The 71,681-nt window shown below is 45.0% G+C and overlaps 2 protein-coding genes across 2 annotated transcripts; one reads left to right on the top strand and one right to left on the bottom strand.

The window, feature by feature from the left end:
- Positions 1–34,702: 34,702 nt before the first annotated feature.
- On the bottom strand, positions 34,703–39,978 carry ZIC1 (Zic family member 1). The gene is made up of 4 exons (XM_079156410.1): positions 39,912–39,978; positions 38,222–39,533; positions 36,618–36,781; positions 34,703–35,946 (listed from the first exon to the last, which is right to left on the bottom strand). The coding sequence occupies exons 2-4, from the start codon at positions 39,201–39,203 to the stop codon at positions 35,749–35,751; spliced, it is 1,344 nt and encodes a 447-aa protein (XP_079012536.1). The 5' UTR covers positions 39,204–39,533; positions 39,912–39,978; the 3' UTR covers positions 34,703–35,748.
- A 3,071-nt stretch (positions 39,979–43,049) lies between these two features.
- ZIC4 (Zic family member 4) lies at positions 43,050–63,520 on the top strand. The gene is given in 7 exon segments (XM_079156411.1): positions 43,050–43,810; positions 44,945–45,375; positions 45,377–45,397; positions 46,604–46,688; positions 52,912–53,529; positions 58,144–58,459; positions 60,692–63,520. Coding segments are annotated over 6 exon segments (1,155 nt in total). The 5' UTR covers positions 43,050–43,810; positions 44,945–45,261; the 3' UTR covers positions 60,693–63,520.
- The last annotated feature ends 8,161 nt before the right edge of the window (positions 63,521–71,681 follow it).

The following is a 71,681-nucleotide window of genomic DNA, read 5'->3' as shown; positions in this document are numbered from 1 at the left end:
GCTGGGTGAGGTTTCCCCACAAGGACGGTAAAACCAGAGACTCAGGCCCAAACAGGCCTTGCCTCAGCCCGCAGCCTAGGTCCCCTTTGGATGACCATTGGTCAACAAGTGGAGGCACCTCTGCCCACTAGCAGGGATTATACCCCTCCTGAAGGCCACCACTCCTAGAGAGGCAGCTTCCTTGTGGAGCTCCGCATTATCAACTTCCTCCAAGACTTCAGCCTACTGAAGGCTAAGGGGGGATATATATAGAAATCTTCAGGGACATTGTAAGTCAATAGAGGAAATCTGCAATATCTCAGCGGTCAACTGATACCTGAACAATATGAGAAAACAAGGAAAGAAAATGCTGCAAACAAATCTAGATGTTACATCAATAAAACCCAATGACAGCATGGCAGAAGAAATGACAGAAAAGGAGTTCAGAATGTACATAATTAAAATGATCAGAGAAGCAAACGATGAGATGAAAGAGCAAATGCAAGCATTGAATGATCGCACCAATCGACAGTTAAAAGAGCAAATACAGGAAGCAAAAGATCATTTCAATAAAGAGTTAGAGATATTGAAAAAAAACCAAACAGAAATCCTTGACATGAAAGAAACAATAAACCAAATTAAGAACTCCATAGAAAGCATATCCAATAGGATAGAACACCTGGAAGACAGAACCTCAGACATTGAAGACAAAATATTTAACCTTGAAAACAAAGTTGAACAAACAGAGAAGATGGTAAGAAATCATGAACAGAATCTACAAGAACTATGGGATATCATGAAAAGGCCAAATTTAAGAATTATTGGGATTGAGGAAGGCCTAGAGAAACAAGCCAAAGGAATGAACAATTTATTCAATGAAATAATATCAGAAAATTTCCCAAATCTGAAGAATGAAATGGAAAATCAAGTTCAAGAGGCTTATAGGACTCCAAATACACAAAATTACAACAGACCCACACCAAGGCACATTATAATGAAAATACCTAACATACAAAATAAAGACAGAATTTTAAAAGCTGTGAGAGAAAAGAACCAAATTACATTCAGGGGAAAACCAATACGGATATCAGCAGACTTTTCAATCCAGACCCTAAAAGCTAGAAGGGCCTGGAACAACATTTTTCAAGCCCTGAAAGAAAATGGATGCCAACCAAGAATCTTATACCCAGCAAAACTTACCTTCAAATTTGACGATGAAATAAAATCCTTCCATGATAAACAAAAGCTAAAAGAATTTACAAAAAGAAAGCCAGCATTACAAAACATTCTCAGCAAAATATTCCATGAGGAAGAGATGAAAAACAAAGCAGCAATCAGCAAAGGGAGGAATTATCCTAAAGGAATTGTCAAATAAAGGAGGAAACAAGTTGTGTCAAAGAAATAAATAAATAGAATTTAAAAAATGAACCAAATGACCGGGAAACCAAATCATATCTCTATAATAACCCTGAATGTTAATGGCCTGAATTCATCAATCAAAAGACATAGACTGGCAGATTGGATTAAAAAGAAAGATCCAACAATATGTTGCCTGCAAGAGACTCACCTCATAGAAAAAGATACCCATAGACTAAAGGTGAAAGGATGGGGAAAAACATACCATGCGCATGGACTCAGCAAAAAAGCTGGAGTATCCATCCTCATTTCCGATAGTGTGGACTTCAAGCCAAAGTTAGTCAGAAGGGATAAAGAAGGTCATTTCATACTGCTTAAGGGAAGCATAAATCAGCAAGATATAACAATCATAAACATCTATGCCCCAAACAGTGGCTCATCCATGTATGTCAAACAAATCCTTCTCAATTTCAGAAACCAAATAGACCATAACACAATAATACTAGGTGATTTTAACACGCCTCTCTCACCACTGGACAGATCTTCCAGACAAAAATTGAACAAAGAAACCATAGATCTCAATAACACAATCAATAATTTAGACTTAACGGACATTTATAGAATATACCATCCAACCAAGAGCGAATACACTTTCTTCTCAGCAGCACATGGATCCTTCTCTAAAATAGACCATATATTATGCCACAAAGCTAATGTTAGCAAATACAAGAAGATAGAGACACTAGCATGTATTCTATCAGATCATAATGGATTGAAGTTAGAAATAAATGAAAGAGTAAAACACAGAAACTATTCCAACATCTGGAGATTAAACAATATGCTATTATATGATGAATGGATAACAGAAGATATTAGGAAGGAAATTAAAAAATTCTTAGAGGTAAATGAGAACAAAGAACATCATATCAAAATCTCTGGGACACTATGAAAGCAGTACTTAGAGGGAAATTTATTTCATGGAGCGCATTTAATAAAAGAAGTAAAACTCAACAAATAAACGACCTAACACTACAGCTCAAAGCCCTAGAAAAAGAAGAACAGACCAACACCAAAAGTAGTAGAAGACAGGAAATAGTTAAACTCAGAGCCGAAATCAATGAAATTGAAACAAAAGAAACAATACAAAAAATTGACAAAATAAATAGTTGGTTCTTCGAAAAAATAAACAAAATTGATAAACCTTTAGCCACACTAACAAAGAGAAGACGAGAGAAAACCCAAATCACTAAAATTCGGAATGAACAAGGAAATATCACAACAGACAGGATTGAAATACAAAACATAATTAGAAGCTATTTTGAAAATCTATACTCCAACAAAATAGAAAATTTCGAAGACATCAACAGGTTTCTAGAGACATATGAATTGCCTAAACTGAACGAGGAGGACATAAACAATTTAAATAGACCAATTTCAAGTACTGAAATAGAAGAAGTCATCAAAAGCCTTCCAACAAAGAAAAGTCCGGGACCAGATGGGTTCTCAGCCGAGTTCTACAAAACCTTTAAAGAAGAGCTCATTCCAATACTTCTCAAAGTATTCCATAAAATAGAAGAGGAGGGAACCCTCCCAAACTCATTCTATGAAGCCAATATCACACTGATACCTAAACCAGACAGAGACTCATCAAGGAAAGAAAATTTCAGACCAATATCCTTAATGAACATCGACGCAAAAATTCTCAACAAAATTTTAGCAAATTGCATACAAAAACATATTAAAAAGATAGTGCACCATGATCAAGTGGGCTTCATCCCAGGTATGCAAGGTTGGTTCAACATCAGGAAATCAATAAACGTAATTCACCATATTAATAGACTTAAAGTCAAGAATCACATGATTATTTCAATAGATGCAGAAAAAGCATTTGATAAAATACAGCACCCCTTCATGCTCAAAACACTAGAAAAAATAGGGATAGTGGGAACATTCCTTAACATTGTAAAGGCCATCTATGCTAAGCCCATGGCTAATATCATTCTAAATGGTGAAAAACTGAAAGCATTCCCCCTAAAAACTGGAACAAGGCAGGGATGCCCTCTTTCACCACTTCTATTCAACATCGTTCTTGAGACTCTGGCCAGAGCAATTAGACAAACCAAAGAAATTAAAGGGATACGAATTGGGAAAGAAGAACTCAAACTATCCCTGTTCGCTGATGACATGATTATATATTTAGAGGAACCTGGAAATTCCACCAGAAAACTCTTAGAACTCATAAGTGAATTCAGTAAAGTAGCAGGTTACAAGATCAATGCCCATAAATCCAACGCATTTTTATACATAAGTGATGAATCTTCGGAAAGAGAAATTAGGAAAACTACCCCATTCACTATAGCCTCGAAAAAAATAAAATACTTGGGAATCAATCTCACAAAAGAGGTGAAAGACCTCTACAATGAGAACTATACAACACTAAAGAAAGAAATTAAAGAACACCTTAGAAGATGGAAAGATCTTCCATGTTCTTGGATAGGAAGAATTAATATTGTCAAAATGGCCATACTACCTAAAGTGCTATACAAATTCAATGCAATTCCAATTAAAATCCCAATGACGTACCTTACAGAAATAGAGCAAGCAATCATGAAATTCATCTGGAAGAATAAGAAACCCAGAATAGCTAAAGCAATCCTTAGCAGGAAGAGTGAAACAGGGGGTATTGCAATTCCAGATCTTCAACTCTACTACAAAGCAATAGTAACAAAAACGGCATGGTATTGGTACCAAAATAGAAAGGTAGATCAATGGTACAGAATAGAGGACATGGACACAAACCCAAATAAATACAATTTTCTCATACTAGACAAAGGTGCCAAAAATATGCAATGGAGAAAAGATAGCCTCTTCAACAAATGGTGCTGGGAGAATTGGAAATCCATATGCAACAGAATGAAACTAAACCCATATCTCTCACCATGCACGAAACTAAACTCAAAATGGATTAAGGACCTCGGAATCAGACCAGAGACCCTGCATCTTATAGAAGAAAAAGTAGGTCCAAATCTTCACCTTGTTGGTCTAGGATCAGACTTCCTTAACAGGACTCCCATAGCACAAGAAATAAAAGCTAGAATCAACCACTGGGATAGATTCAAACTAAAAAGCTTTCTCTCAGCAAAGGAAACTATCAGCAATGCGAAGAAAGAGCCTACAGAGTGGGAGAATATCTTTGCCAATCATACTTCAGATAGAGCGCTAATCTCCAGAATCTATAAAGAACTCAAAAAACTCTACACGAAGAATACAAATAACCCAATCAACAAATGGGCTAAGGAAATGAATAGACACTTCACAGAAGAAGATCTACAGGCAATCAACAAACATATGGAAAAATGTTCAACATCTCTAGTAATAAGAGAAATGCAAATCAAAACTACCCTAAGATTCCATCTCACCCCAATTAGAATGGCGATTATCAAGAATACAAGCAACAACAGGTGTTGGCGAGGATGTGGGGAGAAAGGTACACTCTTACATTGCTGGTGGGGCTGCAAATTAGTGCAGCCACTCTGGAAAGCAGTGTGGAGATTCCTTAGAAAACTCGGAATGGACCCTCCATTTGCCCCAGCTATCCCACTCCTTGGCCTATACCCAAAGGACTTAAAATCAGCATACTACAGAGATACAGCCACATCAATGTTCATAGCTGCTCAATTCACAATAGCCAGACTGTGGAACCAACCTAGATGCCCTTCAATTGATGAGTGGATAAAGAAACTGTGGTATATATATACAATGGAATATTACTCAGCCATAAAGAATGATAAAATTATGGCATTTGCAGGCAAATGGATGAAATTGGAGAATATCATGCTAAGTGAGATAAGCCAATCTCAAAAAGCCAAGGGACGAATGATATCGCTAATAAGTGGAGGATGACACATAATGGGGGGGAGGGAAGGGTTAGTGTTAGGGTTAGAGTTAGGGTCAGGGAGGGGGGCAAGTATGGAGGAAGGAAGGACTGTATAGAGGGTAAAGAGGGGTGGGAGGGGTGGGGGGAAGGGAAAAAATAACAGAATGAATCAAACAACATTACTCTATGTAAATTTATGATTACACAAATGGTATGCCTTTGTGCCATGTACAAACAGAGAAACAACATGTATCCCATTTGTTTACAATAAAAAAATAAATAAAAAAAAAAATACTTGTCTTTTAGAGTCTCCAAATGAAATAATTTTGATAGTGTTCTGTTTTTGCTAGAATGGGACACAGATTTGTCTGAAAGGAAGCCTCAACTATTATGAAGAAACTTACCCTGAATGATGGGGAGAATTTAGTACAGATATAAATATGAAGTAAAGAGTAGGGAATCATTTTGCTCTCATCTTTATTTCAGATTAATAAAAGTTGTATCTAAATTTTCTGTAGTATCTTTTCTAAAAACTCATTAACATTTATCTTCACACTTAGTCCTTATAAGGAAGATGGGCAGATACCACAATTCCTTTTTTTTTAGATTTTTAAAAATTTATTTAAAAAAAATTTTACAGACAGCATATTGATTCATAAAAAAAAAAAAAAAAAACAAACACACAGGAAATTCTGCCATTGCAATAACATGGATGAACCTAGAAAATACTATATTCCATGAAATAAGCCAGAGAGAGGAAAAGGCACCATAGAATATCATTCTGCGCACAATCTAAAAAGTTGACCTCATACAGAAAAGTGTAGAATGGTTATTAGTAAAGCCAAAGGAGAGGGGGCAGAGATGGGAAATGGGAGCTAATGGTCAACAGGTACAAATTTCTTTAGACAGGAGGAATAGGGCTGGGAATGTAGCTCAGGAGGCAGGAGGCCCTGGGTTCAATCCCTAGCACCAAAAGAAAAAAAAAAAGAGAGAGAGAGAAATAAGTTCTGTTGTCTGTTGCATAACACATTGACTATATAAGAATGTATCATGTACTTCAAAATAGCTAAAGGAGAGGATTCTAAATGTTTTTCACATTACATTTGTGATCATTAGCCTCATCCAATCACTCGGCAAGGTATACAGTATCAGAACATCACATTGCACTCCACGAATATATATAATTATTAAAAATAAAACTTGAGAAAGCAAACATGAGGAACCAATTGTTTGTGGTATCAAATTATATGCGCCTATATTACAGAATGTGCATTCCTAGATAGCAATCCAAAAATTAATGTGTAGATTAATTTTAAAAAATCCAAAAGTATATACCAAAAGTATTTCAAGGCTTCAATAAATTTATCAAGCTCAGTGGTCATGTGCTCTCTATGACATTTGCAACTTAAAACAGTTTTTCAAAGGACCAGAAAGCGTGCAGTCCACCAGAAATGACACAGTAACAACAGACCACAGAGATCGTCACACAATTGGAATCTAGAAGGAATCTTTCAAATTCACAACATGGTGATGACGTAAATTTACAAAAATCATTCGAATCAGGATGTGAAAAGATGAATGCAGCTGATGGACCAGAAAAAGTAAAGGTCAAGATTGCTTTTGTCCTACTTACATACAAATACCTGATTTCCCCTGAACAACAAATATTTAATGGATTCCAAGAAGTTCTCAAGCAATGCTAAAGTAGTGCCAGTACAATAGCAGTCAGGAAGAAGCCTCATGGCAGACAAAGGGAAAGAAAAGACAAATAGCAGAGGAAGTATTGGGGGGAAATAAGGACTCTTTGAAACAAAATGGGTTAGACTGTAAATGTTTAGCAGTAAACTAGAGCTTAGCTAATATTGATACAAAGGACATAAGAAATTATGGATGAAACTGTCTTGAATCTGGGATCTTTCTCAAAATAACACAAGAACAGGGAGCAGGTAAAGGTATGCAGGAAAAGTCAGTGGCACCACCCAGCATGGCACATGCCGGTAATCAGAGCAACTCAGGAGGCTGAAGCTGGAGGATCACAAGTTCAAGGCCAGTCTGGGCAGCTTGGTGAGACACTGTCTCAAAACACAAAAAGAGCTATGGATGTAGCTCTGTGATAGAGTGCTTGGCTAGCATGTGCAAGGCCCTCTGTTCAATATCCAGTACCAGTACAGATGGAAAGGAAGGAAGGAAGGAAGGAAGGAAGGAAGGAAGGAAGGAAGGAAGGAAGGAAGGAAGGGAGGGAGGGAGGGAGGGAGGGAGGGAGGGAGGGAGGGAGGGAGGGAGGGAGGGAGGGAGGGAGGGAGGGAGGGAAGAAAGCTAGAAAGACAGAAATTTTAAAAAAAAGAAAGGAAAGAAAAAAGTGATCATTAGTTGATAATTGTTGAAACTCAGTGAGTTCCATGAGGGTTTATTATACTGTTTGCCCAGATTTTTTATAATGTATTGTAAAAGTTCCATCATAACTTTAAAGAAATGATTTGAAAAGTAAAAAATGAAAGAAGCAGACAAAAGGGTTGTTTAAGGTGTCCATAAAACTTTGTGTCCAAACTGAGCCATGTGGGCATTAGCAGGGGCAGTACTGATGGTCATGACTCCTGCTGGCCTAGCCAGGGATGCCCGTGGCAGTCCAGGATACACTCTCGCTTTCCTTGCAAGCACCAGTTTTCAAACATCAGGTTAACTTGATTTAAGATTTGTTGCAAAACAGGAAATGGAGAGAACAACTTGTAATTGAGATCATTAGCAACCAGTTGTTTTTAAGTCTCTGTGAAGAACCAGGCCCAAATCATTGCCATTACCACTTCTGGAGCCAAGGTCTCAAACTGCTAGCCAGGGTTGGATCCGGCCAGCAGATGTGTGTTTTGGCTTGCAATATTTTGAGCTACAGAAGATTTATTTTTTTAAAACTTTGAGTCAGTTGACATTGCCAAGCTGAGAGATAAGTTAAAATCCAGATTTCTAGCTTCTCTTGGAACACTGGATTAGGTACCACTAAGTGAATATTCTCACATGGTAGCAGTTGACTTGAACAGAGCATCCTCTCTACCATGCACTCCACACTGCAATTCCCAATGCCCGGCTGCTTTGCTTGTTTCCTTCTTTGGTCCTACAGACATCTGAGTTTTCAACTTTCCTTCTAGATCAATCTCTCAGTATTGAAACATTGAAAGTGAGATTGGATGCAAAGTCAGCATTTGGAAGCACTTGGAAATACAAATCCTTAAAGCCTAGAAAATTAATCCAGAAATTTCTGAAGATCTGTAAGGAATATAGCATGACTACTCTTTAAGAGGACCAACAGAAAAAGCTAATTCTATTCAGAAAATTCCTCTTCAATTCTTCTATGTTGGGGTCTTTTCATAATTTCCAAGGTAAAGTCACCTGAACTTAATTATGTAAGTGAGGCTCCCAGAAATTCTCCGACTAAAAAAGAACAATAGCTAATCTACAGCTCATTGGCAAAGTGCATAGTTAGAGGCCTCAGCCCCATGAGTGCTGCCCACTCCGCTTCTATCAATAAGCCCAGAACATCAATGGGTGTGCAATTGTTAGCACATCTCCATTAATTACAAGCCTCATAAGCAGCTGTTCAAAGTGGGAGGTTAGAGAGAGACAGCTCCTTTCTTCGAAAGAGAAAGTTTGGAAATAAAAGAGGTTTCCTGCTAAAAAGCATTCAAAAATAGGGTGAGTTGTTTGGAGAGAAGAGAGAAGAGCTTCAGAGGGCAAGGATGCTCATCCTGGACATTGGTACTCAAACAACTACAGCAGCAACAAATACCTTTATGCTCTTACACAAAGGAAATAAGAGGTACTGGTGGTTTCATAATAGTGACTTGTATTTTTTGAAAAAAAAAAATTATATTTCTGACAAAAGTATCTGTAACCCTAACTGGTACCTTTGCAAGTGTTTTGTTTATCTGCTTAGTGTAAGTCCTGACTCAAGGAAGAAAAGACTCAGAGAGAACACTTTGGGAAGCTTCATTTTCTATTGGTTTCCATGATGAAATTCCCACTGAAGCCAGGATCATACCCATATTTATCCCCAGATGGTCACTCCTCCTACTCCTCCATCTCTGGATTGATATTGAATCTTACATTTTACCTGTATTAGTGTTTTAAGTCAGGAAGGACTGAAATTCTTGGTACTACCTATAGAAGGGTTAAGATAACTATTTAGACAACCACCTTAAACATTGTGTAATCATTCATGTCATGGGAAATTTTGCAATGATTAAAAGGGGAAAAAAGTTTGAAATAATGCAATTATTAAGAGAATCAAGCAAGAGCTATAAGGAACTGTGTGATTCTCAGAACACACTGCCGAGTGATGGAGTTGAACAATGTGTTACTGTTTTTCTCATCCTATATACTCACGGTCTCTGAATCCTCCCTTCCCAATGATTCCTTCAAACCCCTCCAAAGAGGTCTTCTCTCCACCATCCCATCTCCTTCACTGTTCATGTTAGGTCACTAGTAACCTCCATGATACTGTGTTTAGCTAATGTTTAGCTTTCTGTCTCTTCTGGTTCTGGTGTGGCCTACCATCCATATTTACCACAGCTGACTGCTCCCTCCATCTGAAACAATGTCCTCAGTAGGCTTCCTGGATGCACCTTCTTCTGGATCTGCCCCCTTTCCATTTACCATTTATCTGTCTTCTTTGCTAGTTCTTCCACATCTTTATGTCCTCTGAATGTTGGAGTGCCCAGGACTTATGCCTTTGATGTCTCTCTCTATATATATTTTGGTGGTTTCATTCAGCATTAAGGCTTCAAATATTATCACTATGCTGATGACTCAAAAATTCAACTGTCTGTTCAAACACTCCACACAAATATATTCAGTCATATCTAACATAACATTCTCAAAATTGAGTTCCTGTTTCACCTCCCCAGCACACACATGCACACACACACACACACCAAAAAAAAAAAAAAAAAAAAAAAAAAAAAATCACAATCTTCTATATCTTGTGGTTATGCTTTAGACGTGATGTGTCACCCAAAAGTTCATGTGTGAGATGAGACAAGAAAGTTTAGAGGTGAATGACTGGGTTTGGGGAGTCTTAACCTAATCAGTGCATTAATCTGCCAATTCAGATTAATTAACTGGGTGGTCTCTGTAGGCAGGTAAGGTGTCACTAGAGGAGGTGGGTCTCTGTGGGCATGCCTTTGGGGCTTATATTTTGTCTTGTCAAGCACAGTATTTTCTTTCTCTGCTTCTGGTGGCAATGTTCTGAACTGCTTTCTTCCACCACACTCTTCCACCATGATATTCTGTTACACCTTGAACCCAGAGAAAGAAAAGTCAGCTGCCCATGGACTGAAACCTCAGAAACTGATTTCCAAATAATTTTTTCTTCCTCTAAAATGGTTCTTGTCAGGTCTTTTGATCCCAACAGCAAAAAAGCTGACTTAGACACTTGGTTAATGAAAACTCCATTCTTCCAGTTATTTGAGGTCAAAAACTTGTCAAACTTGACTTCTCCCTGGGTGCTGTGGCTCATGCCTATCATCTGGGCTACCAAGGAGACTGAGAGAAAAGGATTACGAGTTCAAGGTCAACCTGGGCCATTTAACAGACTCTGTCTTGAGATTAAAAATTAAAAAGAAGGGTTGCACCAATTTACAGTCCAACCAGCAATGTGTGAGTGTACCTTTTCCCCCACATCCTTGACAACATTCATTCTTACTCGTATTCTTGATGATTGTCATCCTGACTGGATTGAGAAGAAATCTCAGTATAGTTTTAATTTGCATTTCTCAAGCAAATGGATGAACCTGGAGACTACCTACCCTGCTAAGTGAAATAAGCCAATCCCCAAACACCAAAGGTCAAATGTTTTTGCTGACATGTGGAAGCCAGCCCACAATAAGTGGGAAAAGAGGAAGAATAGATATTCAGTAGAGTAGACAAAGGGGAATGAAGAGAAGGGAGGAGTATAGGAAAAGGAAAGAGTGGAAAGAATCTGAACTATTCCTATGTACTTATATGAATACAACATAGTGAATCCCACCATCAAGTACATCCATGACAATAGAGTCCTAACTAGAATAAGATATATTCCATTGAAATCATGAAATTATTAGGAGAAATAAGCTAGCATTTAAAGTATATCAAAATGAATTCATGGATAGAATTGAAGAATATCATGCTAAGTAAAATAAGCTAAGCCCAAAAAACCAAAGGTTGAATGTTTTCCCTGATAAGTGGATGATGATACATAATGGGGGTGAGGGTGGGGTGAGAGAAGAATGGAGGAACTTTAGATTATGTAGAGGGAAATGAGAGGGAGGAGGGGGCGGGGGTATGAAAGATGCTAGAATGAGACAGACATCGTTACCCTATGTACATGTATGATCACAGGAATGGTATGAATCTGCATCATGCACAACCATAGCAATGAAAAATTGTACCTCTTTTGTGTACAACAAATCAAAATGCAGTCTGTAAAAATAAAAAAAAAACAAATGAATAAAAAATAAAGATATATAGATAAATGCAGAGATGTTTACACGCAGAAGACATGTTTGGGTAACCGTAAGATGGTGGCTGGCATTGAGCCAAGAGGTGGCGCACAGTTAGTGTTAACATGGTGTGTTCTACTTTTGCCTGATTAGTTAATGTCTCCTTTGTGCTAGTGGTCAACAGATATTCCTCATTCTTTCTTGATTGGTACCGAGGGGCGTGCTTCAATTGTGCTAATCCTAAGCTGATTGGCTGCCTTAGGTATATAAGACACGCACCTATAGGAAGCACAGACGGATAAGCAACGGTTAAGCAGCACCTCTGAATGATGGCAGAACGCAGATTGCAGATTGCAGAACGGAGAAGTAAAGCCACACCTCTAGATAGCAAAGTGAAGGACGCAGGATGCAGGATGCACCTTTAAGAAGAAGCAGCAGAACTAAGAAGATATAGATCTCTGAAAGTGTAGCCTCTCTGATAAGCAAAGTCTCTCTCCTCTCAAAGTCTCTTTCTCTCTTATGCAAAGCCTCTCTCTCTCTCCTCTCAAAGCCTCTCTTCCTCTATAAGCTAGGGAACAAACAAGCAAGAAAGCAGCCCACTAAAGAGAAAGATAGTAGAAGTAGTTTGTTTCCAGTCCACCTCCGATAAATACCTGCGCAATTGTTGCTGCAGGCGGTAACAATATCCACATGACTGTTGCTGCGGGCGGCAACATTTACAGATATAAAGAATTGTCTGATAGAATTCTTGAAGAATTTAGTTTATGACTCTCTTATTGCAATTTGATGAAATATTTGTTCTCAATATTTCATTGCTATGGTATTGAAAACATTTAGTTTGTTGTTTGTTGCACTGTTATTAAAAGGTGCCTATAGACTCCATTTCTTCCATATTAAAGGATGGATTCAGGTGGGTGTATCCACAGGACACCTATTTTATTTTTAAATGTACACTGAACATCACTGTAAATGGATTGAAGAGGGATCAAAGAGGAACCAGTGGAATGTAGGGTGGGGAGTGGGGAAGAGGGATGGGAGGAGTGCTGGGGTCTAAATTGGAAAGGGTTGTGTTCCATGCTTTTGTGAAAATGTCAGGGTATATCCTGGTATTGTATATAACTAAAGAGAATAAATAAAAGAGGGAAAAAATTTTAAAGGAAAAAAAAATGAATTCCACTGTATAACTAAAAAGAACCCACAATTTTTTTTTCTTAAATTAAAGAAATACCATCATGCTGGGAATGTAAAATGATACAAGTTTCCAGAAATGATAAGGAAATATTCTTTGACCAGAAAACAGGTTAAAAAGAGCTGTAAGGTAGCTCAGTGATAGAGCAGTTGCCTAGTATGTGTAAGGTCCAGAGTTCAATCCCCAACACTTCAAAATCAGCAAAATAAAATTTGCCTTCTCTTCCTTCCACATCTCAAATCCCGTCCTTAAGCAATACCTGTTGGCTGTGCCTTCAGAATCAATTCAGAATCTCAAATACCCGCCATATTTTCCACTACTTTTTGTCCAAATCACTGATCTCCTGCCTGGGTCATTGCTTAACCTCAGCCTGCCATCAATCCCCTTCAGTTTCAGCCACAGAGATCCAGTGACAAGCCAGATAAAGTTAATTTACTGAAAACCCTGCGATGTCTTCCACCGGAATGAAGAAAATCCAGGGTCTTACGCTGACGAACAGACACCTAAACTATCAGTTGTCCCACCCTCTCCCCCAGCTTCCCACTAACCCTGATCCCTCAGTCAGCCTTGTTTGTCCCCCACCACCCCCGGCTCATTCTGCCTCCGATGCACAGGGCTCCTCCTGATGCTGTTCCCTCTGCTCTATGATGTGCCGTCTCTAGATGACCTCTCTTAAGCCTTGGCCACCTTCACCATGACTGTCCTTTGACCACCCTCTGTATTTCTTATTTACCTTCACATTTCATTTTTCTGCCTACAACCTGTGGTTTTTCACCAGTTCCATATAACATACCAATTTAGTTAGTTTTATGTCTGTCCCCCCTAGAAAGTAAACTCCCTGAAGGCAAGGACTTCTGCTCATTTTGTTCAATTTTGAATCATGTGTGCATAGAATTGACATTTGTTAGATGGAGAAATGAATTTATATACATTTTCTGTGGAATGTGTGCATCTATGCCTGTATCTCCAAATCAAGTTTAGCCTTAGAGAAAAGAGCAAGCAGGAAAAGTGTTAAGGGGTCATTACTGGCAGTAGATGAAGGAGGCCATTGAAATGATTTTTTATCTTTCTAAGTTTTTAAATGTGATATAGCCATCGATATTTCATATAATGCGGGAGTAATTATTTGGTGATGATAATACATCACGTGTGTATACTAATGACCAGGACCTATACCTAAGCTGTGTTGGGAAAATCAGATTATCTCTCACAGGAACTGGATTTAGAACTGCATCACTGAGAAACTAAATCAGTGAGGACTGGAAACTACAGTCCACATGAAATTTGAGTCTAATTCCAAACTACATACAAAGCAAACTTATGGACAGATGAGATGAAGCAGTCAAAAATAAGAAGAAAAGCTTCTGTGAAAGGAAAAACAGGACTGGATGGAGCAAATGTTCACAGAGAGAAATATATGTGGCCTCCTACTTGGTAATGGTACTTCTAAGTCCCATTCACTCTGTTTCCTGATCATATTCTTTCCTTTCAATAAACACCCTTGAACTTGGACTACTTTAAACAGTCCTTGTAATATTTGAATCATGTGTGAAATACTTTATATTTTTCCTATAGCATAAACTAAGGCAACCCTCCAATATTTAAAAGTAAATTTTCAAAGTACCAGAAAATATACTCTGTGCTGACCCAAGCTTTTAATAGAAAGGCAAGAGAAGGTTAAGATAATGGTGCATCCTTGCCCTTAAAAGATGGAGCAAATCCATCCTAATTTGCATACTATCATTTAATTTTAAGGTTCATTGCTATTAAAACCAGTCTTTTTTCAGCAAAAGCTCCTTAATTCTACATACATTCCCATCAACTAAAATAGCTATTTTCAGCCTTAATATACCAAACCTTTGGTGAGGAGAATCACATGTAATTTGCTACCAATAATGAAGTACTTAAATTTATTTTTGCTTCCCCTTTTTTATAAATTCAAACAGCTACAGCTCTATGCCTTCTTAGATGCACTCATGAGATGAAGAAAAAGTAGAAGAGTTACACGTAGCTCCATAGAGTCACACGTCACACTTAGTGTGGTTTATTATGTCCCAGCGCACAATCTGGATAATTCGAAGGAAGTGGGTCACCCCAGAGTTAGCCTTCTATTGTCACCTTGTGATTACACAGAGCATTTATTCAAAAGGGCATCCCCTGACCCCTCAAGCTCAAGTAACCAACCCAAGAATGTCTATCATGTTGTTCCATCTCACTTAGAATTAATTCACTTATTATTATCCAATATTCGATCCTTCCTTCCTCCCTCCTTCCTTTCCTCCTCCTCTCCTTCCCTCCCTCCTTCCTTCCTCACCTGACTGTAAGTTCTATGAGACCTGGAACCTAAAATGTCTGTTGTTGGCATCACCATTTCCCTGACATCTTAGAATGTACTACACCTGGCACAGAACTTACTCTCAGCAAATAATTTTGTTTCAAAGGGGAAAATGAATGATTTAGTTACATGTCAAGTTAGTTCTCACACCAGGACCTTATACCTCTTTTTCCTGCGTCCCCTGCTCCTCATTCTTCTCATGACTTGATCCTTCACGTCACTTAGCTCTCAGCTCAATTGTCATTTTCTCAGAAAGGCTGCCACTGATTCCATTACCTCTCCTCCCCAGAGACCCTCTCTGTCACACTGCCTTGTTTTAATTTAGACACAGAACTGAGGCTAATCTGAAGTAACCCTCCCTGTGTATCCCTCCCTTGTCACGCACCCACCCCCACTAGAACTGAGGGACTTTTGAACTAGGATCTACAGAACCTAGAAGATGTGCTGGCACATATAAGGCATTAATAAATGTTTAAGACATATCACCCACTGACTAGAAGACACAGAGAAAACCCACACAGATTTATCTGATCCTTGACAAGGGCATCAAAGAAATGCATTGCTTAAAAGACAACTTTTTAAACAAATAGTGCTAGAAAAACTGGATAACCTTAGGTAGAACAATGAAGCTAGATCCATATCTCTCACCCTGCACAAAAGTCAACCCAAAACAGATCAAAGACTCAGGAACCATACCAGAAACTTTAGAGTTACTAGAAGAAAACAGAGGCAACACTCCAACATATAGGTACAGGCAACAGCTTCCTCAATAGGACTTCTAAATTTTGGTAGACAGTACCAAGAATTAATAAATGGGATGGCAGCAAAGTAGAAACGCTTCTGCACAATTAAGAACATGAATACAGAACCTGTAGACTGGGAGAAAATCTTTTACATGTAGTCTTCTGACAGAGGATAAATATTCATAATATATAAAGAACTCAAAAAAAAAAACTTACCACAAAAAAGCCCTAAATAATCCAATCAATAAATGAGCAAATGAACCAAACAGACATTGCTCAAAGAAGAAAATACAAATGGGATATGAAAAAATGAAAGTTCAACATCTTTAGCAATCAGAGAAATGCAAATCTACAAGGAGATTCATCTCACTCCAGTCAGAATCCAGTAATCATCAAGAATACAAATAACAAAAATATTGTTGAGGATGCAGAGGAGAAAGGAATACTTATACATTGTTGGTGGGACTGTAAATTATTACAATCAGTATAGAGATCAGTATGGAGTTTCCTTTAAGGGCTAGGAATGGAGGAGCCACCATATGACCCAGCTATACCACTCCACAGTATTTATCCTAAAAAATTAACATCAGCATACCATAGCAACACAAGCACAGCCACACTTATAGAAGTGCAAATCATAGTAGCCAAATTACAGAACCAGTATAGGTGCCCATCAACAGGTGCATAGACGGCTGGGGATGCAACTCAGTGGTAGAGTGCTCACCTAGCACACACAAGGCCATGAGCTCAATCCCCAGGACCACAACAAAGAGTAAAAATCAACAACAACAAAAATATGAATGGATAAAGAAAATGTGGCATATACACACAATGGAGTTTTATTCAGCCATTAAGAAGAGGAAAACTTTGTCATATTCAGGAAGATGTATGCAGCCGGAAATCATGTCAATCAAAATAAGCCAGACTCAAAAAGCAAGGGTTCTGTGTTTTTTCTTCTAAGGGAAAACAGGGTCTCATGACAGCAGAAGGAAGACCAGTAGCATAGAGGAAGGGGACCAGAGGGAGGGAAGAGGGAAGGGCAAGTGCAATTGCTTGGGAAAGTAATTCATCGAAGTTCACCATGTGCCCATACAAATATGCCACAGTGGTCCCCATGCTTGTGCATAATTATGTTGCACCACTAAAATGTTTTAAATTTCCTAAAACAGTGAAAGAAAAGTTGAAATGTTCAATTTCCAAGTATAAACGCAAGTGTGGTGTCATTTTTCTTCAGTACTGAAATACCATCAACTCAACTGCTATGTGTGCAAGTAGACAACACCCAATGTATAGCAAGTGTTGGTCAAATTGTATTTCTAGATATATTAACAATTCTCTCTGTGTGCAATTGTCTTATAATCAATTACTAGTTCAATATTAAGGCCCTTCACTTTTTTAGTTTCTAAGAGAAAATCTTTGTATCTTTGCTCAGGCAGGTTGGAAAATTAAATAGCAATGGAGAATTTGCTATAACTGAACTTTATCTATTCAGACTTAACAAATGTCTTCCACTATCCAATGTGTTTACAGATGCTAACATTTACATATGCATAATTTTGAAGAAAAAAATTTCAATCCAAATCAGTTCCTGACATACAAATATCCCCACACAGAATTAAGTCACACTTATCAAAGTCTCAGATCTAAAAGGGAAAAAAATCCTTCACTGAGACATATAATTATGATTACCACCACCAAAATCACTAGTTGTTGTGTTGGTCTACATCAAACTGACTGAAACTGTCAAATATGGAATCGTTCACCCCTAATATCCTCCGTGTAACTATCTCTGACCTTTTGTGGACACCTTTTGAAAATCTTTTCCAAATAATTCCATTCAATCAACCACTCCATCAGTAAGTCCACAGGTATTTATGCAATGTCTATTATGTAGCAAGGATGAATGGGACACTTGAAATAAATAAGTGAACAAAACAGACAAGTCCTCACTCTCATGGAACTTACAATCTAGTTGTATCACATTTATGTTAAGGATAGGCAAATAGATGGTAAATAGGAGATATTTGATAGAGATTAATACATAGAATCATAGACACATCAACAGATACAATGGATAAGGTATGAATATGTAGTAGCTCTAAATCTCCCTGGTCACTCAGAATTATATAAGTCGGTTGCATATGTGGGATATGAATCAGGTAAGTTACTTTACAATTGTTTTCCTGTAACATCACGTGTTCATGTTAGCCTCATTATGGGCTTCCCTTAGGCAGAAAATATGTTCTTCATTTTCTTTGTACTACATTCAGGGGGCAAGTTGTACAGTGCCCCCAAATAGACTAAGAGTTCATTAACTGACTGTTTGTTAAATAATACATTGCATTTATAAGGTGCTTTTTAACTTTTAAAAGGCCCTTCTCTGTACATTATCATTATTAATATCATGTACATGTACCTATTCTAATGCTAGATCAAGAAGACTGTAGGTTGCAATAGGAGGATGGTAGTAACACAGGTAGTGTGTTTGAGATAACCAGATTTGTTTGCTAAAAACTGGTCCAGTGTGTTTTGCTTGTTTGGTTGTTGTTGCTATTGCTTTCTGAACTTTAACAATTCCAGGTTCAAGAAACCACACACAGGCAGTTTCAAAGCACAGCAATAAAAACAGGAGTTTGTAGTACAAACCTCCGGTCCAGATGAAACTCAAATCCAAGGGCACAGCCTGGCTCTTTAGTCAAAGATTTTCAAAGTTCACCTTGTTAAGATGTAGATCCCTGATCACCAACCCTAACTGAGACATTCTAATTTATTACAGGCAAAGTAAAGCCCAGGAGTATGAACTTTTAACACACACCTCTAGATGGTTTTGATGCAAATCCTCTGAGAAACACAGGCCTATGGAGAGTTGACATGACTACAGAGGTTGGCTAGAAGGTGCCTCCTTAGTGCAGCAGGCGCAGGTCAGCCTCACAAAGGTCAGGCTGGGGAAGGTCAGTCAGTGCGGCGCATGCCTTCCAAGCCAAGCATGTTGAGATATGGTTTGGTGACAACGGTCTATTACAGCAGACATAACACAGGGAGAAGAAAAGCCATCGCTTCTGAGCACGGGAAGAATAACCACGCTGTTGAAGGAGAGTGGATTAGGATCTGGTTCCAAAGACCAAAAAACCAGGATGCTGCTAATATCCTGGGCTCATAGGAAAATCTATGGCTGCTTCATACTCCAAAGGAGATCTTGACCCCAGACAGGAAAATGCAGAAATGACAAGCATGAGAAAGAAAACTAAAACAGAATTCCAGCGTGTGGGCAGGAAAAAGCTTAAGGAGAAGACAATTGTGCCACATTGAAAAGATCACTTATTCTCATCCTTAATAGTCCAAATCTGGTTAGATATGGAAAGATAATACAAAATAAAATACCCTAGAGACCCCAGTCTAAAATTTGTGATTTAATTCTGAATTCCATAATGAATTACAGCTGAGAGCATTGATACGTTCTCAAAATCCAATAGGAAGGGCCCAGAAATTCAGTCTCAGAGGCAGATGGCTATGGGAGCTATCATACCAATTTCCAAAGTCCACCCTTCCCACCAGGATTATGCTATAGTAATGATCTCATTTAAAAATCAATAATGATCATGATTTTTGCTATATACTAAGGTTGAGTCATAAGCAATGCACAAAACAACAAGTGGAACGTAATAACTAGATCTTTCCACACATGTCAAAATAATTAGATGGCAAACACTCAATTCTTAAAGTTCAAATTCTTAAACAATACTTTTTCTTGCAAGGTTTTAGGAATTGACAGCTAATAAATATACATGTCAGGAAAAAAGTACTATCCCTTCTTTAAATAAGAGGGGGTAGTTTTACACATGTAAAAACCCAAGTCAGGGGAGGTTCATTGGTTTATCCAGGTGAACACACAGATTTTCCAGGATGAAAGGAAATAAGCACCAACTTTTCTAATTTTAAATTCCAAATATTGGTCTTCCGACACCTCTTCTGATCATTCAATAGATTGATACTTTGATGAAGCTTTTCCTGTCTTTTTTATTTCATTTTTAAATATTTTACTTAAAATTCAAACATGTACAGAGGCACAAGAACCTTATCATGAATCCCCAAGTTCCCATCACCTAAGCAATAAAAATTTTGGTGCCCCTTACATTCACTTACTCTCTTTCACCCAAGGATATTTGAAGCAAATTTCAAACATCATATTGTTTCAGCCTCGATTTCTAAAATGTAAGTGCTCTCTTTCTAAATAAATAAATACTCACAACATACAGCTTCATGTAATTTACTCAGAAAATATTTCATTTAAACCACACGAACTCATATTTATTATTTTGTTGATAATTGAGAGGTTGCCCTAAGTAGTTTGAAGCTGAAATATAAGGGTTTTTAGCCACAGTTTTTTTTTTTTTTTAAGTACAATTGTTCTTTCTAGACAAGTACAAGATCACATTTTTTTTCAAAATGAAATTCTTAGTCATCACCTCTCAAACTCAGAAACTTTTGAGTGAATTGCTCTGCTTCCTTTATAACTACTGGACCCTGGGAATTATGAGATTCTCCACTTGAAGCTTCCATTTTCATTGATTATGATGATAATCAACTGAATTATTCCTTTCCTCCCGAGAACCACAGAGCTTCTTGATTCCAGTGGCTAATAAAGGCTCTGGCATTGGAAGCAGCTCTCTGTTAAAAGCAGTGAGAATAATGATCCAAAAGCTGAGAATGAATGGATTTCCAAAAAGCACACTAGCTGCCTTCAAAAACCCAGTCTGCTTCATAGCATTAGCCATATATTAGGTAAATAATAAATATTTTCATATTAAATAATACAATGTCTAGGGTGTGCTTCAAAATAATTCTGGGGGACAATAGTGGATGGAAGTAGAAATAAAACCATTGATCATGAGTTGAGAAGTGTAAAAGCTGGATAATGGAGGTTTATTATACCCTTCTCTATACTTCTGTATATGTTGAAATTTGTTCAGAATGATTTTTTTTTTTTATAAAGAGGGTAAGAATCACACAAGCACATATGCAAAGTCCTCAAGTACAATTTGACAGCTCCCTTGCCACAATCTCTCACCAAAGAGCTAGCAAGTACTAATCAGGCTGGTCTGAGTTGCTCTTCTCTTCACTTCACCCGAAATACAAAAACAGAGAGAAAGGACAGGAATCCAAATAAAATGCAAATGGACTGGTTATTTCTAGCTCTGGTATTAGTTGTAGATTAGTCCCACTTAGAACTTTCATAGAACTTAAATGTAACCAGTTTCAGAGGACATGAATTCTTCCTTAGTCCATGGGGTGACTATTAGATGTTATAAGAAGGTCATAAAATTTCCCTGGAAAATATTACCAGAGAATGAAGTCAGCCTCAAGGAAAGGGAAACCATGGCTCATTATTTCAAAGCAGGTGGAAAATTCATGATAGAATTTGTCAGTATGCTGACACTTATAGTAAATATTAAACAATTGATACAAATGAATAAATGAACCGTAATAAAAGCAAAAAACGGCTGTTAGTGAAAGGGAATATCTTTTTACATCAAACAAGTAATGAGAGAGAAATTTCACACAACTCTGTAAAATATTAATGTCTTGGTGACCACTGAGTGTCCTTTTTCAAATATTTGCCTGGAGTTTTCAGAAGTTGATCTGAACCACCAAACCCATGAATATGGGCATGCTGGGAGCAGGAACGTTTGGATCAGACCCAGAGCCCAGCATTCACAGAGCCTAAGCCCATCCATGGGAGCCCGGCTAGCTGCCTGCAGATGGGCACTCAGACAAAACTGTCCCCCAAAGACAAAGACCTGGCAAAGATTCAGGCAGCGAGCTTGCCACACCACTGCCCCATTCTTGAAAAGGTCTTTTGAAAATTTTGTATTGCCTAAAGTTCCAGAGCAAGGGTGAGGAAAAGGAAGAGGAGGTGAGAAGAAAGGGAAGCAGGGAAAAGGTAGACAAAGGAGAGAGGGAGAGAAAGTTTGTGATGTATTCCTCTTATCTCAAAGAGCAAGTGACATGAGTATCTTCAAATGAGATCAAAGAGTTGAAAATTCCCAAGTTGAATTTTATGTATATTTTTCTTACAACGAATACCATATGTTAACTTATATTTTGTTTAACTGTATTTGTCCCCCCCGTTATAATCCTGGAGGGAAGAGGACATTTTAAAAAGCCATGGTCACTATAACAATGACTGTATTTCTCTTTAGACCTTGTTGTGCTTATTAATTAATCAATTAATTGATCCATACAGGTACAGTCAGCTGATAAGTGACAAGCAACAGCTGAGAACCTGTAGATTGGATACTATATCCCATATATTTAGTTCTTCACACTTATCACAAAATGACTGTGTAAGAGATTGCTAGCTGCCATCTTAATTGTTACTTTACAAAGTGGGATTTGTATAGACTTCAGAGAATATAGCAAATATATTTTGCATGCTTTTATATGGCCAGAACCTAAAGTTCACACTCGAAGGAATGTATGTCCTTAAGCGATTGAATTCAATATTGCACCCATCTCTAGCCCTGGCTTAGGAAAATATGCTTTATAATTCATCTAAAAAATTTTAAATATGATTAATTTTCAAGTCAAGAGAGAAAGATAGCTCTATTTTGTATCTTTCCATGCTAAATAGAGTGCATACTACTGAAATAGGACTGTCAGAAAAGACAAGACCTTAACAATGAGGTGTTAAACAGGAATTACTGGTCAACTACATTTACATCCAAATCAGCCAAGTAATTACCTTGATTTAAGTTTCGTCACCAACTATGTTTAGAAGACCCCCCCCCCAGTTGATAAGCAAAAGTAAGCTCAATCACTACTTTGAAAACTGCTGAAGAATTTAGGGAGCATCTTGTCCAGGGCACTGAGGTTCACATGCAAAAAGCTAAGAGCCAAAGGTATCAATTGACTTTACTAGGTCAGAGGTGAAATCATGACTGAGGTAGCACCTAAAACAGCACACTCCCATAGACTGCTGTCTAAATTGTGCAAATCATTTATTTGAAGACATACCCAAACAGATATAATGACTTTGAAATTTGGCACTTTAATTCAATTATTTCCTTATGCCTGTAAATATTTATTGATTCCAGAATCATAATAATATCAGCTGACTTTTTAAATGTAGTGACTATCCTGGGGGTTTTCCCAGCCAGAGTGTCATACTCAGAGTCTGGAATATATCTTAGACACATAAATTTCAGTCTGCTGTACTAAAAATAGCAGAGCCCTCTGGAAAGACTTATAGGACATAAAAGAAGTAGTACATAAAATAGAAACACAGTACTGAAGTTACTGAATGCTGATTGTTGTCTTCAACTCCAAATATTTTCTAATTTGGTGAACACACATTTTTGGAATTTTAATTAAAAGTCTAGTTATTACAAGACATAAAAATAGTAAGACTCATTAAAGAAAAACACTTTGGACCTTGAACCTTTGTTTGATTGTTTTTATCTACTCTACATGGGTTTTATTTTGCCTTCTTTGTACAGCAGTCTCTTTTTAAAATCATTTTAAGATAATTCTAGGAAATTTTTATTTGGTCATGCTTGTGGAATTTTGTACATTAGTGTGATCACTTAAACTTTGTAAAATTCTCACTCATACAGATTTAAATACCACGAAAAATGTTATGCTTTATATAAAAATGAAGAAACTTCTGTTTGACTTATATTTTATAAAAATAATTACTGCCCAACTCTGAAGCATCAGTATGTATATGATGTGTTTATAACTATTGGTTAAAAATAAATAACTAATTTTAAGATAAAATCATCACTATCATAATACTGAATTAAAACCAATTTAAAGTGCTCTAGAAGTTACAACAGAAACTCAAAATTCAGTCTGTTAATTTACTTTCTTAAACATTCAACTAAATATTTTTCTTCTAACATTCTCTTCTGGCTATTTCTATAACTAGAGAAGCTTTTTATTCTGTTCTTGTGGGTGCTAACAAATACATTTTACATGCATAATTATTAAAATAAGTTTTTATTTTCAAAATCTGCTACTTACTAACAACATGCAAAATACATTTGAGTTGTGTTTTTATATATAAGATCTTCCAAACGAGTCAATTAGCTAATTTCAAGGAAATTAATTTTGACAAAAAAGATAATACCCTTGTTCTTTCAATATGCAGGGTTTTTCTCTTACATTTATACTCTCTTAACTTGAGTAGTTTTTAAGTTTAAGCATGATTTCCCTTTGTTCGTTTGGTTTTTCTCCCCCCTCAAAAAAAAAAAAAAATCATTTCAATATCACCTGTGGAACTCCGATATGAATGGCATGCTTTTTTGCTTCCCCCCCCACCTTTGCAGGGAAGAGCCCAAGAGAGAATTCGCCTCTCAATGACCCTGCTCCGCCCTGGGTTTACTCCGCAATGATCCTCAGAGGAAGAATTTTCATAACGCTTTAGAATTACAACCACGAACCGGTGTGATTTTGAAGAAGTTATTGCTTAGCTGTTTAAAATTCCATTTTAAGCCGGTCATTATAATTCCTTTTAAAACAAAAGAAAAAAGGAAAACTACTTTTGATGTTACAAATAAAAGATTTCATTCCTGTTGCCAGATTGCTCTGTTCGTTGACTTGGCCCTATCGGTGTGCGGGGCGGGGAGGGGGGTCCTTTTTATTGAATAACAATATCAGATCTCGGGCAAAGGATCTGGACCAAACGGGAAAAGGTGGTAGGAACAAGCTAGACCCAGCCTGAGGGACAATGCCCCCCTTGGCTGATAGATATGATTAATCCCCTCATGTTTGCTCTGCAGGGAAGTTGCAGCGATGCCGTGCCCACATGAACAAATACTGGCCCTTCCTTCAAGAACCGCCCAAAATTAGGTAGAAAATGTGTCGCTCGCCCGTATCTACGAAAGAGTGGACACAAGGGCTGACCTGGAGGGAGGAGGGTGCGAAGTTAGTAAAGATGCTTTAAGAAACAATGTTTCCCGTTCCAGTTCTACTCTTTCTTTGCCGATCCCCCCCCTCCCAAAGGAAAAAATATGTATCAGCCACCATCTGAATAGCTTGCGCCTTCTTTGCAACGTTTCATGCCTGATAATTAATGATGCCCGCGCCCTGGAGCCTGTGGCCAGGGCTCGGGTTCGGGTCGCCAACAGCCCCTGACGTCAGCGGCCGTGCTGCCTGCGTCAGGTCCCTCGCAGTCCCCGGGGTGGCCTGGGCTAGAGCTGCGGGGGGGATCGGAGCGGGAGACCCCGGCAGGGCAAGATGAAACCCCAGAGGGGGTGACGGGGGCTTCCCCTGGCGCCCGCAGGAAACTGCTCTCCCAGTTTCAACCGCACCGCTTGCGGCTGCGGAGGACTAGCAGGCAGCCCAGACTGCGACCAGGTCTGTAGGCCCGAACCCGGGCGGTGGCCCCCGGGCTAGACCAGCGTGAGGGTTTTAGAGAAAGAGACCAGAGAGAAACGCAGGACAGAGTGTGTCCTCCCTTCCTTCCACTCTTCTGAGGGTCAACGTAAAGTTATTTTTCACTGACTTCAAAAAAATGTGAACCTAAAAAGAAATAGACCCACCGTTTCTGTCTCTACCTTAACTCGACACAACTTGAAGTTGCTCGCTAGGAGTTTCTCGCTAGAGATCAACCTGGTAGAAGAGGTTGCAGAGACCAGTCACTGGGGAAAATGAACCTGACAGCGCGATTAACCGTCCACTCTTTCCTCTCCCGCCCTCTCCCCAAATTCCTTTTCTCCCCCACTTTCCTCCTCATCTTTAGACTCGATTTTACCACCCTGCCAAGCTGGAGAGTTCTCCAGAACGTGGAAAGTTTTGATTTTTCCATAGAGGGCCTCGGCCTCTGCCATACAGAAAAGGATGAGTAGCCCACGTCCCAAGGTCGGAGGGACCCAAGTTTGGGGAGTGCTGGGCCAGGGCTTGGGACTGAGTCGACAAGAGATCAGTCTGGAGCTGACGCTGTACCTTCCCTAGGCCCTGTCCTGTCTGGATTTCTTCAGCATAAGTTTTCCAGAATGATTTCTCTAGACTTCTTACTTTGAAAGCTGTTGGGTTTTTTTTTTTTTTTTTTTTTTGGTTTTTTGTTTTGTTTTTTTAATGACAGCAGTTGCCTTTTCCGTTTAATTTCCATCTTTTCATTTACACCCGGGAAACAGCAGGAAGTGGAGGTAGAGACTCCCTGAGCAAAGATTTGAGGCCCAAAATTGCTTATTGTCGTTTTCTGCAGTAATGAATTCAGTCCCAAGTACAAGCCCTGGCCGATCCAGCAAAACCCAGCGGCAAAAGACAACTCAGGTGTGGAAAACTGAGTCTGCTGCTGGGTGCTCTCCCCGGAGCAGAAACTGAAGGAAGTCAGCCATGGGAGGGCTGCAGGCTCAGGACAAGAACACGATTTCCCTTTCTCCCGCTTCCACCCTAAGAGTGACTGGAACTCTCCGGAAGGAGCGAATTTCTCTGCCTCTTCCATTGAGAGCAGTCAGCGGGCTCTGTTACTGAAGGAAAGGGAAGAAAAGCATTTTCTGGGGATGTGTTTTTTTTAAAGTTAAAGCTTTAATGACGACTTAATAAAAGGACACCTTTCCCAAGTCGAGTCCGTCAATACATATAGAAGGAGTCACCGCACCCTCAAGTAAGTGGCCTGCTAGTCCCGCGGCTGCAGCGACATCTCCAACTGCAGTCACATCTGCGAGGGTGCTGCAGGTCAGCCACGGCGCAAGGACGGGGACTTTGTGGCCAGCCTGCCTTCCTTTTGTGGGCTCCAAAGTCTGGGAATAAGTCGAACCAAATTAAATTAAGATTCTCCAACTTTGAAAAAGGCTTTAAAACCTGTGACTGTCCTCCCCCGTGAGTGTTCCACTGACTGGTGGATATAAATAGTCTCACTCTAGGATTTCAAAACTGCAAGTTAAATAAAGCTATATATCAGTCTCAAAGAAAGTATTGCCATAAGTGTGACACTGCCTTCAGAGCATTGTCTGGTGGTAGGACTTCTCAGACAAGAACTCGAATTCGAAGATGATCAGCCTTATATACAAGCATCGCCTCAAAGAGGAGGCCTGAAGCATTTCAGATGGAATGATTCAGAGAAGGTTTTATTTTGCTTTGTTGTTTCTTGCTATTTGTTTGTTTGTTTATCTAAAGGAGCTAGGGATGTGCCTTTTATGCGGTATCCTTGGCATCCTTCGCTGCCCTTTTCAGGCAGTGATCGGTCCGGCCCGCCTGACACTTGGTTAAGCTTCAGGACTTGGAAAGATCATTTCCTGGAACACTAATTTGAGCGAAATCTGGATTCAGAGCGTGGGTTTACACGCCCAGCTCGAATGTCTAATGTATCAAATCCTCGTTAACTAACGGCCCGCTCCGTGGCCGTGTCAGCCAAAGGTCAGCCCCGTGCAACAGGGCAAAGGGGTTCAAAAGCCCTCTTCTAGCGCCCTGTCTCCCCTCCCCCCCAAAATCCATCTTTCACATTTCAATAACAGAGCGCACAGGCGCTCCGAGAAAGGCCCTGGCTGTTTTTCTTTCCTTCCTTCTTTCTTCACATCAGTGACATGTAAACGACGTGTCCTAAGGCAACTGCTAAAAAAGCGTAGTTTATTTTTTTTCTATTGGGAAGGGTGTGGTGTTAGCGGGTAAGGTAATTGTCCAAATGTCCTCAAGAGGCGCGTATATTTGAGAAGCTGTGACGCATTCAAATCTTAACTTAGAATAGTAATGATAATTTCACAGCACTCCACTAGAAAGCAGGGGTAAATTTTGTTGGCGACCTTAGTGATTAGAAAGTGCTTAAGGGAAGAGGCAATTCCCCTCCCCTGCTGCCCTTCCCTCTTTCCAAGACCCTCCGAAAGCTGATTTTTAAAAGATAGCTTTGGTGTCCACAAGGCCAAAGAGGACCCAGGAGGGCCTGGCCAGGCCCCTCTTGCTCCTGCTTCCACGGGGAGCCCCGCTACTCTTCTGACTACCCTGGGGTCCTCGGCGTTCACACGCCCCAGCCGCAAAGGCCGAATTGGCGTGGCTGCTCCAAATCGGCCCAACTTCTTGGCGCGCGCCCTAGGCCACGCGCGCGCGCGCAGTCGCGGGCCGCGTCCGCTGGGAAGGTGGCGGGGCGGGGTAGGGGAAATCTCCACTTACCAGGTCTGGGGTCTAGATTTCGGGCAAGGTTGGCAGCTGAGAAAGGCCGGGCAGAGAGAGTCAGTCCTGCCGGAGACCGGCAATTTGGGCAGAGCCTAAGGCGCAAGTGAGGGGAAGAAAGCGCCTGTGCGGTTTGGGGTTCCCCTTGCCTCGGCCCCCACGTCCCCCGCTGCCGCCTCCACATTAAGCTCGGCCTGGCCAGGGGAGGCTCCTGAGCCCGCCTGGCCGCCATCAGCCAGAGCCTCCGGGTCTCCAGGGCTCTGGCGCCGACCCCGGGGACGCCGGGGGGCGGGGAAGGGGCGTCCCCGCTCTGCAGCCCAGAGAGGAGAACTGCCTGGCCGGCTCCGAGGCTGGCGGCCAAGCTGAGCCGCCCGGCAAGTCCGCAGCGCCCGGCCGGTGGCTTGCAGACCCCCAACCCGCTCCCGCCTCCGCCCCTCCCTTCCCTCAAGCCCCTCGCCAAATGAAAAGGGTTCTTTGGGCCTTGGCCTTTTGGGAAAGACGCGGGAACCCACGCTGGGTTTGAGCTTTCTGCTCCGAGAAAGCCCCACACAGGTCTTCATCATCAGCTGGGAGGCCGGAGGACCTAGATCGGTCCCCCTGCCCCCATATCCAACCACAGAAAGATCCACATCGCGAAGGGGGTTACTCTGGGGTGAGCCCTGTGGCGGGGATTCGGGTACTGTGCGACCCTGATCAGACACTGGTCGCTCAGGCCTTCCAGAGGCGCTGACGGGAGAACCCTGGCGCCCCAACCAATTTGCTCACAGTCACCGGGAATCGGAAGTGCATGGCTTCTGCCAGGCCTACGCGGGCCCGGGGCTGGGCGGTGGTGGGTAAGGAGCGGTGAGGCAGGCAGAGAGCCCAGGGCAAAGGCTCTTCTCTGGCCATCCCCGCGTTATTGCGGTTCTGAGACTGGTTGAACTAAACTGGACTTGAGCTCAGAGGCTGGTTAGGAAGAAAGGCCTTGTCCTGGCAGGAATGTTTCCAAAACCTCTCCCTGCGTCCTCAGGTTCAAAGCTGAAGGCTTGGAGAGTGCTAGTGGACGGGTAGTATGATTTCAGGGTTCCAGAACTGGCACAGGTGGAGCTGGCCCTGAGTTAGACTATAGTGTGAACTGGGCAGTGACCCAGGCCTCCCCTGTTGTCAGTGACGGAAGTGGATGCTATCTATTCGGTTGAAAGTGAAATCCAGAGGAGGACTGGGACCTGTTGGTTGCCATTCCTACTATCATGGGGCAAGTATTTTGACTAAAACACCCAAAGGCGTTAACTCTATAGACATCGGTGGGAGCGCAGAGTGACCTAGAGACGCTCCACTTCCTCTCTCCTTTGTTCACAAGTGTTGGCCACTGCATCGGGCAGGTTATGTTCTCTTTCTGAAATCAGCAAGCACACTGACCACAAAACACCATTCGGCGTGCAGAACCCACTATCGCCAAGAGAGGAAGACGGTATTCCAGCACCTGAACTCCAAGAGGGATCTGAGCAAAGAAAGAGGGCAGGCTCCAGGGAAATCCCCACTGCCCCGCCCCTGTCGCCTCGGGCCAGGGCTCTGTCTAGGGACCAGGTGAGTCCAGGACACTTCTTCCCTGAGGGGAAAGGGATAGGAGAAAAGTTAAGGTGTCAGCTTGGGAGGGAAGAAAAGAAGGTGGACTCCCGAGTGGACATGGTGGAAGCCAGGAACCCGGCGTCCCGAGCACAGAAGTGTGGTCCACTGGGACTCAAGCATCCGGTAGCCCCGGACCCTTGGGGAAGGGGAGACCCCGCCGCCCTGGCTCGGCTCGCATTTCCGATGGCAGCGGCCGCAGGTTGCAGGAGCCTTTGCTGGCATTGTGAACTCACTTAAACCAGCGCGGTTTGAAAACAAACACGTGCAGCTTCCCTGCCGCACTACTTTGGGAGCGCGGCCAGAGACTTTCACAGGCCGGAGCTCCGCGCGGTTCACTCCTCAGCCCGCAAAGGGCGGGGGCGCTTCATGCATATTCATCAGCACGTGGAACCGCGGGCCACGAGCTGCGCATGCGCACTGCCCGTCCAGCGCGGCCGGAGCCCGCGGCGGCGATTTGGAAAGCGCCCTGCCGGGCTGCGGGGTGGCGCCGGAGGCCCCTCAACCGCTGGCGGCGGGGCCTTCCGTGGAAGTACTGTGCGGGGGTCTTGCTGTGCTTCTCTGCACACCCACCCTCAAGGCCTGCGTTTCCATACTTTCAAGAAATTCTCCAGAGCAAAAATTTCTCGTTAAGCACACCCCACCCCACCCCCTATTCTTTCTCCCAGTTCCATCTTCTTTCCCAACTTAGTTTTCTTTCCCACAGGCTAAGATTTTTCCCGGATGGACAGAAACAATTTTTAAAAGAATCGCAGTATGAGCTTCTCTCGCCCTGTTTACGTCTCTGTTTTCTGTCTTAATGGAAATTGTTGCACAATGGAGAGGAAATAACAATTTTTAAATTTGCTAAGGTGAAATGCCTTGGAACTAGTGTTAATGATTACAATGTGTTTACACCCACGCCCCATAGTTGATCTTGTGCTGTTGGCGAGGTTATCACTGTGCACCTTTCGCAGCCTCTCTGCGGAGGCCTACAGAGATGCCCCACGAGCATCAGAGGCAGTCAAAATGTGTGCAGTTGACAGTCACAAGTTTGTGGCATCATCACTGCCAAACATAATTTCCGTATTAGCAGGCTAAACCTGATTTCTTAATCTTAAAAAAAAAAAAAAAAAAAAAAAAAAAAGAAACTCACCTCTTAGAGTATGTAGCATCAGTTGGAAAGTTCATACTGTTTTACTAGCCCGTCCTTCTCAAGTGGAAATCAATCTTAGGAAATGATGAACAGATTCCAGCTTGTGGGGTAAAAATAGCCCTTACTTTGGCCTGATGTGTTTCTTCTTGCTAAGGAAGAGACTCTGGAGCCAGTCAGCCTTGCATAAATTAAAGGAGAACATTGTTCACTTTCTGTGGCTATTAAATCATCATATTTGCAATAGAGGTTGAGGGAAAGGCTTGAATGTAACATGTTATAAGTTATTAACTTTTTTTTTTTTTTTTGCTTCTTGCCCCATTTTTTTAAAATAGATTGTTGTATGGTTACCCCTACAGAAAATTTTACTTTCTGTGTCTAACTATTTTAAGTAAATGGTATGTATATTACAGAGGTGGATGAGGTGATTAAAAAGCTAGAGGGCATTAAAGATAAAGAGATACTTTGGTGGCTTGACTGGCATAGATGGGCTCAATCTTTTCACTACCATTCTATTTTCAAGAATTCTAAAACCAAAGTGAGTGATATCAACTGTGACTGTAAAAACAACACACCCCCATATGAACTCATAGTTCAGAAAACCACATTTGTTGCTGGAAGGAGGTGAGAATTCTTTACCTAGAGAGGATGAGTAATTCGTCTTTTAAGTTGCAGAAAGGAAAGAAATGCAAGTAAGGAATGTGTAAAATCTGATGTCTTCATATCTAGTCAACAGTGGGTTAAGGGCACAAACTCAGTGTCTTCATTTTGAGTGTCCAGATCACATTCAATTACTCCTCAGAACACAAACTGAATCCATTCTTTAAGACCCAGGACCTCCTCCAAATTATTTCCTCGAAAGCTGTATGCTCAGGTACCAACTCCACCAGTCATGACTCACACAGGATCCAGGACATTGATTACACCTTGGTCTCAGAAAAGGGACTTCTGGAAGGTTTAGGGCAGGGTAAATAATTTGGGGGTGTAGTTCTGTTGCCAGCCCTTTAAAAGTTCTGAGAAAACTTCACAATCAACAAATAAAAACATCTAAATGCCAAGCCCATCAGCGAAGAAGGTTAGTGCTATTTTCATTGTCAGCTAAAGCCAAAAAAAAAAAAAAAAAAAAAAATGATAAGCAGATGGGGCAATTGAAAGGTTACATCTTTCTTTTGGAGGTGGTTTGCCTCTTAAAGGTTAACTTGAATGCTTGACTTTAAAAAATCAAAATCATCAGCTGCAAATGCTTAAAGCAGTTGGGGGTAGCTTTTGAAGAAGAAAACAAAGGATCTGAAATGTTTGAAAATTACTTAGCCCCCATATAAATGGTGCTTGTATATTTATAGGCTTGCTCTATAAATGTACACACACATACCACAACTCATTTCTCTTCATTTCTCAAATATGATTGCTTGTACTCAGGCATTTTCTGTTGACACAAAATAACATTTTAATAACTTGTTAGCTGTTCTAATCATTTGATAGTATCCAGAATACAATGCAGTCACAATATGAACAAGTACGGCCTTCTGCCTAAATCAAAATCCACAGCTACACACACAAACCAGCCATTTGCAGCATCTTCAGCTCCTGCTAAATAGAGTCTAACAATATATTTCGCTGTTCACATTCATGTATTTCAAAACCTAATAGTCCATGAAGAAAAGTATGAAGAATACATCTCAAGAAGCAGACATTAAAGGTACCAGAAAAATAATAGACTACATTTAAGTTTGAAGCATTATTTTAGGCAACTTACACCATTAATGACTTTTTCTTTGTGGTGGGTGTTGGAGGAGAGACTGAATATGTTGGCTTCTATTATAAAAGTGCCTTTACTGGGAGATTATTCATAACACAAAAAAAAAAGAACCCTCAGATGATTGTTTAAAAATTATTTGATCTTCAAAGTCTAAATAAATATTTGGAATATGAAGTTTTGAAATAAACATTTACCTCTAAAATGTATCTTCAAAATATTCTACATAAATCATCATAGCGTTATATTTCATTATTACACTATGATACTAAAATAAAAGAGACATGAGATACATCACAAATAATGAGACATTTATAATCTTAAATTTGAAGTAAACAGCATTTAGGGATGGTCAAAGCAAAGATAAACTCACCATTTACTATCTTCTTAAATGCTCTAGCAAAATTACAAAAGTATTATTATGATTATCACTACCATACTCATATTAGGTTCCCAGACAACTTTAATGAAAAGGGGAAAGATTATTAATTGAGCTGTTTTCTTTCCTAGAAAGATGAACTATCATTATTCCTTTCTATTTTTAACTATTGGGCTCAATGTCTGGAGCCACTTCAAATACTCCACTGTTAATCGATTTCATACCTCCAAAGCTGTATGGGGCCAGTTTTTGGTCTCTCAAATTTTTAGAGCTAGCAGCAATTCCTGCTTAGGTGTGCTACTTTCTTAAATATCTCCAAATTTTGCAAGGTGGCGCTCTTTCATGAAAGGCCAATATTCCTGCAATAATCAGAATAACTATTTTTTAAAAAGTTTAACAACACAGTCCCCAGTTTTCTCTGTGCTCCTGGAAGGGCAGCAAATCCCTTCATCAGCAAATAAGACTTAGTTGCCTAAAAGTGACAGATACAAATGGCAAGAGATGGAAGGAACAAGTCAAGGTATTCTTAAAGAGTATGCTACATTTTGATTTTGTAATTGGTCAATGGTGGGGTTTGAAAAAAATAATACTGACTGAAAACAGATACAAAGATCTTACTGGGCATTCATAATTTGGCCTATGATTTCCTGGGCACAGTTTATTAAAGAATCAGATCCACCTTCCTTCTTGCCCACAGCTAGGTCAGTTTCTCCGGGGATCTAACACATCTACACCCTTGCAGCTATAGCCAAGGGCCTGATAAGTGATCTCGGGCTACGTCGTCTGCCTAATGGGGCGATCATGCAAGCTACAAGCAGAGACAAAGAAGCCTGCGTTCCTACCAGTGAAGCTAACTTCGTGGAAGCAGCATAGCTTGCAAATCTATCAAACTAAACTGCAAGAAAGACAATCTGATTTAGAGAAAAGGCGTTCTGCTACAGTCATTAAGCACAAGTAATTTAGATTTTTTATATTGTCTCCTCATTTACAAATTTACTGTATCAACGCCAGCCAATGGAACGAATTTCTTAAGTAAATGAGAAATAAATAAAAGAGATAGAAAGATAATCAAATTACATAAAATAATTCTCTTCCCTAGATGTATTTTTTGAGAGAACTAATAACAGTGGCAAAATTATAGGAATAATAACATATCATAGGAAGTAATTAATTTAAATTAGCATCATGTTTGAAAAAATATAAGTGAAACGTTTTATGGACATTTACTTTTGTACAAAGAAGGAAGGCCTGGAAAAGCATGCATCGACATTCTGAAAATTAGTTATGACCATAAATGGCTTAATTGAAGACAGCAATTTAAAATATGATATTGTAAATCTGCAACTCGGTTTCAGAACGGGGGATTTAATTTGGAGGACAGCGGAACCCTCGGCTGCGAGTTCATTTGCCAGGCTGTAGAGTGAGCCCCTGAGCTTCTCACAATTCGACTACATTAATATTGATGTCGCCTGTGCAATCTATTTCTGTTATTTTTATGGTTGTTATTCTACGTCTACAAAGGTCATTTAAATTATACTGCGGCCGAAAATTTGTTTCATAAATTTTGATATAAATACTAATTACACACTCTCGGAGAGCCAGCAGGGTAGCGTTCATTTATCACGTTTATACGACCTGCGATGACAGAAAGGGAAGGCAAGAGACTAGAGAGCTTTTCCAGAAACCCACCAAGACTGGCAGAAGAGGCAGCAGGTTGCTGGGGGGCGGGGGTGGTCAGGAAGGGGAATGTGAAGAATAAATTCCTACCACAATCACTGAGATTTAAGAATCTTTAATAAGGTACGAAAGGTTACCAAACAGTTCTGGAAACTAAAGTGTACATACGAGTTTTTCTAGCCATAAATATTGAATAGCTGTAACATGGATAAACCGGCCCTTTACATGCGGATAAATATGGAAACTAGGAATTATATACATTATGTGGTTGTATCTTTTGCCAAAAGCAATGGACAGTTATAGTTTATATCTTTTTTAATATCACTTTACATAAACAAATGGAACAGTTTGACACGCAGATCCAGGCTCGTACTATACGAATTCTTGACAGGACGTGAAACAACATTTTACTGCACTAAAGTACTTAAGACTTTGGGACGAAATGTTTGCACTTTATACAAAAAAAGCACATTAATACCAATAATATTCTGTTAGATCGACGTGGAGACTGTAATCGTACAAAGTAATTCACATTTTGGTACACATTTACTAGAACATTCTTGCCATTCAGTACAAACAGTTGGCTTTCGGCCGCCCACCCCTCCCCCTCCCCCTCCCCCCGACCCCTCCCCCCTCCCCAATGCAAAGAACACAACGCCAGGATCCCACCCACCCGCTCCAACCAAGATATAACTATTTACAGAATCCAACAGAACAGTTTTAAGCTAATAATTCTGTATTTACAAGAAAGCAAAGAAGAAGAAGAAGGAAAAAAAAAAAAAAAGCCGAAGCCCCGGAGAGCCTGTTCTGATCCAACAAGAAATTGGCCCTTGGGGTTGGCGGCATTTGGTCAGGCGGTCGCCTCCTCCTCGACCCCCCTCCCGCACCTCGGCTAGCAAGCCTTTGCCAATTAAAAAAAAAAAAAAAAAAAAAAGGAAAAGAAAGTGAAGGAAATTTTAAGAAGGTTTGATACTTCCTCTCTCTGACTCGGTCCTGGGCCTATTGGCAGATTAAAAAAAAAAAAAAATAGGATAGCGGGGTCTGGGAGGGGTTGTTTTGATTCGCAGGGTTCGTTCAATAATATTGTGTATACGTGTGTGTTCAGTCTCTTAAATAGGGTTTTGTTCGGTGTTTTGTTTCTGATTTTAAACGTACCATTCGTTAAAATTGGAAGAGAGCGCGCTGTGGCCGGCTGTGTGGTGGACCGCGGAGGAGGAGGGCGACAGGGAGCTGGTGGTCGGGTTCTCTGTGGAGGGAGACACGATGGTGGGCGGCGTGGAGGACTCGTAGCCCGAGCTGGCGGCGGGCGACGGCTGGGAGCCCTGGGAGGAGGATTCGTGGACCTGCGGGAATAAAGTTGCGTTTTTACGGAGATAAAGAGTCAGCTCGGCGGCCAGCCAGGGCTGGTGAAGGCAGCGTGCACCCTCCTCCCAGAGCCCTGGATCCCCCTCAACTCCGGAGACACGGGATCGGTGGCGCTTGGCCTTGGTGCCCCCATCACAGCCCTGCTGAGGCTGTGCACCCCGGGTGCTCACAAAAGGAAAAAAGGCCTGGGAAGGAGGACACTTCATTTGAGGCCAGAGTCTAGGACGGCTCGCTCCCCAAGACTTTGCTTTCCCAGGTTTAGATGAGCAAAAGCTCCGGCCAGGGCACAAGGCCACAACTCTTGGGCTCAATGCTGCCAACCGCAATGGCGGCAGCTTCCGCAGCGTCAACCCGCTGCTCAGCCCTAGCTCCCGAGCTCGGGGCCAAACTCACGCGGTGTCTGCTCGAGTGCTCACTTCTTTTAACTTTTATTATGAAACAGCGAGTTTAAAACGGGCTTGGGTGCTCCTGTCCTCTTTTCCAGTCCCTCTCCTCTCTGCCCAGCCCCACTCAACAGCATGGAACCGTCGCCTTCCCGCTTGCTCTGGCTCCTGCAGCCGCCCAGCTGCCACTCGCCGCCGCCTGACCCCAGCCCGAGAGCAGAGAGCGCTCCAGCTCTAAAGGCCAACGGCTAGAGCGCGGCGATTACCTTCATGTGTTTGCGCAGCGAGCTGGGGTGAGTGTAAGACTTGTCGCACATCTTGCAAAGATAGGGCTTATCACTCGTATGCACGTGCATGTGCTTCTTGCGGTCGCTGCTGTTAGCGAAGCGCCGATCGCAGCCCTCGAATTCGCACTTGAAGGGCTTCTCCCCTGATGAGAAAGGAGAGAAAGAGAGGGGTCTTATTAGAATGTATCCCGCCGCCCTTTTCTAAAATTTAAATATTTTATTAAAATAAAAAGAGGCCCAGGATTGGCAAGCACTCTCAAGCTTAAAAATCCCGGACTTCATATACCTGCAGTGCAGTTATAAATATCTTAACTATATATTACTCCCCAGTACAATTAGACAATTAGATCTAATTTTATTTTTAGTTTGTATTTATAGCAATAGCAGTCATCGTTTGTTTTTGTTTTTGTTTTTTTTTAACATGCCAGAGTGGCAGCAGGTCTGGATGCTGACTTTTTTGCCTGGGGCTATACACACAACTGTGGGTTGCTTCTACCTAGCTCTTCGTTTCTGGTTTTTACGTTCCGGGCTGATTCTCCCGCTGTTTTACTCTTCTCTCCTCCCCCTACCTCCTCCCCAACTCTCTACAGCCCCTCGTCGCCTCCTCCACCCCACCCCCTACATACACTCACATTTTATAACAATCTGAGAAGGGGGGAGCTGGGCGCGCCAAGTTCTTCCCTGACTTGGGTGTTAAATCCAAACTTCCAAGCGCGGTTCTCAGACATCACCGAGCACACCAAAATAGGAAAGGAGAGCGGATTCCCCACCTCCTGGGTGGAAGAGGCCCAGAATGTCCTGCCTGTCCGAGTCTGTAGTCCTGAGTTGCCATGAGGTGCTGTTTTGTTTTGTTCTTTTCTTAAACTGTTCTCGACTTGTCTTTATTTTTAAAGGCCAACGCGGGGATCCGGTATTTTAAAAAATAGTCCCCATGGAATCTAAACGACAGAAAGGACTTCCTCGTCTTCCACAGACTCTCCTCGTCCCTCAAGCTTTCTCTCAAACCCATCAGTACTAAATTTGGGCTCCTTTACCTATGAGTAAACCTACAAAAAGCTCCTAAATCCCAAATTACTTCCTCCCGCCCACCCGCATCCTTTTCATTTTCTGTTTGGTTTCTTTATACATCCCTTAACACTATCGCTTCAACTTTCTCAGCCTTTAGCAAAGCCCCCGATTAACTCGTGGAGAGGGATATTGGCCACAAGCGAGCATTCAGATTTGTCTGCAGCTGGATCGGCTGGCGCCTCTGCTGCCGCGCGGAGCCGGCCACCTCTTCCGGCTTCCAGCGCGTCAGGGGCTCTGCCAAGCAAGGCTTGGCTTCCTGTTCTCCCAGCCCTTTTTATTCCTCATTTTAAAAATCTATATCCTCATAGCCTTCTCATCCGCCTTCTCTCCGTTTTTCCTCCCATAATTTCCAGCCCCAAACTAAAAATCAGCGCACACTTTGGCTGCCTGCCTGCCAGAACCTGACGCCGGGGCTGCACCGAGGCTGGATTTGTGTGCTTCCCAGACGCTGGCTTTCGGATTTCGGGTACCAGGCCTGGGACTGGGGGAAGGGTGTCTTACACCAGTTTCCGTACCTGTGTGCGTCCTTTTGTGGATCTTTAGGTTTTCTGAGCGCGCGAAGACCTTGCCGCAGCCAGGGAAAGGGCAGGGGAAGGGTTTTTCGCCCGTATGCACGCGGATATGGTTGACCAGTTTGTATTTGGCTTTGAAGGGCTTGCCCTCCCGTGGACACTCCTCCCAGAAGCAGATGTGGTTACTCTGCTCTGGGCCGCCGACGTGTTCCACAGTGACGTGCGTGACCAGCTCATGCATGGTGCTGAAAGTTTTGTTGCACGACTTTTTAGGGTTGGCCAGCTGCTCCGGCTCGATCCACTTACAGATGAGCTCTTGCTTGATGGGTTGGCGCATATAGCGGAAGAAGGCGCCGGCGCCGTGATGCGCGGCCATGTTCACGTTCATGGGCCCGTACCCGTGCAGCTGCGGTGCGGCATAGTGCTCGGATCGCGGGCTGGTCACCTGGCCGTACTGTTCGGGCCGCGGGTACATGTCTCCAGAGAAGCCGAGCCTCATCTGCCCGTTGACCACGTTGGGCGAAGCGTGGCCCGCCGCCTGCTCGTGAAGCCCGGGGAAAAGGAGGTGGCCCGCGGCGTCCGTATGGCCGTGTGGGCCCCCAAAGCCGCCGGCTGAAGCAGCGAAGAGGCTGTGCTGTGCGCTGGCTGCCGCCGCCGCGTCTCCAAAACCCCGGTTGCGAAACAGAAAGTCCCGCGTAGAATTGAACGCTGCGCTGGAATAGGAGCCGACGTGGCCCGGGTGGTGGTGATGACCCAGGGCCGCAGCAGCCGCATAGCCGGGTGCCTGCGACGTGAAGGCGGTCTGGCCCGCCGAAGCCAGCTCGTGCGAACTGGGGTTGAGTTTGAAGGCGCCCATGCCGTCGGCGAACGGGTTGATGCCCAGGCCCACGTCTCGCTCGGCCACGTCGCCCGCCGAATGGTGGCGGGATGCGCCAAAGGTGGTCACACCGATCGCAGGATACTGGGGGCCGGCGTCCAGGAGCATCGTGGCTGCTCGGGGCAAGCCCCGGCCTCCCCCGCCCCCCCCACCCTCGCCCGCCGAGGAGGGAAAATCGGGAGGAGGAGGAGGAGGAACGGGAGGCGGAGGAAGAGGAGGAAGAAGAGGAGGAGGGAGGGGGAGTCGACCCACCTAGCGAAGTCTGAGCCTGCAGGCAGTGGCGCGGCGCGTCCGGGCTCCCGCCCGGACAAGCGTAGGGAAGCCGGACGGCTGCGGGCAGCGAGTAAGGCGGGCTCCAGTGCCCGCCGCGCAAACCCCGCCGGCCCGGCTCTCACTTTCTCGCCGCTTAGTCTCTGCCGAAAGGGCCTTGAGTCAAGGCTGCCCGAGGAAAGACATGGAACATCTCAGCCCCCCAAAAAAACTTCCTCCCGGATTTGTGGCATAGAGGAATGTGAGCGCCGGAGCTACGACTGCTCGCCCTCTCTCCGCCTCGCGCCGCGCGCCCCTCCTCACTTCTCCGCTAGCCCCTCGCCCTTTCTTCTCTCTCTCTCTCTCTCTCTCTCTCTCTCTCTCTCTCTCTCTCTCTCTCTCTCTCCTTTCTCTCAGGCTCGCCTCCTCGCTCCTTCACTCTCCTTTTTTTCCTCTCCGCTTTTTGCAAAAAAAAAAAAAAGGGGGGGGAGAAAAAGCCAAAGAAAAGGCGCAAATCATGCACAATATTGTCTTTTGCGGTTTATCTTCCTGGGGAGAAACTTTCACCTCCTCAGCCGGGCGGTGAGCGCGAGACTGATAGCAGCAATCATTCCTGCAGATAAATGAATTGAAAGGACGACACCGTCCCCCCCTTGATGAATGGGAGCAGGGGGAGGCGTCACGTGCTGCCAACGCGGGCGCCGATTGGTGCGCCCGCACTCCCCCCGTCCGCTGCCGCCGCGCCAACGGAGGGCGCGCCGAGACGCCGCGCGCTGCTCATTGGCCCGCCCGCCTCATCAATCCCAGGTATTGTAAAGCGCTTGACATCCCCTTTTGACAAACAGAGCTGCCAGGAGTAGCAACTTTTTTTTAGCCAAATTTTTTTCCCTCTTCTCACGGAAAAAAAAAAAATTTTGCCACGATTTCTTTTCCTTCTCATAGTCATTTCTTTTTCTTTTCTCTCCTCTTCTCTCCCTCTCTCCCTCTCACCCCACCCCCCGCCCAGGTCCTACTTTAAACCTGATCTCCACTGAGCGATTAGACTAGAGAGACTTCGGGCGTCTCTGAGAGCAGGAGGCGGGGATGGGACTGGTAAACACAGCAAAGGCACTTCCAGAATGTCCCGATTCAGCAACTTTCTTTTCTTTCTTTCCCCTTTTTCCCCCTTCAAGGGCAGCAAAGGAGGCTTTTGTTATTTGCTTCTTTTGAAGTTTGCTTCCTTCTTGCCTAGTCCCCCTCCTGTTTATAATTTAAGATCTTGGGAGCACACTTGCACTCCTGTCTTTACTAGAAGTGTGATTTCTCAGTGTAACCGGTAGCCTTGGGTTTTTTTAAAAACTTTATGAAATCAATCAGGTTTTCCGTGAGTGCCACCCCACCCCCGTAAACACAGGTGGACAGGGACCCTTAACTTTGCGGATTATTGAGGTTTGGGGTTTGGGGTTTTTAAACAGCAAATTGCAGTTTTCTTTTTTCACCCCCTCTTGTGTGATTCTTCTCTTTTCTCCCTTTCCCTTGTTTCCCTTAGCCGCCCCCGCTAACCCCCTCCCTCTGCACTCCTGTTCCCATCCTGGGCCCCTTTCATTCAGGTAAAACTGTAAATTTCCCTACGCGCCATTGTTCCTCTGGGCTGCCCAAAGCTCCCTAGAGATCCCCGAATAGTTTTTTGGTATTTAAATCCCCGATAGATAGGACCAATGTAAATTTTGTGACATTCAAACCTTTTCTAGTTCACAAATCAGTCACCCTTGTCACAGTTATTGAAATTCCGCAACTCGCCACACCAGGACGGTGGAAAAAGCGGGCGCGGTCTTTGTTGCCGACCAGGCTTTTGATCGCCAGAGAAAATTTACTTACCTTCAGATGAGTGAGCAGAAAAAGAAATAACACTCCCTTTGATTTAGTTAGGAAAATGCAGACATTTGGATTCAGTGCAAACATACAACACTCGCTTGTTTTCGCGATGCGGCCCTCGATTAACCTGTCTTTGCCCAGCGCAAAGTCTATTCAACAACTGCGCGTAGTTGCTTTTTGTCCCATCCACAAAGAGCCATTGACTATATATTAAAATGATTGTTGAAAGGTAGAGGAGTATGGCACTTAAAAGCAGAAAAAAAAAAATCCCTGTGACTCAATCAATTAAACCGAGCAACATTTATGCATTTCAAAAAATGCACGCGGATGCGGGGGGTTGGGGGATGAAGGTTGCATTTCTCCTCAGCTCTGTTTAAAAACCAGCAGCTCGGCCCAGGGTTTAGCCGAAGCGTCTGCATATTCATTAGGTCTAATTATTTTCTAGTAAGGAAAACACAAAAAGCCAAGAGTCGGAATCCTTCAATTTGCCCTTTGTTTCTAACTTCATTTGGCTTCTTTGCAGCTGAATCAGAGCCCTAAACTCTTTTTCCAGACAAAGAAACCCCAACTCATCCTTTCACAGGCGGCCGGGTTAGGAAACTCACCAGAGTGCACTGGCTAGAGGAAAATGAAAATGATTTTTTTCTTTCCTTTTTTTTTTTTTTTTTTTTTTTTTTCCCTCGCCTGGTCGCCAGCGCTGGCTTCCCGGGCTGAAGGGAGGCAGGGTCAGCATTGGCCACTCCTCGCCTTTCTGGTTTTCTGGTCTTCTCACCGACTAAATTCTGATTTGGGGTTGGCAGCTGGGCTGCTGCCCTTTCACTGGGCTCTCTCCGCTCAAAAGTCGGGTGGTGTATCCGAGAAGGTTTTCTGGTGTCTGAAGGGATTTAACTGAGCATTTGTGCTGGGAAATAAAATTTCTAGAAAGAGAAAAAAAAATTTAATGTCTGGCCTCAGCAACAAGTCTGAGCCCAGCAACCATAATTTTCTTACTAACTTTGAGTGGAAAGGCGTGAGGAGCAGAGGGAAAGGGCTGGGACTTGAGGGTGTTTAAAAAGAAAGATTATATATATATATTGTGTGTGTGTGTGTGTGTGTGTGTTTCAAGATCAGAACTACTCGGTTGGTTCTACTATCTACAAGGGGGAAGTTGGGTGCTGCAATTACAATAAAAAGAAAGAAAGAAAAGGGGGGAAAGAAAAAAAGAAAAAACCTTATCTGCAAGGATAAGTTCTCTCTGGAGGCTGTACTGTTCTCGCTAGGGAGAACAAATATTGAGCCCACCTCGCCTGCCTTTCAAAAAAAAAGCAAGGGAGGGGACCTGAGGGGGAAGGGGAGCTGTTGGGAGGGGGGAGGGAAAATAATTCTTCAAAACAGAAAAGTCAGTCTTCTCTTCTCCAGTCCGTGGAAAATCCAACGGGGACGTTGACAAGAGGGTATTTTTAGGAAATCCGTCCAAATATACAGGGTAAGAGTGAATGTGAGAAAAAAAAAAAAAAAAAAAAAGTTGTGGGTTGTAGAAGTTATCAAGTGGGATTTGCGGCGCTCTCTGCAGGAAACGCGAGCGGCTCCAGTTCAAAGCCACATGCACCAACGTGACATATAAGCCATTAAAATATCATCCTGACGGCTCATTTCTGCTTCATCATACATTCCCTAACTGCTTCCCGAAAGCTGGAAAAGGAGAAATGAAGGATGACCGCCTCGATGGAACCACAAAAGAGAAGCTTAGAGGGGTTTGTGGTCCCCCCTCAGCCACCCCGAAGTGATGTGGAGAAATGAGGTGATCTGGGCAACAGGTGGAGAGGGTAAGTGCTGCAGACCAGGGGCAGACAGGCGACACCTGTACCCCCAGCGGCCGCGTAGTTAGCGTCCTCATGGGGGGCCTTTGGCACCCAAACCCCACCGGGGGGGAGAGGCCCAGCCAGACTTTCTCCCTATCTCCTCCTTCATTGGCCCCCCCATCCTCGGATACAGGCCCCACCCCACTGGCTCTAAGGAGGGAGGGGGCCCTTCCGCGGAGGGGCAGTGTTGAGGATGAGTCCATCCGTTCCTCCCAGGAGGAGGGGGGGCAAGAAGGACAAATGGGGCTCCCACTGGCACGGGCACCGAGAGCAGCCTGTTACCCGGCCGCCTCCCCTCCCCTGCTTGTAAATTGCCTGGGTGCCCCACCGTGGTCACAAGAAGGGCAGGAACAGCCCAGAGCTTTCGGAACACGGAGTGAGCAGGGCAGATGCCGGGCGAGGGGGGTCCTTGCAGGCAGCCTCTCTGCCCTGCCCCCAGAGGGATGGCGGGGAGGATCTTGGCTTCCCCTCCCTAGGGCCAAAGAGCCAAGTTAGCGCTGCTGGCAGTAACACATGGAACTTCGTCGCCCTGACAGAGGACGCCGGCTGGGTGCGCCTCGGGCCGGCTCCTTGCCCTCGCTCATCCTGGTCCTGCTTCAGGATGCTGACCGCTGGGATCCGCTCTCTGCGCACGCGGGCCGTGGGTTCGGACTTAGCTTCCTCTCTCCGGAAGGAGGGCTGCGACTGTCTCTGAGTAGCAGGCCGCAGTCTCTAGAATTCTGGCCACTACTTTAAATCCAGGGGCACAGGAAATTTGGGGCAATTGGAAAGGTAACAGATTTGGGCTGTGAAGAAGAGTTAGGACTATTTCAAAGTCTGTGTCTGAAAGTTCAGGGTAATGGCCCAGAGAGACATTTGAGAGTCAGGGTATTCTTAGAAATGGAGAAGGGGCATCGGAGGGCCGCATCTCCGCCGGCACTGTCTGCAGGATATCTCCTTTGGATTCAAAGTCATATTCCTCCCACCTTTCCGACAGCAGTGGCCTGGCAGCGATCCCCGCCACTGCCTCGCTTTCCCTTCTTCTGTCTCAGATGCCCGCAGTTTGGGGAAGGAGATTCAAAGTGACGATTTTAGTTGCCCAGACTTGGTCATCTGCAGGTGACTCAGGAATGTAGCAGAGCTGGGGGAACCGGAGCTCCTCCCTCTAAAAAACAGGAGAATTCGAAAAGGCCCCAGCACAACCCCAGTCTCTTAGCTTATACCTCCTGGCGTTGAGGACCCAAGAGAGGGTAGCCAGAGAGGTGAGGGGTGCAGCTGGCTGCAGCAGGCAGCAGGCAGGAGCTAGGAGCTGGGTTTCCTCTTTGGCTTGGTAGCTCCCAGCCATTCTTTAGGGGTTTTGCTCTGATACCAGCCAGGACCAAGCTGTACCGAGGGGCAGGCGTGCCTTTGCCGAGGGTGCCTGCCAGTTAATCCCTGTGGAAGCAGCTCTGGAACTGAAGTCTCTAACTGTGGCTGACCTCTGACCTTGGGTAGGCCTGTACCAACTAAATCAGCTTCTAAACATGCAGCCTAGGAGACTCCCCAAATAAAAATACTGCCTTTTGCACCTACCCACTGTCCCACGTTCTTGGATCTCATGGGACGCTATCAATCACTGGGGCTCCCTGGCAACTTTTCCTCTTTTCGAGGTGCAGGGTGAAAAGCATACTCCAAAAAGTGTCTCCAATGTGCTCCATTCTGATTTGGTGCTTGGGTGGATGGCTGGTATAAGAAGTTGTGTCAGGAGCAAATGTTTGGGGAAAATCAGACCTAGTCCTTTGGAGGTTTCCATATCCCAGGGACCTCAGGTTCAGGGACTCAGCGACGATTCCCAAATTCTCTCTCCTCATTCAACTAAATGGCTGGCTTGCTAAGTGGTGTCAGATTTAGAACCAAAGGAGATGTTTACCCTGTTTCCCTGCACAGGCCGGTGATGGAGCTGCTACACAGCTTCTTAAGGTCCCTGCTGTCTGCCCTGGTCCAACCTCTGCAACATTTGTTTGCATGTCTGTGAAATGGTTTGTAATGCACAAAGGGATGACGTGGGACCTTGGGGGCAGAAGTGACCTGGACCTCTTGGAAACTGGGCTGGGGCAGCATTGTGGGTGGACAGAGGTCTTCAGGAAACCTCTCACCCATTTCTCTCAGAAGCAAAAAAGTAAATTCTATTATTGCCAACCAACCAGGATTTGTCCCTGCCAGATACCCTGCCATGAGGAAATTTCAGAGCGAGGACACCCAGCATGCCGCCCTTCTGTAGGAATGCAAAGTTGGGCCTCCTTTTTTTCCTGATCTGTGCTGGAAGGAGCTTATTACCTTTGGGGAAGGATGCCTTTTGGTTAGAAAGAATTGAAAATAAGTAAAATCCTCTGGGAAAAGGTGAGTCAACCCCCTTCCCCATCCCAGGCTTGAACCTAGAAAAGAAAGGAGAGGGAAGGGTAAAAACAACAAGGCAAGTTAGAGTCCAGTGTGGAGGTGGAGGGGAGGAGAGAAAGATCTTTGAACGTAGAGAACCGGATGTCCTTAGAGACAGCAATACCCACTTGGATTCGGCCCCGTGGGTCAACAAGTTAAACAACGCTCATTCTGTGGGCTGGAGTGTCAAGACAGGCAACCGGTCCTCAATGACAGAGGGCTTGCTGTGTTTGTCCAGCCTGAGACCTTTACAATGACTGTTTGTCTTTCTAGGCCAAATTGAGGGTTGGGACTGGGTAGATCCTTCTGTTTAACTGCTCTGCTGCCTTCAGCCTCATCTGACAGATGCAAAAGTCCTCTGAATGCTTTTAAGAATTTATGATGACCAAAGGCTTGGTAGTTCCCCCACCACTGACAAGTAATCAAATACATGATCAAGTACAGATCCTGAGGGGAAGGTGTTCCCTCAAACCTTCTCAACTATAAAATTCTCAACTATAAAATGGGGACAGCTTAGACCAAATGATAAAAACAATACCTGTTTAATCCAGTGAATTTTACATTACCTTAAAAAAATCAAACAGTGAGAGCCCCCAGGTTGGTCTGGGGTTATGGGTCATTTGAGGCTAAAGGTTTCTGCATCCCCACAGAGAACAGGATCTGAAAATATACAAAGAAGTTTGTGTTCTCAATTCCAACACTTACAACTAAGACTTTAACCTGCTAACCCCTCTGAGAATAGGGTGCCCTACTCACCATACCTCACTAAACTTAAATAATAAGCTTGAAGAAATAATGGGGTCTTCTCAAACGATCATTTCAAATTCTAGAGTTACAGATTTTTTAACACTGGTTGGAGGAGTATTTACTTCTACCAGCAAGGCAGGACAACAAATGAGTTCCAGATTTAAAAAAAAAAAAATCTATCTGGCAAATTATAATTTTTAAATATTTTTTATTACCAAACACATATCCTTTTGCAATAAATGTGGGCAGATTCCAGCAGGGTCTTTTTTCTTTAGCTTCCAAATTTAAAAATGGTCAAACACCAAAAGACCCTTTTCAGACCAACACTTTCTTTCATTTGTACATTCAGGCCACAAAATCTTGCCACAGATACATGTATAGAATTGTTTAAGTAATGTCAGTCCCTCCTTTCTTCCCAAACAGGCTCAAAGTCAGAAAATGAGATACAAGACTTCCTTGGTAATGAGGAAACGATTGCGGCTTTACCGAAATAACCTGAAAGAGTCAGGTAAGTTCAAAACCCCTTTTAAATATTGATTTGCTGAAATTTGGGGTTTTGGTTTTTTGGGCTTTTACATACAAAATTTATTTTCTTTTAATTATGCTCAGTCTCAGTTGTGAGTTTAGGTGAGCCTCTTTAGTTCAAATGAAACTTAGAATAACACCTTGATGTTCAATGTATTTGCACACAAATCAATGACACAACATCCTATCAGCAGCTGGCTAATCCTCCTCGATGCCTACTCATCTGGATGTTCTAGAATTAATATTTGACGACTCTCTCATTGAAACAACCACCCCTGACCTTCTGCAATTCCACTGTCACATTATTCTATGACATATTCATCTTGAATTCATTTCCAGACGATTTGATTGGAATGAGGTTTGACATGTATTGGCTTCCATGAAAGAAGCAGACTTTGATCTTGGTGATGGGGTTTACATGATATGCATCATCTTTACCAGGGACACCAGCCTTGTGCAATGTGGCAGCGACTCGGTTCCCACAATGTGGTGTCTGAACAGGGAGTGACTGACAGCCACTCTGTCAGGAATACCTTCATTGTGAAGAATTTAATTTAATATTCCATTTAGAATGAGCCTATGATTTAGGGTTGGGTGTTTTCCTTTCCATGTGTCCAGTTTCCTTTATTTCAACTATACCACTAGCTAATGATTACCTCCAAAGTGGTTCTCTTGTTGGTAGGCAAAGCAACCCTCTTAACAAAAGTAAAGTGAATAACTCAGAGAATGGCTCTCTTATATTATTTTGGGAAGATTTGATGGAAGAATTCTCAAGAGACAGATGTGGTTATTATGTAAATTCAGTTGTTTTGATTCCTTAAGGATGTTTTGGAAGACCCTTTTGCAATATTTCCTAATCTTTTGTCAAAAAACCGTTTGCAGAAGCCTTGCTTGGAAATTAAATTTTGTCCAAGACTGTTTTCTTTCATACTTAGTTTCATTAGTGATGATTAAAGCTCAAATTTCCCCAGTAGAAGAAAATAATTTCTTTCCTTTCCAAAATCCCGATAGATCTCATCTCCTTTGCACAATTCATGCTTGAACATACAGGCAGCCTTCTTAAATGATCTCTTTTTTACAAGACTGGAGACACTTCCCACTGTGGGAATCCTGAAGTCTGTGTGTGAATGGCCTCTAAAGAGATATGTTCCACATTTGGAGTGGTAACTGGTCATAAACGGGGGGAGGAAAACTGAACAAGGGGTTACAGTTCCAGAAGCAGAACATTCAGATGACAGAAGCTGGGCTTGGCCAGGTTCTGTGCAGTGTGGCCCCCAACTACTAAGACTGTGCTCTGGGCAAAATCTGCAACAGGTAATCATCACTTAGCATTGCTTAGAAGATCAAAATGGAAAAATAGCTCAGCTATTGATTTATAATCTCCTCCATCTCTTTTTCCTTTCCAAGGGAGAGAGGTCAGGCATTTTTGAGTCAGTAATATGAGGAGCTCCGCCAGATGGTAGAGCCACCAAATGTCCTATTTCTAGAAAGTAGGACTAGAAAATCACTTGTTTTTGACACTACATTGGCCTGGCTGTCGTGAGCAAAAACATTTAGGGCATGATTCTGAGCACTGATTTACAGAGGGTCTAGAGACAGAAGGAAGTTTGAGGTCTGGTGGTGGAATCTGCTCCAACCAGGCCCCAGGAAGCCTTTCAGTACTTTTTTCTGACATTTTCCAAAGACCTTCAGGCTACAGGATATTTGTTTACTCTGTAAGTCAGGCAGGAAAATGGACCTAATGATACTGTAACACTGAGAAAGGCTAGGAATAGAATTGGGGTAGAGTGGATTGAGATAAGTTTCTGTATGAGAAAGTCCAAAGACTAGTGACGAGATATCACTCCTTACCCTGACTGACAGTCTCTGAAACCTGTGTCCTTGCTTCCTGAGATCTCAGAGCAATTCCTCTGAAGACTAAAACATGCCTCCAAGACATTGGTGCTCCACTACCTGGCATCTGTGGTTAGCTTGATACTGTTTGGGGGCTTATTTTAGAGAAGCACCTTGAAAACTCTTATATAATTGCCCAAAGTTCCTTGCCTATAAATATTTTGGGGTACAAAAGAGTTTTATTCTCCTTATCACTGTCCTCATAAAGAGAATGTCTGGTCCCATTGCCATGTTTAGCCAACCAAGCTTTGGACCATATGGCTTCAAGAAACTTGTAAGAATCAGGCAACCTCAGTGACCTGCAGGTCCACTGACCCCTGGCAACTCAAGAAGTATCTACCCAGGATGTGGCCAGATGTTTTCTGTGCTTCAAGAGAAGGTTGCATCTGGGAAGGAGCTCCATGGGGCCAGACTACTGTCAGTGATTTTGGCTGAATCAGATATGTCTGCCCTTTTGCTGCTGGCACAAAAAGTCATACACATGTTCAGAGCTTTTCAAGGGCAAAGTTAATAAGAGAAAGTGTACAGTATACTGACAGTCTATGTATACAAAACCTCTGCTTTCTCCCCCTGGAGTCCTCAGAGTCAGTGCATAGAATTCAGGAGGTATGTGAACTTGGATAGATAAAAACATGCTTCTTTTGCAATCTGCAAATGGAAAGTTAGCATTTTCTTCTATGATGAGTATGAACAGTAAAAACAGGACTCTTAAGACTTTGCAAGACTCATCAGACTTCCAAAATAGTCACAGCCTACAGCAGCCTATCAACTATTCTATCTATACTGCTATTCAAAGTTTCTAATGGGAATAAGATCACAGTGTGTATATTGAGAGATCATTCTGGAGCAAGCCAGAGTTTTTTTCTTTTTCATTTTTCTCTCCACAATTGAACCCATGGCCATGCATATTCTAGGCAAGCACTCCACCAAATCAGCCTTATCTCCAGCCTGAAATCAGGGTCTTAATCAAAGCTAAAGTGTTTGATGAGTTTGGCAAACATCTGGAGCAGTTAGTTATAGGGCATCTAGGTTCAAATGCAAGTAAAAATATTTTAATTGATGGAGCATTGCAAAATTTCCCTGCACTTAAGCTTGAAAAGTTGACTGAGCTTCATCTTGAGATATGGTTAGTGGAAACAGATGGGGAAGGAGAGCCAGGGAGCAACATATTTTCTTTTTTTATTTTTGTATTTGTATTTTATTTTTTGGTGGTTGTTGTTGTGGTTTTGTTTTTGTTTTTGTTTTTGTTTTTGTTTTCCTTTGCTGGGTTCAACCCAGACTCATGTGGACAACTGCTTCCTTCTGCACTGTGGTATGATATGAAACTACTCAACTGACATTTGGGAACAACTTTCTAGAGACCAGGCCTAGCCAGTTGTAGAGGAAGGGACAACAAATCAAGGGACAGAGAGGAGCACCTCTGGATGAAGGTTAAACCATGAAAAGTGAAAGCCAGGAAAGAAGATAAATCCTGAGAGTCTAATGTCAAATCTACTGTGTGGAAGATTGGAGGAGTCTGCCAATCAAATGCTCTCCTCTCACTTAATTTTTTTGTTTGTTTGTTTGAAACGGAATCTATTGATAGATTTGCCCAAGCCCTTCCAGGTGGAGGAGCAGAAAGACCCAGACTAGTCAAAGCAGAGAAATTGTTGTGGAAGTTAATCCCTTGCTAAAGTTCAAGAGGGGAAGGATGTGTTAAATGAAGAAAATCTGAAAGAATGTGTCAACCTTTATAAATGTTAATTATTTTACTAAATGATGTAAAAGAAACTCTTATTTACTGACTAGGAAATGTTTAAGAATGCTCCTCCTTTCTGGGTGTGGATGGGGCAGTTGGATCAACTCTGAGTTTAGGAGGTTCCTTATCATTTACCCAGATTTTACTTGCCTCTGCTAATGGGGCACAGGATATTTTGTTCAATCAGTAAGACTTCTCTTTTTAAAAATCCAAGCCTTTCTGCGTTTGGGGGGTGGGGTGGCCTTTTTACAGCAGTCAGGGAGGTCCCAGGCACTTGGACCGGTATTCTGGGCCACAGCTAGCAGGCAGAGCTCTAGGCCAGCAGTTCTTTAAATCGCGGGACGAAGCAGCTGACCCTAGCTGGCCGGTGCAGACAAAGGACACTCCCTCCAGTTTATGACACACTCGACTGGCCCAGAACTGAAGTTTTCTTCAGCCGACCGTCCCCCACTCCACTATGGTGGCGTTTCGGCGTCCAGGCTCTAGAGGGCCTGAGAGCGGGGACCGCGCGAAACTTCGAGTCCACTTTTTTCAGAGCCCTGAGGCCAGCAAAGAGAGAGACAGGCTAGGCCTGCGGGCAACAAGTGTCCAGAGCTGAAAGTGGAAATGATCCCAAAAACCCTCTCCCAGAAGCTCCGTCTGATGTCTGGGTACCTAACCCAGGGTCCCAGATGCCCGGGCAGCCCTGGGGTGAGGACCTTTTCCTTCCAGTTGCTCGCCCCTCGCCTTTGTGCCTTTGTTTCTTTGGCCAGTCGGCCCGCGGGTTGATGTGATTCGGACCGAAAGGGACCTCTCCGGAAACCTTGAGGTGGGTTCGAGGCCAGCCTCCCCAAAGCCATTACCCCCTCAGCCCAATCCTGGCTCTAGTGAGGACCGGATTCTGGGTTTGGGAGTCCGGTAGGGTGCCCGTCACAGGGACGAGGGCATGTCGGCAAGACTTAATGGGAAGAGACGAAAAAGCCCGAAGGGGAGAAAGGATACCAGTAGGAAGGCAAAGTGTGGTCGGGGAGTCTAAGGGAAAATGAGGAAGGGGACGAGAAAGCTCGGTGGGGGCGGGGGGAGGGGAAGCAAGAAAGTAAATTGAGCTGCAGAGCCGCTAGCCTAGGAGTTTCTGTTCCTGGCAGCCTTGACTGCAGCCTCCTCCTCTGCCAGGATCTTGACCCCCTCCTCCGTCCAGCTCCTAGCACAAACCGCCCAAGCTGCCCGACATCCCGTTTCTGCCCAGCAAGACTAGCCGGGTTGGATGTCCTGATCTGCCCAGATGTTACACACAGCACAATGCACTCTCCCCGAAGTCGTGGTGAAAGGGGGCATAACCCAGCCCCGCTCACTTCCAGGAACCCTGAGGCAAAGCGGATTCCCTTAGCCCCCAGCTTTCTGGAGGGGAGAGGAGGAGGGGGCAAAGGGGGAGAGAAAAGAATCTATGCCTGGATCAGAGCGCATGAGCAGTAGGAGCGTGAAATGCTATCGGGATGGGGGTGGGGTGAGGGAAAGCGGGTGTATTGGTGTATGTGCGTGCATGTGGTGTGTGTGTGTGTGAGAGAGAGAGAGAGAGAGAGAGAGAGAGAGAGAGGAGAGAGGAGGGGGAGAGAGAGAGAGAGAGAGAGAGAGAGAGAGAGAGAGAGAGAGAGAGAGAGAGAGAGAGAGAGACTGACTGAACGGTCGGACCTGTCATCGCTGACGTCGGGCAGGGCGGTGGGCCAATGGGCGACCTAGGCGATTGTTCCTCTCGGTGGGCCCCGGCCACGGCCCCGAATCTCTATTCATTTCCTCCAGCGCCCCGCTGTTGCCTCTGTAGTGTACGGGATTTCACGTAGACATTAAAGGCAGAGTGTGTGTGTGTGTGTTTGGGGGGGGGGGGGGAAAACCCCAAACCACACACTTAAGGGGGAAAAACCCACTTTGTACAAGTTTTTTTTTGTCTCTGCCTGTGTGTGTGTGTGTGTGTGTGAATGTGTGTGGTTATCCTTCCTCTTCCTCTCTGTCAGGTGCCGGTGGCATTAGCGACTGGCACAGGGAGCTCTGGAGAGGCCGGGCCGGGATGCTGCAGGCCGCCCTCTCCCAAACAAGCAGGGCACTGAAATTCACATATATGACCGGGGCACCTCAGAACCACTACCACCTCCAACATCACCACCCCCAGCATCACCGCTTCTTATCACCTCCTCTCAGGGGCAGGGAGCCGCGCCCCGGAGCGCCCCAGGGTTCTGGCCTCCAAAGTGCGCTTGAGGCGCAGTCGGATCCCTCTCGGGCAGAGGCCGGGTTCCCCCAGCAACCCACACACTCATCCTTGCTGCCCCTTCCACCATTGCCCCTTCCACCGACCCTGCCGCTACCATCCCTCTCCAGCTCATGGCGCGGCAGGGGACTCTGCGGAACAGCAGCCTGGCCCGACCGCGGTGAAGGCGTTTGGCCTTGCTCTGTCTGCCGGGTTCACTGGGAGAGCAGACTGGCTGCTGATCCCAGCTGACCGCAGAGGCCCTGGTGCAGCGGGGCTGGGCCTGCCCCCCGGGGCCCGGAGAAGTGCGCTGCCCACGCCACTGGTTCTCACGCGCGCTATTTGTCTCAACAACAGGTAGCAGCTCCGGACACCATGGCCCCCAGTTCGCCGCCGCTTCCAGCCCCTCGGTTTTCCCAGGCCTTCACGAGCAGCCTCACCAGGCCTCCCACAGCCGTCCTTTGAATGGACTCCTGCGTCTGGGGCTCCCCGGAGACATGTACGCAAGGCCTGAGCCCTTCGCGCCAGGGTCCGCGGCCCGCAGCGACGCCCTGGCGGCTGCCGCGGCCCTGCATGGCTACGGCGGCATGAACCTGACAGTGAACCTCGCGGCGTCCCACGGCCCTGGCGCCTTCTTCCGCTACATGCGCCAGCCCATCAAACAGGAGCTCATCTGCAAGTGGCTGGCGGCCGACGGCCATGTGCCCCCACGCCTCTGCTCCAAAACTTTCAGCACTATGCACGAGCTCGTCACGCATGTCACCGTGGAGCATGTCGGCGGCCCGGAGCAGGCCAACCACATTTGCTTCTGGGAGGAGTGTCCGCGACAGGGCAAGCCCTTCAAAGCCAAATACAAACTTGTAAATCACATCCGCGTGCACACGGGCGAGAAGCCCTTCCCCTGTCCTTTCCCGGGGTGTGGGAAGGTCTTTGCTAGATCAGAAAATCTCAAAATACACAAACGAACTCACACAGGTCAGTATTCGGCGCTGTCTGTCTCGTGCGGACCCTCCGGGGGAGCAGGCCCTCGGGTCTGGATTTCCTCAAGTTCCAACTGAGGGGAGGAGGGAGGTATTTTGGTATTGTTTCCATGAGCCAAATCCATAAAATATTAATTATGCGCTTCTATTCTTAGAACCACAGAAGTTTCCGGAGGCTGTGTATAGGGAGAACAGTGCAGGATTTCTGCTCTGGGTGACAAGGGTGAACGTGCCTCCGATCCTGTGTGGGCAAATGTGTGCTTATGGAGTTCGATTTATTTATTTATTTATTTATTTATTTATTTATTTATTTATTTATTTATTTATTTATTTATTTGCGGTGCTGCGGATCTAACCTGGGGCCTCACGCATGCTAGGCAAGCACTCTATCTCTGAGTTACACCCCCCAAACCCCGGAGTTTGATTTTAAGGCATTTCAAAAACAGCTCTGTTCCTCAAAGTCTTAAAAAACATGGGAACAATTGCCTAACTTTTCTCCATCTCTTTAGCATCGAGGGACAGAATTCTTCTTCCTGTTAGCCTCACAACCTGCCCGCCACCTGAACGGAGGGGTCATCATGTCCTTAGCACTTTCTTTAGGACTTGGGGGTCTCATGAGCTAACTTTTTCCCTTTTTGGCGAGTCTTGCTGGCCCGACAGCAGGAAGGTTTTGCTAACCCTCTTATCTTAGCAGAGACCCAACGGGACTCATCCGCCTTAAATGTCATTTACCGAGCTGTTAAGCGAAATAGGGACATGTGTCAACCACATCTGTTAGTTCTAGTTAACAGAAAGAAAAGGAGCCTTGCGCAAGAGCCTGCAAAGTTGAACTCTCTGGCCAGAAGCATCTAATTAATACAATTGCAAGAAGAAAGTTTTCACACTTCCAGAATAGCATGTGAAGTTACATTAATTAGTTTAGCAGCCATTGTTTGCACGCTTCTTACTCCTCCCCCTCCCTCGAAGTTTAAGAAGTCGACATCTCCCCTCCCCCCTTTTGGGGGCGGGAGAAAGGGACTGGTGGGGGGACCAGAAGATGAAATAAGTTCCGGCTTGGTGCTCCACTTTTACTACCCTGCGCCTTGCTTTACTCCTTTGCTTGCTTCAAAAACCAACCATTGTTAGAGTCAAAGAGCCCCCTTAGGCTGCCAGTGGCGAAAGAAGCTTGCTAATCTTGTTCTAAACTCTTGCCTTCTCCGTGAAGGTCCAGATCTAGGACATTGGCATACTCGGAGGCAACACCAAAGTCCACTTTGAATCTTGTATTTTATTCCCGGGATATATCTGGAGGCTTACTGTTTTCTGGTGCTCTTTCTGGGGTCCCCCACCCTCTCGCATGCATCTGCCCCCTCTTCCGTTATATCCCTTGGGAGGGGGGCGTTGAGTAAGATCCTGACCCCGACCTGCAGGCCTGCTACTCCAGGAGCTGGCAGCTGGCACCTGGAAGGTAGGCGCGCAGTTCTAAGCTGGAGAAGAAACTCATCTTTAATGACAGGGGTTTTTAAACAAACAAACTTTTACTGCTCTTTGCCGGCCCACTGTTTGAAGTCTGTGAAGCAGAAAATGGTTAAATTCTTAGCGCAATCGACCTACAGCAGAGAAGCAAGTTCCGTGCGCCAGGGCTGGCTCTCAGGTTTGCATCTATTCAGGGCAGAATTCTGTGCGCTCTTTTCGCTCCCAGTCCTGATTCATTACCGCTTGAGTTAAAAAAAAAAAAAAAAAAAATCGACAGTCTCTCCTGCTCGGCGTTTCCCTCAAACCCCCCTCCTAAGTAATGAAAAGAGAAGAGAGACAGAGAGAGGAGAGAGAAAATGTTTCTCAAATGGCAATAGACCTCACTACAAATTATTCATGAAGACAGTTCTCGATGCAACAGGAAAATAATTGCCTTTTCAAATATTAATGGCGTTTCATTTCCTCGAGTCGCGGAAGCGGCGAACAGGAGCAGATTTCTCAGGAGTTGAGATTCCCTCGGATCTGAATCCCAGGCCTGGCTTTGGAGGAGACTGCCCACGCCGAAAGGTTTCACTTTGTGACGGTCACAGCGATCCTGGAACAATGGTGCCTCGGTGAAGGAGGCGCGGGCCAGCCACCGTGCTCTGTCGGGACCCGGTTGCCGGGCGCCCCTCCCGGAACCCTTCCTCTGGGGGCTCCTCCACCTTCCCCAGCGGCGGATAGAGAGTCAGGGCTGGGGATCGGAGGCAGAGCAGCGGAGACTGCGCTGGGGCGGAGTCACCAGGAAGAGCAGACCCAGCCACAAGTGCGAGAAAATGGCGCTGGCCCGGCTGCCCCTACGCTTTCGAACTTTGTCCTGCGAACCTGGCGCGGGGCGAGGAAGGAGGCCTTCCGTGGCTGCCGAGCTCCTGGAAGGAGATTGGACCTTTCACACCGCAGTCCAGGGCTCAGGCCGCCCCGGGCGGGCTCAGCGCCGGGACCAGGGGGAGGGGAAGGGCGACAGCAGACTGTCGGCGGGGGGCGGGATGGATGTCAAGTAAGGGGACCAGGGCGCCTCCTGCAGCTTGGGAGAGCGCTGGGGCGCGGCCTCACCTGGCCTGCCTGTGGCCTGCGAACTTCCTGGCGGTCCGAGTCACCCCACTACCCTGCTTTTTCTCCTGTGCTTCTCGTCTGGGTTGAAATCCGTTTGTTTTATATGAAGGTTCAAGGAACCGCTAAGAAGACTGGGTTGTGTGGCGGGAATTCTTTTTCTGGGGCGAAGGGGAATCATACTCCAATTCTGTTCCTTCACTGTTTTATCCGAACCTTGTTTTCTTTTGCAGGCCCTGAATTACATGATTCTTTTTATAACTGATTTTAGAAAGAGAAGGAAAAAAAGACATTTTTGGATTTGCAGATGCTGGCAGGGATCAGTGGGGAGAAAATAGGCACAAATAGGGACATTTACTTATTCTGCATCTTTTGTCCACTTTTTTCATAAAACGTTGACGGTGTCCCATGAAACAGCAGAGGCCAGCACCTTCCAGAGGGCCTAATGTACAGTACTACTCCTGCAGGGGGTGAACCCTGCGACTGGGCGGTGTCGGAGTCCCGGTTCACAAGCCGCTGCCAGAGCGGAGGGATGCTTGTGTGCAAACCTCTGGCTCAGCGGGAGCCTCATCAGGGCTAGGAATAGAGGCTTTGTTTGTTCAAACCTGGCAAAAAGCACCTATCTTTCTTGGAAGCGGCCGGAGAAGCAATCGCAGAGCCAACAGTACTTCTCCCGCACATCTCTTGCTCTTCAGCCCGACGCTAGGTAGCGATTCCCTCGACCCAGAGCTCTCTGCGACATCCATTTGTTTAAAGCGCCTAGACACTCCTCCCCCGCCCCCATTTCCGCAGCATTTGCAGAGCGGGCAGGAACTTGGGCTTCCGGGTTCTCGGGGTTCTTTCCTCCCCCTCACGCCCGCTAATTCAGGCTGCAGTGAGCTCGGGGATTGGGGCTTGGTCCCGCCAATGTTTCATCATATGGTGGTCTTGCGCCCTTCCAGGGCAGCGCAGCCCCGACCCGAGCCCCTCGCGGGCCTATCCCGGCCACCCGCTTGGCCTCGGATCCGCGGAGCCGGACCTGGCCTGACCGCAGCAGTTGCGCTCACCCGCGAAGCTGCGGCGCTAACGGGCACGGTTGGGAGAGAGACCTCAGGTCACGAATTGTCTGGGTGGCTCCTCCCGCGCCGGCCCCTTGGCTCAGACCTCAGATGCCCGGCAGCCGGGCGCGGGTGGCCTGGGGAGGCCGGGAGACCTTGCACAGTTTGGACTGAGAAGACGAGCTGCACACTGCGAGGTGTCCGAGAGATTGCTGGAGAGCCATAATAATATTGCGGACGAACGTATCTGGAGGATCCCTGGAGGAATCGAATGGTTTAGCAAGATTCCAAGAATACTGCTAAATGTCTGACCTGGGGGGGGTGGGGTAAAAATAAGGGGAGGGGGATCCATTTCCCGCAAAAGTCGCCTTTGAGGTGAAACATTGCTCCGAAAACCTAACCCTGCAGCAAGAACCCATATTATGCACACGTCGTGTGCATAGGTTTCGTATCCTCTGAAATCATTTCATCGCTTTTGCGTTTGCACAAAAGCTACTTGAGGGAATGTTTGGGACAGGAAGGGTATGTGAGGGGTGGACTGCTGGGCGGGAATGGTGGTGGCAGAGACGTTTGGCTAGAGCTGCAATTTAAATAGAGTAGATGTGAGCTCTTCAATGAACTCTCCCTATTCTCTGGGCAGAGGTGTCTCTGGCTCCGAGTGGATAAAATTTGGAGGAAAACAACCTGAGTGGACCAGGATTTCGAGAATGGAAACTCGACTAAGATGGAGTCATTGTCGCTCCTCCTCTTTACCCTCCCCCTAGGTCCAGGAGGGAGAGGGGGAGGGGTGGAGGCATGAGGGAGGGGGCGCGAGGAAGCCGGGGGCGCGCTCTGTGCGTGGAGAGGGGTGCTCAACCCGAGGTGTGGAGAAAATGGATTTCTGAAAATCTTTGTGTGTGTGTGTGTGTGTGTGTGTGTGTGTGTGTGTGTGTGTGTGTGTTTTGAGAAAATGAAAGAGGAGTGGGGGGCGGCGATCGTGAGCCTAGGACTCGGCCCACCGCACTAATGTCTCTGCTTGCCTCCGCCAGGAGAGAAGCCCTTCAGGTGTGAGTTCGAGGGCTGCGAGCGGCGCTTCGCCAACAGCAGCGACCGAAAGAAGCACTCGCACGTGCATACGAGTGACAAGCCATACACGTGCAAGGTGCGCGGCTGCGACAAGTGCTACACGCACCCCAGCTCCCTTCGTAAGCACATGAAGGTGCACGGTCGCTCGCCGCCGCCCAGCTCTGGTTACGACTCAGCTACACCATCTGCCCTCGTATCGCTCTCGTCAGACTGCAGCCACGAACCCCCGGTGGCCTCCTCAGCGGTGGTGGCGGTGCGTGGCACAGACCTGAGCGAATGGTACGTGTGTCAGGGCGCGGGCCCCGCCGCGGCTGCCCCTGCCGCGCCCCCCAGCCCCACGGCACCTCCTGGCCCTGCTGCTGCCGCTGCCACCGCCACCTCCGGTCTCAGGTCTGCTTCTGTGGTTGCTGCTTCAGCGTACCCCGACTCCGAGCCTAGGCCGGGGTGCTGAGGCTTGAAGAGAGCGAGGAAGGAAGGGAGGGAGGCAGGGGAAGGAAGTGGAGGAAGAAAAAGGAAGCAAGCCGGCGGGCCGGCCACCGCTTAAACTTCCCAGAGGTCATTGAGTATGTTGGTAGAATATGCATTATTTTAAAACATAAATATGGTCCCCATATTTATTCTACAATTATCCCCTGCACCCCACCCCCACTCTCGCCCTCATGACTGCTTCAATCCAGTGTTGGGGATAAAAAGAGTCAGATGGAACAAAAAAAATCAAAATTTATATGCAATTCTGGCAACTGCAGGTGGCAAAGGTAAGGCCACAAAGTCCCCAGGAGGATCATAGAACGGGAAAATTTTTCCTTGAGGCCTGGACTGCCCCCTCCCCCTCTCACTTTCCAGCTCCCATTCAGAGCCTCGCTTTCCTGTCTCCTCCCCTCTCCCATCAATCCCAACCTCAGAAGATCCGAGTCTGGAAAGTGGCCTACTGAATCCCACAGCCATTTTCTTGCCTCCCATTTTTTTTTTTTTCTTTTGCCCCCAGCGTCCCCCCTCCACTTTCCCCTTCCTTAGTTTTCCTTTACGATAATACCAAATTCTAAAATTTCCCACCACATCTATAGAGGAGACAAGGGGGTGCTTAGCCCCTTTCTCTGGAGGTCATATACCTCCATTCCCATGGACTGGCCCAGACATACAAATACGTATGTCTGCCTGCCTGTATGACCACAGATTCTATATACATTGTATACTTGGAGTAGGGAGTCCAAAACTACAGGAAATACAGACAAAAGAGCGCCAGAGAGGCTTCAGGATTCGAAGCTGCGAGGCCTCCGGGTCCCCTTACCCACCCCCTTATCCCGGTCCAGACGCAGGCTGTTCAGTCTTGTAGGTGCTTGGGCTTGGGGTGTGGAGCTGGCTGATGACGTCCCTGAATCCAGGTCTCCACAGCCAACAGGGCTTGACCTAGGCGATGTGTCTGGGTGAATGGCGTCAATTCGGTGACAGTCTTTCTCAAAAATCACATAATATTGTTTTATTTCAAAAGGGGGAGGTGGAAGAGAAACGAACTACAATAATAAATATTGTAAAGGAAAATATCAATGGGTCTAGATTGAATGTGTATTTGATATGCTTAGTATGAAGTCCCCAGAAGAAAGAACCAGATGTTGGGGGTAGGGGAGAGGGAAGACCTTTGAAATTGTTGCCAAAGGAATTAACAACAACAAAAAACAAAACCAAAACACAAAAATGGGGTCGTTTCCTCTGCAGGGCGGATGGAGGCTGCCCCACAATCCTAGCTAAGATTTAAAGAAGAAAAAATATGAAAGGCAGATGAAAAAAGACAGGAGACTTGAAGGACCCATGGCAATTCCCTAAGAATTTGGAAACAAAAGTGCGTGGGGGGGGGGTGCTAAATGTCCCCCTGGGGGAGCCCCTTAAGCAGTTCAAATTTAAAAGCTGAGCCCAGTAGCTGTGGATGTAAGTTAGTGCTATAGGTCTTGCTTCGCATGAGTGAGGCCCTGGTTTCGAACCCCAGCACTGAAACAAACAAAAGCTGGAACAAAGTCCCGGCCCTGCCACTCTGCTGTATGTTCTATTCTCTCCTCTTGAGAATCCAGTAACAATTCTCACGCTTGCCCTGCGACCCCCACAACTTCTACCAAATAAAATCCTAACTGGAGGGGACTACTTTCATCGCCCCTAGTAAAAACTGGAATCTCCCAAATATGTCTTTGGTGAATCTGTCGTTGAGGAACGTGGATTGCAATCCCTTCCAAGCCCCCACTACAATAGGGTCCAGTGGCCGCCTGGCCAGCGCTGCAGTCTGGAGGAAACTGGTTTCCATCAGGGAACACTGGCCCCACCGCCAAGGTGCAGAGGGCATCTGCCGAACTTGCTTCTCCTGGCGATGTTTAGAGAGTGCCCCCTCTTCAAATAGGACTCGCTTCTTTCCCCTCTGTTTCTAGGCACCGCATTTCGTCTTCACCCCAATCCAAAATAACCAAATAAAATAAAAGTGTTTGGTCGATCACTAATCGCCTTTAATTTTTCATTTGCTTGTTACAGATGTCCACCGCGTTGCTCGCAAGGTAATCTCGCCCTGCGCAGCTGAGCGCCCGCATCTCGTGCCTGCGACATCAAAGGGCCCGCACACAAAGCAGTGTTTCTTCGCCACGGTGCATCTTCATGGTAAGTTAGGATTTCTATGGCAATGGGCAAGTCGCACTGAAATCCTGAAAGGCCGAGCCTGGAGCCCGTCCAGGCTTTTCATTAAGGACATAATATTTACGTCTAACAGGCCTTTTTTCTTGTGTATACAAGTATATATTTTTGTTTGACGCGGACTAAATCATTTTCATTTAATTTCCGGTAAACAAAACCCACGCGAATGGGCACTTGTTCCCGATCATAATAAAAATGGATAATAATGTGAGGGAAGAAAAGGGCCGCTTGAATCGCCGCTCAGCCCTCTTTGTTTCTGCTTTCTGCGGTGATCAGAGGGCGCATTTGGGTTTGATGGCGAGTTTCTAAAGGCGAGGAAATGGTTTGTAAGAGGGGAAAGAAAAGGAGAAAGGTCTAATCAAGCTCGGGTTGTTCAAAGAGTCGGGTTTTGGGGTTGAAAGTGTGAGTTTGACGGTGCATCAGCGTGCCGTGTTAGGCTCGCCATGGAAATGCGCGCGGGGAGCGGCCGCTTCAAAGGCGGCACACTTCACTGCAGACACTCTATTAAGATACATTTGCGCTGACCTTTGCTTTCACGCCATTTAATACTGTCACTGTGCTCTCCAGTATATACTTCCTCCCTAGGACCTGCCTCGCCCGAGTTTAGGGGTTCACCCTGCACCCTGATGTAGGGGGCTTTGGCTCCTGGACGCTTTCAGGAAAGGAAGGAGCCGGACTCCGTGCATCTTGACTGCGCCCCAAAGAGGCTCCAGGGTCAGGAGTAAATGACTTTAGGGCAAACTCAGAAGCTTAACAAATGAGCATCCCTAGCTCAGTTTTGTGCAGAGGTCCTCTCTCCATCTTTAGCAAGATGTGGGTTTGAATTTGATGAAGGATTGGGGGGAAGGGAGCCACCCTGGGGAATTCTGGGGAGTTCACACTGTGCCATAGGGACATTTCCACTCTGGCTCCCAGTACTGGTCTCTGCCCCTCCGTCCCAAAAGACTCTTGCAACCCCTAAACTTTTTTCTGTCCCGGGACTTGAGTGTGTGGTATCCTTAGGCCTGGGCTGGCCTTGGGCACGAACTCAAAAGCCCAAGGCCAAGGGGATAGGGAAGATGGCAGGAAAGTTAGAAGTCCATGTTCCCTTAATTGTCTTGTTGTTTATTTTATCCAAGTACCCCAGTGAATAGGGGAAAATAAACACGGTGGAAAAAAAATCAAACAGTGGAGTCTTCTTTAGTGCCAGTCCTTGTGGTTGAATAAAAAGGATGGTCCGCTTTCTATTGAGCTGAGAAATCTTTGAAGTGGGAGTTATTATCTGAGACATTCCTGCTTGTTGTCCTAACAACGCTGATGAAACGTAAAAGGTTCTTTGTCAGCGATTTGTTCTCCTCTCTGTCAAACTCCCTCTACCCCGTTAGTTTCAAACCGTTTCTAAAGAGATAAAATCAAACTTCTTTTAAAAAATATCCACACACTACACCAATAGATAACTTTAGGGATAAGTCTTGCTAAGGGAAAGACAAAAGCACTGCCTAGCCCTCAGGGTCAGGGCCTGGTGAAGTGTGCAGATGTTGGGGGACACTTTGCTCCAGCTCTGGGACATGGGAAAAAGAATGTAGAGAGGGTGCAGGCAGAGGGTGCATACCCCAAGTCCATACTTGTACGCCTGCTGCTCTCTGCTCTGGCCTGCACTTTATCAGCCCGAGTTGGATCACCTGATTGAGCTTCCTTTGGAGACCCCTCAGGCTCTGAATTTTCTTGCCTGGGATTCTTGGAATCTGAGGCTGCAGTCCAGCAATTTTTAGTATTTCCTGCTCCTTCAAAGACATCTCTGCTAAAAATAGACCCATTGTGTGTTTCTACTCACTAGCAGCAATCAGCAAGCCCTTTATGCCATTAACCAAAAGGACAGTGGCTGGAGGGAGAGAGACATTCTAATAATTTCCTGTTGTCTTCAGAATCTTGGTAATTGGAGTTGCGAAGGTTTGGTCTACATGATAATGACCAAAAATGCATGCTAAAGCTCATCCTCCCCTCCCCCACCCACACGTGCAGTTCTTCACTTTATATTGTGCCCAGGAAAGAAACTTTCGCCCTTGTTCAGGTCTCCCCAACCTCCTGTTGTGGTTTTAAAGGTGGTTTAAATCAACAAGGATGTGCCCATCCCCCCACCCTGTGTGTGCTGACTAAATGATTTGTAAAGAAGTTTCCCCAAGCTGTAACCCATGCTGTTATTATAGTTGCTGCAAAATGTTGTCTCTTATATTGATTTTATTTGTTTACTGGAGGTCTCCATATGTTTGTTTATATCGCTAATTTATGGGAAAATGTAATGATTGCAATGAATGTGAATTATACAGACAGGCAAACATTTTATAATCATAATTCACACATACCACGAAAGCTTGAGTGAAACCCTAGACTATTTGATACCTTCTCTACCCACAGTTTGTGATTTATCATCTGTCCCCTTAGCATCAATTAAATTATGAACTAATTTGAAAGAAAAAAAAAAAAAAGAAGTTGTTATGTATTTGACTGGAAGTGATTGTTGAATGAAAGACGAAGTTCAAAGTTGAGGCTCATAATCTTATTGGAAACATGTAAATGTAAATGAAATAAAACCTGCGATTCTTTCTCCCTCTAAAGTTCTTTTGTGTACATGGAGCTCCATTTTGCTATTTTATTTGGAAATAAAAGACGTGTTGTTTTCCTTCCTCTTTTGAATCCGGGTGTCCTGTTATTGCTTCGCCATCCTGGGAGAGTTTGGGGGTCCTACCGCAGCTCAGAGTCCTCTCCCCTTCTTTCTTCATGGTTCCACAGAAACATATTTGGGGCCTAGCACAGGAAGCAAAATGGAGGGACCCGCCAAAATGGCCATCGTGGGAGAGAGCGCTCTTGCCCCGATTTCACCCCAATGGCATCAACCGATTTACCGAAGGGACAGGGTGAATCTGGTCCGCCGGGGAAGGCTTTCTTCCGGCGGTTCTGGGCACCGGTCGTGCACTCTCTCACAAACCACCTCCGGATTTGGAAAATCTGGTGGCTGACAGGAATAAAAACCAGGAGAGGACAAGAGAGGGTCAATTGACCTTAAGTCCTGCCTGAACGCTGACAGAGCACCTCGGAGGGGTCTGCAGGGGTCTTTCTAGCTGGATCATGCCCCCTGGGCGAGCAGGGGAGGCACCGTCCTCCCTTCAGACATCTGCGAAGGTCGTAGCCTTGACTCTGGGAGGCTACAGCCCTATGACTCTTCCTTGGGCCCCAGTTGAGATCTTTGATGGGTGTTAGCATCTGAGGCAGATGCCCTGTTTATCTGGCCTGCCACTGGGACATGCATTTTCAATGTATCAGCATCACCGGAGTCCTCTTCCCTGACTTCACTAAAGTCACTGTGTCACCAGATTATCAGCGCCCTTCTTCCCTCCACTCCTGGGGCAGGCCCGCGTCTTCCAACAATAGCCCTGGCACCTTTTCGACTGCTGAGAAGTTGGCTCCCGTGGGCCTGGCTGGGACTTGGCGCTGAACCGCGCCAGAGGACTGTGGCTCCTGTGTTGGGATTGCTAGGTCTCCTTAAAGAACCAGCTCAGGGGTCAAGGGCAGCGACCCTGGAGGGAGCCCTGGGGAAAGGGATCCCAGAGTGCAAAGGCGGAAGGGCGATGCGCGGGGGTGAGAAGGGCGGCCTCCAGGGGAAACCAAGACTCTGGGAGCGGGCGAGGGCCCTGGACGTGGGCACAACCCCTAGCGCCCTCTCCCGTCCCCATCGCGGAGCCCCCTGCTCCCGCCACCTGCGCTCAGGGACAGCTTGGAGGAGCCTCTCTTGTTGCTTTGGTCTTCTCAACCCGGCCTCTTCAAGACAGGGCTCACATGAAAGCATGGGGTGCGGGAAAGTGGCGATTAGGAAGGAAGTCGACAACCCTAGCCAGGGCCCTTCCTGGCTATCAATGCCCCTTGCCGGGTTTGGCTGTTCCCGATCACAGCTGCCCCTCCTGAGGACTCCAGAGGAGCCCGGCCCCAGACAGCCCTGCGCGGCGAGGGCACCGGGAGTCGCGACCTGAACCACTGGCGGGAATGTAGAGAAAAGGGAGCAGCTGCCCGGGCATTCCACGCTGGGGTTTGGAGAAGCAAAGTCCTGCCTTTAAAACTTCCCAGTCCGAGTCAGGGCGGAGGAACTCAGGGGATAGAAAGAGATGAAAGAGGAAGTGCTGGGGGCACTTTGGTTCTGGCCCTTCTTTGGGATGTTGTTATTGATTGTTATTATTATTATTATTTTGGCAGTGTGGAATGGTGTAACCTTTGGCAGAGGATTGAACTCACTGGTCTCCTAGTGCCCATGGCGAGCCTCACCCCACAATCATCTCACTCCTTCTGTGGGCAAGTTACCCACTCCCACCCTGCAGTGGTAACTTGGGGCACTATTAGCCTGCTAATGACCGTCCCGCCCCTACTGTCTCTCCCCTATTCCATTCCAAATTAAAGCACCAGGTAAAAACTGCGCCTTTGGTGCAAAGACTTTGGATAGGAAGAGCAGGTCTGCCCCACTTGCCCACCTACTGGCTTTGTGTCCTTGGATAGTGATACAACCTTCCTGTCATTCAACTCCCTGTCTGTATAATGGAAGGAAATGAACCTCCTCCATGAGGTTTTTTTTTGTTTGTTTGTTTTTTGTTTTTTTTTTAATGCTGTATTATCATTAGCGAGTTTGTGATATAAGATGACCCTTGAAACCTTTATGTTTACTAGTTGTTAATTGTAATTACTATTGCTTGAGATTCTATTTTTCAGACACGCCCATAGTGCCTCAGTGAACAAGATGACTTTCTCTAGTTCCTTCTGGAAAGTTTGGCAAATTCCTAGGAAGGGGTCCCAAGCTCCCCAGCAGTGTGTGCCTCCCTCAGGCAGTCCAGAGTCCTGGTGCCATGGTGACTTTGTTTTTTCTGAGAATTCCAGAGCCCTGTGCAGCCAGAAACTGAGGCAGAGAAACAATTTATTTTTTTAAAGTCCAAAGAAAAATTAGAGAGAACTGAGTTTATTTCAGTACAGAATGACGCTGAAGAAACCGATAGCCTTAATGTCACCCTTATGACTTGTTAAGACTCTGGTATTGTACTAGAGTATGTGGCCCAGACGGCAGTGATGTTGATTTATTTTTATCATAAGTCTCTGCGGTTTATTGTGAGTCCCATGTGGGGCTTCTTAAGACTCAAGTGTGGAGGCGAGTAAAATGTGAGAGGGAAGTAGGAGTGAGCAACTGGGAGGCTAAAGCCAGGGCCAAGGGGTAAAAGTCACAAAGGAGAGCTTTCCTCCTAGGAAGGCACTAGGAACTTTTCCACCATCATGAATTCTCTTACTGAATCCTCATTTCAGGGAAAAGCAATACCATCTTGGTCACCAAGTGACTGAATATTCTAAACTGACACTCTCCATTATTGCCAACTTTCTGTCTGGGCATCAGGACTGTGCTGCCTTTGCCCCCAAATATCTCCAATGAAGAAAAGGAACAGAACTTTTCTAGGCAGGCTATCAAACTCAGGCCCCAAAGTCATTCAGGAAAAAAGTAATTCAGTAGACAATGTAGGGCAGGGGGTGTCGTGGGGTTTTCCTCTGGATCTTCCAGTGACTTTACAAACGTCAAAGGAGCTTTGTAAAAAAAAAAAAGGAAAAAAAAAGTACATGAGGATACAGGTTAATCTAATGTAAATATGGCCTCACAGATTGACATTGAAACTTGGCCCACATTTTTTTTTTTTTCTCCTGTAGAGCCAGTGTAAGATGACATGAGTCAAAATCTGGAGTGAGGATACTGATCAATTCGAAACTAGGTGAGCAGGGCTGTGCACATGGCTCTGAACCTCAAAATGGATGGACAGCTCTGGGAAATGTGTGCAGAAGGAATAAACCAAAATTAGGCAAATCCATGGCCGGGCCAAGCTATTGTGGGTGATGGCAAAAAGAAAGAAAAATATCCACCACCACCATCTTCCCATGATTAATTTAGAATATTGGAAGAATGACCCAGTTTTCTCTTGTGTGTGACTGACTGGCTGGCACACAAGATCATATTAGCCAGATGAGGATGGTATCCTTTGCCAGAATTAAGGAGAAGTGCCAAAATAGCAAGGTCCTTTCCCTTTTGCCACAGCAAGGTCTTACTCAGGGCTTAATGGAGGCCTCTAGCTTTTGCATTCATCAATGCATCCCATTTTTTCTTTTAAAGTCGTCAATGGACATTTATTTATTTATATGTGGTGCTGAGAATCAAACCCAGTGCCTCACACGTCAGTTAAGCGCTCTACCACTGAGTCCCAACCCCAGGCCCCTTTATTATGGTTTTTAAAGAATATTCTCAGCATTTTGGTAAAAAAGTATTTTGCCAGAAATGCGTACATTTCTAAGCCATGAAAAATAGGTCTGCCTTTCCAAAGATTCGCTTATTTATTTCATTTGAGAGAACTGAGGAGAGTTGCCTGATGCATATGAGCAATTCCTGTTCAGCCACTTTCACCTGAGAAAAGTATAAATGTTTCAAATATACCAAAAATTTTCCTCACCTTTTCTGCTGTTGTACTTACTGAGTAAGGAATCTCTAGTGAAATGTTTTCCATTATCTAAAAAAAAAAAAAACCTGCCAATTTTCTTTAAAAGAAAAAAAGCAACAACAAATACAACAACAACAACAAAAAAAAAAACTGTTGTAGAAAAACAGCCTTCTTTAAGTGTGAAATATCATTTCATTGTAAAAAGTGAAAAAAGGAGTGGTAATCCAACTTCCGGAAACTGTTCTGAATTATTTCACCAGACCCTTTTAAAAGGGGATTAGCAGGGCTTTGGGAGCAAAATCCTTCTGTTTTATTCAATCTCTGATTTTATGTTATAATTACTGCCTGTAAAGGCTCTGGAATTAGTATGCAGGCACCGTCAAGACGTGATGCAGGTGCTATTCTAATGGTTCAGCTTTTTAATTAAGAAAAGAGGTAAGAAAATCGAATCATAAAAACACTTTTGTGAGGGCTGAGAACATTGCAGCCAATGCATGAATAAAGCCTTTATACCTTCCCCTGACAGGTCAGCTACTGAGGCGCTGACTTACGACCTTTTCAGGGCCAGACAATGGTTAACAGCTTTCTCACCTTGTCCCCACAGAACCTTTTCTTTGGGGACAGATCTTATGGAAATTGCCTTAAGTAGCTTGACTTCCACAAAAGATATTGCAGCTAGAATGCATACAGATCCAGACTGAAATGCCTGCTCATAGTTCTCTACTACAGACCTCTTGTTCTCTGCGGCCCTTCTCATGGATGGGGGAGGGGTACATGTGGGAGGCAGAGAATGGAGGGGGATGGAGTCCACCCTGAAAGAGCCACACAGGGGCACACAGTACCAAGGCCAAGGTGGACTCCTCCTCCCTCCCTGGGAAGACAAAACCTGGAGAGGGGGCCAAAAAAAAAAAAAAAAAAAAAAAAAAAAAACAAGGCATGGACTGCAGGTTGTGCTGGGGAGTTTCTGAAATAATCTTTTCTTGCAGGAAGGAAATTTGGCCAGAAGATTTTATAGCCTTCTTGGAGGCTGCCCCACCTGGAACACTCAGGTGTACCTTAGTGCTTTGTAAGTTCCCTCAGCTTCCCAGTTACCCCCAAATGACCTTCACCTGTTACTAAAGCCCTTATTGCCAAGGGCGCTTCAACACAAGCTCTCCCACCCTGGTGAAGCCGCCCCAGCATTGACCTGACGGTCAACGAACCTGGAGCCCACCGTCTAGTCTATCCCAGGTCATGCCAAGGCCCAGCCCAGATGGGGACTCTCGCTAGCTCTGTCTTCCTCCGGCCTCGATGACACTTCCACATATCACCTTTTCTTCTGCCCCCACCCGCCGACAGGGGATGTGATTGGGGACCTGGTCCTGGGCCAGCAGCCCAGGACTGGACGTGCCCTTCATGAGGAGGCCGGCGCGCCTGGGCCCGACTGAGAACAATGCTAGTATTAGGATATCAGCCGCCCTCGCAATGATCACGCGTTCAACGATTTTGTTTTCACGGCTGAGGGGGCTTTTTTCCAATGTAAATCAAGCGCTTTAGTTATTAAGGCCGAACACTAATCTCCAACAACCTTGACATAATGTGGCCGGGCGCGCCGGCCCACTTCGCACCTGCAGTCTGAATAGCGCTCCTTGTCAATGGGGGACACGCTTGTTGCCCCTGCTTGCAAAGGAGGGGAGTGAATAAGTCAAGCTTTGTGAATGCCCATGCGCGCTCTCCCTCTCGCCTTTGATCACAGAAAATGTCTTCTAATTTGTCCCTTTTTCATTGTAACAACGTTTTCAAGGCCCTTTCTATTTTTCCAAACCACATTTTTATAAAGAACATAAATCGCCCCCCGAAAACAAAAGGGGCGCGCCCCGGCCAACGGGCGCTATCACGCTTCACCGTTTCGCAGCTTCGCAAAGGTTGCTGCTTCTTGAAGCCGCCCTCTCATCAAACACTAGTAGAAGGCCCGGGTCGCCCAGAGCGCCACATCAGGGCTTCTTGGAGTAGGGTGGTGACAGAGGCTGTGGGAGGGGATTGCAAAGGGGCCTCCTTTCGGGGGAGGAAGGGGATCTGGTGTGGGGCAGGCAGTAGTAAGACAGATAGGGCTAAGGTTAATACGCTAGGCATCCAGGGACTGCTGTGTCCCTCAGGGATGAGAGGCAGTCTCGCTGCTGGGCTCTCGGACACTCAGCGGGCTGTTCTCAGACTTCGTGTCAGTGGGAAAGAGGGACCCACGTTTCTTCGCCAGGCAGGTGTGGGGCGCTCACTTCCCTCTGACCACGGTGTTTTGAAAACACTTTTCTCCCTTGTTCACCTCACTCCTTCAATCAGCTGCAGTCCTGAGTCCTTCACAGAGCAAGAGAGTTGGGGTACAACCTAGAAAGACTTCCTTGCCACAGACAACCCCCAGATGTTTGGTGGGAAGTTAGAGGGCATTTTAGGAACAACTTGCTATAAAAATTGTCCAGGAAATCAAAATATCACTGTCATTTTATCTTGAGCCATGAAGCACCCTTTTTACCCATGTGACTTCTATTTGGAATTGGAATTCACCCTAAGTCTCCCTCTATCCTTGAACACACAGCATTAATGACATTGATGTCTCATTTGGTGGGATATTAATGATCAGATTGCAAATCAATGAGCAATTTCATTTCTCCTTCTCTTTACCCCACTCCCAACACTGATTCAGTTTGGACCTCCAAATACTTTGAGGAACCTCCTGCCAGAACACCTTCCTCTTAAAGTTTTAAATTTCTCCTCATATTCCAGATGATCAAATAATTTTTCTTGGATAGAGGCAGGCCTGATATTCTTTTTTTCTTCTCATTGTTAGTTATTACTTTAGCTCAGGCTCTGGATAAGAAAACTAACATAACCCACTAATACAGTTTAAAACACTTTGATGTCTTGCCAAGAAACACACTTCCTTCAAGAGAGAAGTCAACATTTGTTTTTCACATTAAATGGCGTTTAGTTGCCAGTGGAAAAAAAAATAATTCTAAGGACCACTTTTTAATTCGATGGATAGCAACCGCAGGGGTCTAAAAGAAAATAACGACGATAGCTATAGACACAAATAACTAAATTACCAAAACGTTAGTATATCTCCCGGCTTCATTAATATGTAACAGACTCCCCAGTTAATCTCCAAAAGCTAGTGTTCCCCCTGTAAAATAGCACTCTGGGACGAATTGTACATGAGATCAATCACTGCTAATGCAGGAAGGTTTACTGCAAGAAAGGGTGGGGGAAGCTATTTACACCTTCAAATAGAAGCTTTTCAGATTTAAGAGTAAGAGCCATACATCACCAAGAATAAATGATTATGAATTGGTAAACGCGCCCTCCAGCCATTAGCTATGCGACGCTATTTATCATTTCTTGGGTGGTGATGGTGGTAGAGTTTTTTTTTTTTTTTTTCTTTTTTTCCTTTTTTTCTCCCCCTTCCTTTCCTTTGCCTGCTTTTAAAATCATCTGTTTGGAAAGAAAAGTCTTAGAAGCAGAGGAGAAGAAGAAGAAGAGAGAAACACCGCGGGAAAGTTTGTTTTTGCATATAACTATAAGTCATGAAAACGTGGCCATGCAGATATAAATGGGGTCGTGTACAGAGAGCTTAGTAGGAAACAATGCAGCCCTTTCATTGTTTCATTTGTTATTAGGAGATTGTTTGCCTATCGGAATTGACAAATCAGCAGGTATCAGCCCCCCCAACCCTCCTCTCTCATTACATTTCATCCTTCTGGTAGCCCACGAATGCAGGTAGCTGCACTACTAGTGAAATTCATTTCTGAATCTATTATCCCTTCCCCGTCTTCCTTCCTCTTCTTCCGTGGCGAGGGAAGTTTCCTTCGTATACGCAGGGGGCGCTGCGTGTCTGCGAGGTCTCGGGTGCCGGTGGCAGCGGGCCTGCTCCAGGGCTCTCTGACCAGCCACAGTCGTCCAGGGAAACGGCGCTCCCGTCAAGGCACGAGGTCAGGGACTCCTGGGGACCCTGCTTGCTGTTTGCAACACAAAAGCATATGCAGCCCCTAAACATTCCAAGAAAGACAAAGGCTGGAGCTGAAGACGTCTTAACCCTGGTTAAAACTAACCCACAGCCCACCCCCTTCGCCCGACAGAGCCCTGGAGGCTGTGACCAGGGCTTGGAGACCAAGCCAGTGGCAGCAGTTTTCAAATTTAGATCCGAATCTGGCTTGGGTTAGGAGTTGAGGTGAGGCAATCCTTGTGGTACAGTGAGGACAGGCTCTAATGCAGGATAGAAGAGCAGATAGGTCAGGAAAGGGGATCTAAAAACCTCTGAGCTTCCTGTCTGCCTGCCAGGAATGTTGATTCCCAGCTAAGACTGTTGATTTCTTAGTTCT

Source organism: Sciurus vulgaris (assembly GCF_902686455.1).
Source record: "Sciurus vulgaris genome assembly, chromosome: 10".
Lineage (NCBI taxonomy): Eukaryota > Metazoa > Chordata > Mammalia > Rodentia > Sciuridae > Sciurus > Sciurus vulgaris.
This window is presented reverse-complemented; position numbering and strand designations above follow the sequence as displayed.

Bases quoted from the DNA above. Each gene is read 5' to 3' on its own strand.
- ZIC1 (XM_079156410.1), bottom strand. From the start codon at position 39,203: ATGCTCCTGGACGCCGGCCCCCAGTATCCTGCGATCGGTGTGACCACC. The intron at 36,782-38,221 runs GTACGGAAACTG...CTTTCTCATCAG, and splicing joins CCACAAAAGGACGCACACAG to GGGAGAAGCCCTTCAAGTGC. The intron at 35,947-36,617 runs GTAATCGCCGCG...TTATTCCCGCAG, and splicing joins CGCTGCGCAAACACATGAAG to GTCCACGAATCCTCCTCCCA.